This window comes from Barbus barbus, assembly GCF_936440315.1.
Source record: "Barbus barbus genome assembly, chromosome: 48".
Classification (NCBI taxonomy): domain Eukaryota; kingdom Metazoa; phylum Chordata; class Actinopteri; order Cypriniformes; family Cyprinidae; genus Barbus; species Barbus barbus.
The window spans coordinates 23886719-23958807 of NC_136726.1; the positions used below are offsets into that span (position 1 = coordinate 23886719).

A 72089-nucleotide genomic window follows, 5' to 3' on the forward strand; every position below is an offset into this window, starting at 1 on the left:
CCCACTGTGCCTCCTCGTTCCAGCGACACTCTGCCGCCAGGGTCCGGAACTCGATGGAATAATCCGAAACTGATCTTTCACCCTGACGGAGATCGGCGAGTATCCTGGCCGCCTCCCTCCCAGCGACGGCACGATCGAATACCCACTTAATTTCTTCAGATAGTGTCTGGAACGAGGCGCAGCATGGATCCTGGTTCTCCCACACCGCAGTCCCCCATAGTGCCGCTCTTCCAGTCAGTAGCGTCAGCACAAACGCCACCTTGCTCTGCTCAGCCCCGAATCTCCGCGGTTGCAGAGCAAAGTGCATGGAGTCAGAAAAGCCCTACAGTACCTCGGTTCTCCTGAATAGAGCTCGGGAACAGGTAGACGCGGCTCTGACTGGAAAAGGGTCTCAGGTGGGGTAGGAGGAGCCGGCGGCGTGGGTGGCACAGTGGGAGCTCGCAGATGTTGAAATTGCTGGGTGAGCTCGGACACCTGCGCCACTAGAGCCTGAATAGCACGGCCCGTGTTATTCAGACTCGCCTCCTGTGTTTCCATCCTGCTGGTGTTTATCCTGATAAAATCCTCCATGGAGCTGGATGATGCACTCGCTGCTTCCATAGGGTGGCCAGATCGTTCTGTCATGACCGTCAATGATCAGAAAGCAGTTGCGAGTGAGAACGAGTGCTTTATTAGAGCCAGACAGAATACAGGTGGAAACACAGGATGATGGTGCAAAATTAAGGAATTAAATCCAATAAACGGGAAGAGGAGATAAGTAACAATAGTCAAGAAACTTATTCTCCACCACATGGAGACACATTAGCACATCAGCTAAGATGTTATCTACGCCTTTCACATGACGAATCTCCAAAGCATAAGGTTGTAAGAAAAGAGACCACCTAATAAGACGCTGATTCGGATTCTGCAGAGAGTGAAGAAACGTAAGAGGGTTATGGTCTGTGTACACCACAGTTGGCATAGTCCCACAAGACACATACACCTCGAAATGTTGCAGGGACCAAATCAACGCTAACGCTTCTTTCTCGATGGTAGAATAATTGATCTGACACAAATTAAATTTCCGTGAGAAATAGCTAACAGGGCGATTTATACCACTCTCATCAGCCTGCAGCAGAACTGCTCCCGCTCCAACCTGACTAGCATCCACCTGGAGTTTGAATGGTTTATCAAGTCGAGGAGCCGTCAGGACAGGAGACGATGTGAGCAAACGTTTAACATTCTCAAAGGCGCTTTCACATTTTGGAGTCCACACAAATTTAGCCTTTGCTTGCAACAAATCTGTAAGCGGGGCAACAACAGAAGAAAAGTTCGGACAAAAACTTCGGTAATACCCAGCCATTCCTAAAAATCTCATCAATTCACGTTTGGTCTGAGGGCTAGGAAATTTGTCAATCGCCATGACTTTAGCACGTACAGGTCGCACTTTGCCAGTTCCGACAACCTTACCCAGATAAGTCACAGTCGCCCTGGCAAACTCACACTTTGCCAGGTTGACTGTGAGTTTGGCATCAGACAAACGCTCAAACAGCGCACGAATTCGGATAAGGTGTTGATCCCATGTGTCACTAAAGACAACGATGTCATCCAGGTATACGGCACAACCCTCTAAACCAGCGGTCACTCTGTTCATTAAACGCTGAAATGTAGCTGGGGCATTTCTGAGACCAAAGCTCATTACGGTGTAAGAATATAATCCAAATGGTGTAATAAAAGAGGAAATTTCCTGTGCTCGAGCAGTCAAAGGCACTTGCCAGTACCCTTTGAGCAAATCAAATTTACTGACATAGTTAGCTGATCCAACTTGGTCAACGCAGTCTTCCATCCTAGGCAATGGATATGAGTCAGGTCTAGTTAGGGTATTTACTCGTCTATAATCTGTGCAAAAACGCTGAGTGCCATCTGATTTTCCCACCAACAAACAAGGCGAAGCCCAATCTGAAAAGGAAGGCTTTACTATGTTGTTTTTAAGCATGTAATTGATTTCAGCCTCCAATTTCTGACGTTTGTCAAATGATACACGATAAAATCATTGTCGGACAGGTTTAACATCGCCTACATCAATATCGTGTTCAATCAAGTGTGTACGAGAAGGAGTATCTGAAAAAAGAACAGAAAATTCAGTCAGCATAGAATTTAACTCAGAACATTGTTTGCAAGATAAATGTTTTACCCATCCTTCTAAATTAGACAAGGTCTCAAAGTTTTTAATGGAGGTTGTAAAATTACATCATCAGGTGATTTCACATCCTGTTGCACGTCACCTATTTGACTCAAACTAGCTAACGCAACTGAGGAAGGAATGACTTCAGGAGCAACATTACGAGAATAAAAGGGCTTTAACAAATTCACATGGCACAACTGGGTATGTTTCCTGCGCTCAGGGGTAGAAAGAATATAATTTTGATCAGACACTTTTCGAAGCACAGTGTAAGGTCCTAAAAACTTCGCAGCAAAAGGAGAATCTGGTAAAGGAAATAAGGCTAACACCTGATCTCCTGGACTAAACATGCGAATCTCAGACTTGCGATCAAACCAGCCTTTCATCTTTTCCTGAGTTTTTTCCAACTTTTCTTTTGCCAATTCCCCAGCCAAAACTAAACGTCGACGAAAACCCTGTAAATACTGAATCAGACTCTGTGGTGGCTCCTCTGGTAAAGCAGCATTACTCAGTACCGCCAGAGGTCCCCGTACACAATGTCCAAAGACTAACTGATTGGGACTAAATCCCAAACTCTCCTGTATAACCTCACGTGTGGCCAACAACAACCAAGGTAGACCTTCCTCCCAATCACCTTTTAACTCAGTGCAATATGCCCTCAACAAAGATTTTAACGTCTGGTGAAAACGTTCTAGGGCACCCTGACTTTCCGCATGGTACGCACTGGATTTGTTGTGTCTAATGCCAAGCTGCCGCAGAACCTCTTGAAACATGTTAGATGTAAAATTTGTCCCCTGATCACTCTGAACAACCTTTGGAATTCCAAAAATAGAAATGAACTGGGACAAAGCTTTTACAACTGATCGTGTGGTGATTGAACGCAAAGGAAAAGCAGCAGGATATCGAGTGCTCTGACACATCACTGTCAATAAATAAACACTACCAGACTTTGAAGATGGTAAAGGCCCGACACAATCCACCAGAAGATGCTGAAAAGGCTGTTCCATAACAGGTATGGGATACAAAGGCACAGGTTTTATGGTCTGGTTTGGTTTTCCAGTCAACTGACAGATCGCACAAGTCTTAATAAACTGCCTTACATCACTCTTAATACGAGGCCAGTAAAAATACTGCAGCAAATGTTGGTAGGTCTTATTTACAGAATCCAACACAGCACTTCGCAAAGAAACAGGCACAACTACCTGTATAATTGGTTCAGTCAAACCTCCCTCTGTGTTAGAAGTCCACTTCCGCAATAGTACCCCATTTTCAATGAAGTACCCATAAACGGAACTCTCTGCTACCTCAGGAGGTAAAGCAGCATCAACCAGCGAGTTCAGAGATGAATCCTCTTTCTGAGCAGACACCCAGACCTGATGGGAAATAGAAGGCAAAGCAAGGAGACCAGGCACTACCCTCTTAGAGGTAAACAAATCCTTAACATCACTTAATTTTACATCGGCTGATTGTTTACGCATTGCACGCGTAAGTGCACAAGACACAAATACCTCTGTATACTGTTGGGAGATATCAGTGTCACCCAATGGAGCAGGACAAGTAGCAACCACAAGTGGAGGTGGAACATCACGCCATACACGATCACCCGCCAGATTATTCCCCAAAATCACTGAAACTCCTTCCATTGGTAATGAGGGACGGACTCCCATCACCACTGCTCCATTTACTAAATCAGATTGGAGAAACATGTTATGCAGGGGTACAGACAATGTTTGCAATCCAATGCCGCGAATCAGCAAACTGTTTCCTGTATTGGACTCCTGAGTAAAAGGAAGGACAGTTTGCAAAATGAAGGATTCCGATGCACCCGTGTCTCTGAGAATCTTAATAGGAACCTTCTCAGTACTTCCAAGCAATGACACATAGCCATCTGTAATAAAAGGAGCATATCCAACATCTCCAACATTGCAAGGTACCACTGGTTTTTCCAGATTCTGTAAAATATCAAAACAGTCAGAATTATCTGCTTGAACAGATGAAATAGCAAGATATGGAACAGACTTTGATGTTGCAGTGTGTGCTAACTGGTAAGGCACAAAAGGCTTATTCTTCTTTAAATGCTCATGATAGTCAAAATTATCATAAGGTTAAAGAGGCTGTATTGAAAGCTTATGAGCTGGTACCAGAGGCCTATCGGCAGAAATTTAGAAACATGCGAAAACCTGCAGAACAGACGTATTGTGAATTTGTGAGAGACTTAAAGATCCAGTTAGATCGCTGGTGTGCTGCTTCAGGTGTAACTAGTCGTGAAGATCTTTATGAGTTGTTCCTGTTAGAACAGTTTAGAAGCACTTTGTCTGAGTATGTTTCCATCTTTTTGACTGATCGAAATGTTACATCTACGGAGGAGGCTGCCATTCTTGCTGATGGGTATGCACTCACTCATAAATGTCAAGTCAAGAAAAGTAGGTTTAAGTTCAGTGATAGTCAAACGGAGAGTGTAACTGCCCGTTATGCCTTGCCTGATAAGAGTGAGAGGATTTTTAAAAGTTATGCTGATAGAAATGACCGGTGTGCTTATTGTCATTTAAAGGGACATTGGAAAAAGGATTGTTTAGCACTTAAAGAAAAACAATACGAAGGTCCAGCTCCTGAGGAAAACCTCCAGGATAGGGGTCAGCCCTCCTTCCCACAAAGGACAGCCATCTTAAATACTGCTTTCCAAATTCAACACAGGTGTGGATCCTTATCGGGTATCAGCTTAATATTATTGGATACATCCAACCCTTTTCTGACAGAACTGGTTAGACCACTTGCGCTGTCCCCCATTTTTCCCTCACCAATTAACTGAAACCGTAAAGCCTCAACCTCCAATTTGCGAATTTCAATTTCACGATTCAATTTCGCCTTTTCTATCTCTAAAAGCATTAGTTCTTTTCGTTGCTCAAAAGAGAATGTGGAAGCAATAACTGAAGACTGTGTTGCGCTATCATCATCATCAAAATCAACAGGCTTATTAGGATCAAAGACCTCTAACTTAACTAGAGCGGCTTTAACAATTAGTGCCACAGACTCCTTTAACTTTTTTTCTTTGGTGGTTAAACAGATCTCATACTTAGAGGCCACCTCCAACAACTGTTCTTTCGTTAGTTGATCAAACAATCCCTCACTGGGAGACTCAAAAAATACATCTAAAACAGTAGCCATTATCTAAATTCTATTCAGCTGAACTCGTAACCGATTGCTTTAATTTACAAGCACCAACAAGTGATTATTCCCCCTACTCTCTCTCCCTTGAAATAACTCAACCCTAGTCTTCATGCGTCCACCAAGAGTCGAGTATCTTTAAGCACTCAAATACCGTCAGATGTATAAACTCACGGACAAACCAGTGAGACATACAATAGCGGCAGCGCTCTCAACTCAGTATCAGCACAAAAACAACAAAAAATCAACGCAGTGCGTTGCTAAACCTAACGGTGAACATCACCATTAGTGTAACAAAATACAGAGTTCACTGTCAAATTACCTTTCAGCAATATTAGCTCACCGAGTAGAATACACATACACAACAAAATCCTGCCAGAGCTAACGTTACACTGTATAGCGGTCTATTTCGGTTACCACGTATTTTCTCCTCAGTTGAGAAAAAATGAAGAAAATCCAACGTTTGAAAGACACTGAAAACTCTCGCACAAAACAGCCACTGTTTGTTAGCGTTAGCACGCCAAGCAACACGCAGGTGAATCAAATACCCGTCAAATACGCTCCGCCTATACATACACACAGGCGCTAGCGGAAATTTTACAAGTAATAGGCTACGTTTTCTCTTGTTTTTATCAATAGAAGCTGATAAAAATGTACAACAGACCTTCCAAATTCTATCAAACATTTGAGGACGAGCCCCCAATTGTTACATTCCGGCCCAGGGAAGTAACAAAATAAAGGGTGCAGAGTCCAACAAATAAATTAAGCAAAATATTTATTTACGTCTAGGGGTTATATAATAAAGAAATTAAATGTACAACAGAAAATAAACAAACAATAAAGAGAAAAACAATACGAAGGTCCAGCTCCTGAGGAAAACCTCCAGGATAGGGGTCAGCCCTCCTTCCCACAAAGGACAGCCATCTTAAATACTGCTTTCCAAATTCAACACAGGTGTGGATCCTTATCGGTCAACCTATAAGAAAGAAAAGAAAACAACAGAACAATCCCAAAACAAAACTGAGCCGTAACAGTAGACAGATTTTATTTTGCAATACAGTTGCTACTGGACTCATATTTGTACTCCTGATTATCATGTGTCAAAATCAAGGACTGTGTCTGTTAAGTATTAACACTATGCAGTGCTGCACAGTTACTGCTGTGTTCCCAAACAACTTCCAAAGGTCCAAACTGCAATGACATCTACCATCAATTACTCAATAAGTACCTTGATCCATGTTTATAACCCCCAACTTGAGTACTGCATAGCTTGTTCTGTACATGAACTAATAGGTATACACCAGTACTTACACAGAAAGTATATAGAATAAGAACTTTAAAATAAAGTGCACCATTTTACACAAATATTACACAGGAATTACCAGTTCTTCAAACTTTGTAAGCACTGTTGTGGAGAGCAATTTAGCATTAACAATCCTACACAAGCAATTGAAAACAGTCCTCTTTTTATTAGGTAAGGTTAGGACTTACCAAGCATACCGTATATACCAAGTACAGTTTGTGTCTTGTTTGTTACCACATAATACCACATTTTTCCGTAGGTGCTACACATTTACCATGTACATATCATTAGTATATACAGTAATGGGTTTTATTAGTTACCATATACGGATACTGTAAGGACATGCCTGTTTGTACCAACTTGTCCATAAGTACTACATATTTACCATGTATATACATTAGTAAGTACAGTAAAGTATCTAATTAGTTACTATGTACGGGAACTACCTGTAAGTGACCTTTCTTACCCACACTTGTCTGTATGTACAAACTAATTACCTGTATGTATGACTGTTCAATACAGCCGTGTTTCTTATTTGTTACCATGAACATACACTTCAGGTAAGTACTGTGTGTTACTACTCATTTGCCTGTAGGTACAAGATATTTACCATGTATGTACCAGGGAAGTACATGTACTGTAAAATAAAGTGCTACCAATAACTATACAGGAACAAGTGACTAATGCACTATTAACATTGTAGTAACTACTATTACCTAAAAATAAACTATGATTATTGATTTAGTAAGTAATAGCGCTCAGTTGAAACTGGTAGTTCACTATTAGCTAATAAATAACTATTATTTATATATATATATATATATATATATATATATATATATATATATATATATATATATATAAAAAATCCTGGAGAACTACTAATATCTGCTGTATAATAATTAATGTGAATTATGCATAATGTATAATTAATTCTAAAATGAAGATCATGGTAACCCACTATTAATGACTCAAGAATTATCTAATTATTTTAAAGGAACTACTAATTACTTGGATCAGTATTCTAAAGTGAAAAGCATCATAACTCCCTAATATTGACTGTCATTGTAAGCTTTTGAGATATATGTAATGTTTTGGATAGTAATTACTCAGGTGTTACTACATCCTTCTGAAGAAACTATTAATTATTTGGATCAGTATTCTAAAGTGAAGATCACAGTAACCCACTAGTAATGATTTAAAGGTTAACAAATCTAGCAAAATGAATTACTAACCAAAACCTTACAAAAACCTCACAAGTTTACAATGACTTCAGTAATTACTAGGGAGTTATCGCAATCTTCACTTTAGAATACTGATCCAAATAATTAATAATTCCTTCTGAAGAATTTGGTAATACTTGAGTCATTACTAGTGGGTTACCATGACCTTTACTTTAGAATTAATTATACATTATGTATTATTCATATTAATTATGAACCAGTATACAGTAGTTCTTAGGGAGGTATGAAAAAATAATAGTTGCTGATTAGCTAATAGTGAACTACCACATTCGACTAAGCACTATTATGTACTAATTCATTAATCGGAGTTTCTTGATAGTTACTAGTAGTTACTAGAGTGCTAATATTGCGTTACTCATGTGTTCTTGTGTAGTTATTCATTAATGATGGAACAGTATTCTGAAGTGTTACCAATTAAATTCTTTATTTGTTTGCATTGTGAGCGTTTGCAGCACCTGCTGTCAAACTGATGAAGATTTTTCTAATTGCATGCGTTTCTGAAGTTGCAGTGTGTTGAGTTCTCTCAGCCACCGTACATTTCAGAAATTCTACAAACATTTTTATAAATGAGGCCCCATAACTCAAGCTCATATTTTATAATCAAATGTCACCCAGTGAACCATAAAAACACCTGCAGATGAAGGAAATTATTAAACTATTCGAAGTAGTCAAATTATGAAGCTCAAGCACTGAAACATTTTCTCAGATCACTGCTTTTCCTCAGTGTGCTGACTGTGTGTGTTTGACTGTGTCCTGAAGCTCCTGTGAGGATGCTGAACATCTGGAGCTGCTCTATTCTGAGAGGAACAGAATCACTCAAATATGAGTTTGACTGTTTGACTCTTTATTCTCGGAAATTAGTCAGTTGAGTTGGACTAATGGAGAGATGAGGTTTGTTCATATTCATCAGTTCACACTAAGACTCTCAGCAGTCATACATACAGATCTTCTGAATGTTTGAATCAACTGTTGACTATGTGATGAGACACAGTGAATGATTCATTCTCATGTACGTCCTTCAGTTTCTGTGTCACTCTGGTTGCTGTTTCTCTGGGTTGTAGGAAGCTCTGGGTAGAGGTAGTACCTTCGTTTTCTGGCAGCTGCACCCAATTTCGGGGTGGACAGGAGCACTGGTCCTCATCCAGCTCCTAAATCTCTCACGTCTGGCTCCTAGTGCCACACCCCAGTAAACCGCCTCAGCTGGCGGGCTAAACAAGTCTCACTCCAGATGTCTGGGCCAACCAGAAGCCGTGGATGACAGGGGAGGTCTACAGACTTCTGAAGGCTCGGAACGCTGCCTTTAGAGCTGGAGATGAGGAGGGCCTGAAGACAGCTAGGGCCAACCTATCCCGCGGCATCAAAGAGGCCAAGAGACAGTACTCCAGGAGGATAGCCCATCATTTCAGCGACAGCAAAGACATGCGGAGCCTGTGGCAGGGGATACAGACCATTACGGATTACAAGCCCCCACCACAGACCTGTGACAGCACCATGCCCCTGCTGAACGAGCTGAATGCCTTCTTTGCTCGCTTTGAGGCACAAAACAGCACCACTGCACAGAAGACTCCACCTCCTCCCGGCGACCAGGTGATGACGCTGTCCCCGGACAGCGTGAGGAGGTCCCTCAGCAGGATCAATTCACGCAAAGCTCCAGGTCCTGACAACATTCCTGGGCGTGTACTGAGAGACTGTGCAGTGGAACTCACTGAGGTCTTCACAGACATCTTCAACATCTCACTAAATCAGGCTGTTGTCCCCACATGCTTCAAAGCTACCACCATCATTCCAGTCCCGAAGAAGTCATCTCCATCCTGCTTCAATGACTACCGTCCAATAGTACTCACTCCCATCCTCATGAAGTGCTTTGAACGGCTAGTCTTGCACCACATCAAGTCTGTCCTCCCCCCCTCGCTGGACCCCTTCCAGTTTGCATATAGGTCCAACCGCTCGACCGATGATGCCATCACCACTGCCCTCCACCCAGTCCTCACACATCTGGAGAAAAAAGACTCATATATCAGGATTCTGTTCATAGACTTCAGTTCAGCATTCAACACAATCATCCCTCAACAGCTCACTCACAAACTGGCCCAGCTGGGGCTCAATACCTCTCTGTGCAACTGGCTGTTGGACTTCCTGACCGGGAGACCTCAAGCAGTACGGGTCGGCAGTAACACATCCAGCACCATCACACTGAACACTGGGGCCCCCCAAGGATGTGTGCTGAGCCCCCTCCTCTTTACTCTGCTGACCCACAACTGCACACCATCACACAACTCCAACATTTTCATTAAGTTTGCGGATGACACGACTGTGGTGGGTCTCATCAGCAACAGAGATGAGACAAACTACAGGAGCGAGGTGAGCCGCCTGGCCGGGTGGTGCAGTGACAACAATCTCTCTCTGAATGTGAAGAAGACGAAGGACATTGTTGTTGACTTCAGGAGAGTACACACTCAGCATGCCCCTCTGACCATCAACGGTGCGACTGTGGAGAGAGTGAGCAGCACCAAGTTCCTGGGTGTGCACATCACTGAGGACCTCTCCTGGACTAACAACACTGTAGTACTGGCCAAGAAAGCACAGCAGCGTCTCTACTTCCTCCGCAAACTCAGAAGAGCCAGAGCCCCGGCCCCCATCATGTGCACTTTCTACAGAGGCACCATCGAGAGCATCCTAACCAGCTGCATCATTGTGTGGTATGGCGCTTGCAACGCATCCTGCCGCAAGTCACTTCAACGCATAGTGAGAGCAGCTGAGAAGATCATTGGTGTCTCTCTCCCCTCCCTCCAGGACATTTGCAGCACCCGTCTCACCCGCAAAGCCCTCCGCATTGCAGGTGATCCCACCCACCCGACACACAGCTTCTTCAGTCTGCTGCCATCAGGGAGGAGACTGCGGAGTCTCCAGGTGAGGACCAGCAGACTGAAGGACAGCTTCATACATCAGGCTGTCAGGAAGCTGAACTCCCTCCCGTCCTTGCCCCCCCTCCCCTCTTTCACCCCCATTTAACACAGAAACACACTAGGAACTCTGACTCTGTGACCTCCCCCCCACACCCCACACCCATAGGACCCCCCCCCCCACCGACCAACAAACTGTGACCGGCACCTGTCACTTGTGCAGCATTGGCTGATCACTACCCATCCAACATTGACTGCAAATTACCTCTTCGGATAGTCTGACAAAAACTATCCGAACAGTCACTTCAACTTGTCACTTTAACAGACTGATAAGCTCTTCTTGCACTACTCTCATAACAAAACAAAACAAATCTGCACAGTTTTGTTTTTGTACATTCAACTGGTTTGCACTCCATCTATTCTGCCATGTGCCTTATGCACTTTATCTATCTCTTTTTTTTTTTCTACAATGTCCTCAGACTGATAAGCTCTTTTGCACTACAAATATAGCTACACAGTGTTGTTTTTATTTAACTGGTTTTGCACTCTATCTGCCAGGCGCCTTATGCCACTTTATCGATCTAATTCTTATTTTTTTCTACAATATCCTCATTTGTATATTTGTATAGTTGTATGTACATATGTTTAAACTGTATTTATCTGTATCTGAACGTGTTTAATGTTAACTGTATGCGCCAAGGGTCTGAGAGTAACGCAATTTCAATTCTCTGTATGTATGTGCTGTACATGTGGAAGAATTGACAATAAAGCTGACTTGACTTGACTTAAACGCCGTGAGGGGGTGATGTTTACACTGCATCACTGGGCGAATGAACTCCCACGACGGAGTCACCGGCCACCTACCATCTATGGTCTGGAATAGCAGGGAAGGCAGATCTCTCCAGCCTTTGCAGGCCATCTGCCTAGGAGAGGGAAACTCCGATGTAAAACCTTCGGCCCGAGGACCTCGCTGTCTCTGTCCCAGCTTGCTAGGCCATGGCAGATGAACCCCGGGTTTAAAGGGTGAGGTCAGATCTGCGCACGCTGCACTTCACTTGAAAGCTCCTCCATGCAGGCAAGAAGGAAATATTCACGCCCCCCTCCAAGTCTCACTAAGTCCTGTAGCGATGGGAAAGGGACAAACCGGCAGGTGTAAGATTGGCACTGGAAGCCGCAGTCTCGATCCTGCATGCAGGCGGCTCAGGCGCTAGTGGTCGTCTAATGTTGACCTGGAGACAACGCCATCACTGCTGAATTTTTTTGCTGGAGTGACTTTGTTGCCAACACTGAAGTTCTCAAGACAGCAGAGGTCATTAGTATCGAGGCCATGGTCCTCAAGGTACAACTTTGCTGGGCAGGGCACGTCTCCAGGATGGAGAAATACCGTCTACCTAAGATTGTGCTGTATGGGGAATTGTCCTCTGGTCACCGCAACATCGGGGCACCACGAAAGCGGTACAGAGACTCCTTGAAGAAGTCCCTTACTGCTTGTTGCATCGATCACCATCAGTGGGAAATGAAAGCTGATCGCGACTCCTGGCGGCGCACAGTCCATCAGGCCATCTTACTCTTTGAGAATACCCGCAGGGCCAGTATAGAGAACATAAGGAGAAGGAGGAAAAAACTTGTCCCCCCAGCACCCACCCTGGACCAGAACTTTACCTGCAACCGCTGTGGCAGGACCTGCCTGTCCCGCATAGGCCTCGTCAGCCACCAGCGTGCCTGTAAAAGATGTGGATATCCTTCCTAAATCTTTGTTTGCGAAGCCAAGCCATGAACATAAAAAGAAGGTGGCGGTTAAATTATATTGTGTTTTAAGGTTCTGGAAGTAAGTGGTGGAGTTATTCACCAGTTATTCACTCCACCACCTACAATCCCTGCCGGACCTGAGACTCGAACCCACGACCTTCAAGTTACAAGTCCAACTCTCTATCCATTAGGCCACGACTGCCCTGCCTCTATTAAAGATGCATAATAATGTCATAATAAGCCCAGACTGAAATATTAGCAAACTTTTCACTCTTGCATAATCTTAAAGCTAAAATGTGGCTTGGTCTACTCCCTTGAAAATAATAATTCTGCCTGGATCTTTGAATCATGAGTTCTGCCCTGGATCTAAATAATGAATTGAGCTTGGTCCAAACCACCATGATTTTGCTGAGTGTATTGTCCAAGAAACAACACTGATTATCTTTAGTCAGATTCTGGAGCTGTGATTCCAGCTCTGCTATCTCTTTGTGTTGTTTTTTCTTTTTTTTTCTTTTTCTTTTTTTCTGAAGGAAAGAGTTATATGAAATTGAGTTATTCCTTCTAAATCCTTTAACCGCATTCCAAAGTGTTCGCGGATCATCCATTGATCCTCTATTAATTTCAATAAACTCAGCACATTTTTTTTATGAACTGATTGCAAAAGTTCTCATCCTGTAACAATTTAGGGTTAAATCACCATCTAGTACTGCAGGCAAGGGATCAAAGATAATCTGCACAAATTTCCATCATGATCCGACAGAGATAAGGAACAGATATCAGCATCATAAACAGCTAAAGATAAAGAAGTAGAAATGAAAATATAGTCAGTTTGTCAATATGATTTATGAGTAGCAGAAAAGAAAGTGAAAGACTTAGCAGAAGGATTTAATAAACCCCAAACATCCACCAATGAGGATGAGGTTACACACTGCCAGAGTTTGTCAGAACACAAAGCTTGAGAGTGTGATTCCTTTGGTCCAGATCTATCTGGATATGCAACATTACAGAATTCATGTCTGCACCCAATACATGGGTACTATGGGTACAGTTAATAAGTAAACTAATTACTGTGCTCTTTGTACCTGGATAGGGTTTCCCTCCCTTAACACTTTCCTGTAGCGTGTTTTGTCGGACAGAGGGAGACTGAGCAGAGGAAGACTGGACAGCTTGTTTTTGTTCCGCCTCTGTAAGTTTCAGAGTGTGTTGTCTGTAAGTGTTTAAAAAGGTTGCTTGTATTGTTGCTGTGTGTACATTCTTATCACAAATATTGCATCGTGCAATATTTTTTTCCGCTGTTGAGAAGTAGCACCACACCACACCATGCTTTCTTTCTGCCATTCTGTTTAATGCGGAAGTGTGTGTGTGTGTGTGTGTGTGTGTGTGTGTGTTTGTGTGTGTTGAGTACATAGATGAATGCAGTTTTGCTAAATTCAATAACTACCCTAGCATTTTTATTCTTCTGAAAGCACCTAGTAACAAATTTAGCAGTTTTTAAAATTTATTTAGCAACTTTTGATAAGTCACTCAGACAATAAAAAGGCACACATTTTCCATCCAAATTACACAAAAAGAGGAAACCAAAGATGCCTCGCAGTACACATACCATGTCAATTGAGTTAGCTGCAATTGTTATTTGCAATTGTTCAATTTAATAATAATAATAATAATTTAATAATTGTTCATTCATAATACACTTTGTTAGTAGCTTGTACCTGCAATTGTTGATCCGTTAGTACAGTTGTTAGAAAAATGGAAAAGATACTTGTAATTTTCCAGGACATTATCCGTTATCCACTGTAACCCTGTAACCCGAAAAATGCGTAATTTAAAATGCAGGTACGGAAAATTCTTTCATATTAACAGATTGTGCCCTATTTTTACAGACTTTTCTTAAGAGTGTAGCATATTAACTACTAATACACTGTTTAAAGCATAATTGTTGAACTAGCTACTAAAAAAAGTAAACTGTTATCATTTAAAAATGTTTGTGTTCAATAATTAAATGTATTCAAAAATACAATTGTTTATATTTTAATAATATATTATGCATATTATTTTACAAACAAATCTAAATTAATATGTACAAGTCATCTCATTATAACAAAGTGTAGATGGGATGTAAATAAGAGATTTGCTGTGCAGAACTTCATTGATTATCTTTGCGAGATCACGATGGGATTATAAACCGACCGCTCTTTCCTCCATACCAGCAGACGCTAAAGCAAGCTCACTAATTTAAGAAGCAACCTCAGTGATTTGATTCTGGAGCCAGGCCTGATGCTAGGTGTTGCAGTCTTTATCTTGTTAGCGCGCCTGTCTGCCCTGCCGGAGAGCCGGGTTCGAGTCCCTCTTCACGGTTACATAAGCCTGTGTGTTTGCAGTTTTACTGTACTGATACATATACGGCGGCTCTTTATATTGCAGAAGATTGTTTTGTCAAGGTAATGTTGAAATACGCAAGTTACATGAAATCTAATGTGCATTTTCTTACAGAGTGTCATTATGGTGAAATGCTGTGGTTTGGTGTCTGAGGAAAATGTGCCAGGTACAAACGCTCCACTTCCTACTTATAAATAATCAAAGCTTTAACTGTTTTATTTGTGCATAATTCTTCTTAATTATCAATAGTGTATTTTCCACAGGTGCATATCTTCTGAAGAGAGTGTTGAGATGTTTGTGTGTTTGATCTGAAGAGAGTGTTGAGATGTTTGTGTGTTTGTGTAGATCTTCTGAAGAGAGTGTTGAGATGTTTGTGTGTTTGTGTAGATCTTCTGAAGAGAGTATTGAGGTGTTTGTGTAGATCTTCTGAAGAGAGTGTTGAGATGTTTGTGTGTTTGTGTAGATCTTCTGAAGAGAGTGTTGAGATGTTTGTGTGTTTGTGTAGATCTTCTGAAGAGAGTATTGAGGTGTTTGTGTAGATCTTCTGAAGAGAGTGTTGAGATGTTTGTGTAGATCTTCTGAAGAGAGTGTTGAGATGTTTGTGTGTTTTTTGTAGATCTTCTGAAGAGAGTGTTGAGATGTTTGTTTGTTTTTTGTAGACCTTCTGAAGAGAGTGTTGAGATGTTTGTGTGTTTGTGTAGATCTTCTGAAGAGAGTGTTGAGATGTTTGTGTGTTTGTGTAGACCTTCTGAAGAGAGTGTTGAGATGTTTGTGTGTTTGTGTAGATCTTCTGAAGAGAGTGTTGAGGTGTTTGTGTGTTTGTGCAGATCTTCTGAAGAGAGTGTTGAGATGTTTGTGTAGATCTTCTGAAGAGAGTGTTGAGATGTTTGTGTGTTTGTGTAGATCTTCTGAAGAGAGTGTTGAGATGTTTGTGTGTTTGTGTAGATCTTCTGAAGAGAGTGTTGAGATGTTTGTGTAGATCTTCTGAAGAGAGTGTTGAGATGTTTGTGTGTTTGTGTAGATCTTCTGAAGAGAGTGTTGAGATGTTTGTGTAGATCTTCTGAAGAGAGTGTTGAGATGTTTGTGTAGATCTTCTGAAGAGAGTGTTGAGATGTTTGTGTGTTTGTGTAGATCTTCTGAAGAGAGTGTTGAGATGTTTGTGTGTTTGTGTAGATCTTCTGAAGAGAGTGTTGAGATGTTTGTGTGTTTGTGTAGATCTTCTGAAGAGAGTGTTGAGATGTTTGTGTGTTTGTGTAGATCTTCTGAAGAGAGTGTTGAGATGTTTGTGTGTTTGTGCAGATCTTCTGAAGAGAGTGTTGAGATGTTTGTGTGTTTGTGTAGATCTTCTGAAGAGAGTATTGAGGTGTTTGTGTAGATCTTCTGAAGAGAGTGTTGAGATGTTTGTGTGTTTGTGTAGATCTTCTGAAGAGAGTATTGAGGTGTTTGTGTAGATCTTCTGAAGAGAGTGTTGAGATGTTTGTGTGTTTGTGTAGATCTTCTGAAGAGAGTGTTGAGATGTTTGTGTGTTTGTGTAGATCTTCTGAAGAGAGTATTGAGGTGTTTGTGTAGATCTTCTGAAGAGAGTGTTGAGATGTTTGTGTAGATCTTCTGAAGAGAGTGTTGAGATGTTTGTGTGTTTTTTGTAGATCTTCTGAAGAGAGTGTTGAGATGTTTGTTTGTTTTTTGTAGACCTTCTGAAGAGAGTGTTGAGATGTTTGTGTGTTTGTGTAGATCTTCTGAAGAGAGTGTTGAGATGTTTGTGTGTTTGTGTAGACCTTCTGAAGAGAGTGTTGAGATGTTTGTGTGTTTGTGTAGATCTTCTGAAGAGAGTGTTGAGATGTTTGTGTGTTTGTGCAGATCTTCTGAAGAGAGTGTTGAGATGTTTGTGTAGATCTTCTGAAGAGAGTGTTGAGATGTTTGTGTAGATCTTCTGAAGAGAGTGTTGAGATGTTTGTGTGTTTGTGTAGATCTTCTGAAGAGAGTGTTGAGATGTTTGTGTGTTTGTGTAGATCTTCTGAAGAGAGTGTTGAGATGTTCGTGTAGATCTTCTGAAGAGAGTGTTGAGATGTTTGTGTAGATCTTCTGAAGAGAGTGTTGAGATGTTTGTGTGTTTGTGTAGATCTTCTGAAGAGAGTGTTGAGATGTTTGTGTGTTTGTGTAGATCTTCTGAAGAGAGTGTTGAGATGTTTGTGTGTTTGTGTAGATCTTCTGAAGAGAGTGTTGAGATGTTTGTGTGTTTGTGTAGATCTTCTGAAGAGAGTGTTGAGATGTTTGTGTAGATCTTCTGAAGAGAGTGTTGAGATGTTTGTGTGTTTGTGTAGATCTTCTGAAGAGAGTGTTGAGATGTTTGTGTGTTTGTGTAGATCTTCTGAAGAGAGTGTTGAGATGTTTGTGTAGATCTTCTGAAGAGAGTGTTGAGATGTTTGTGTGTTTGTGTAGATCTTCTGAAGAGAGTGTTGAGATGTTTGTGTGTTTGTGTAGATCTTCTGAAGAGAGTGTTGAGATGTTTGTGTAGATCTTCTGAAGAGAGTGTTAAGATGTTTGTGTAGATCTTCTGAAGAGAGTGTTGAGATGTTTGTGTGTTTGTGTAGATCTTCTGAAGAGAGTGTTGAGATGTTTGTGTGTTTGTGTAGATCTTCTGAAGAGAGTGTTGAGATGTTTGTGTGTTTGTGTAGATCTTCTGAAGAGAGTGTTGAGATGTTTGTGTGTTTGTGTAGATCTTCTGAAGAGAGTGTTGAGATGTTTGTGTGTTTGTGTAGATCTTCTGAAGAGAGTGTTGAGATGTTTGTGTGTTTGTGCAGATCTTCTGAAGAGAGTGTTGAGATGTTTGTGTAGATCTTCTGAAGAGAGTGTTGAGATGTTTGTGTAGATCTTCTGAAGAGAGTGTTGAGATGTTTGTGTGTTTGTGTAGATCTTCTGAAGAGAGTGTTGAGATGTTTGTGTGTTTGTGTAGATCTTCTGAAGAGAGTGTTGAGATGTTTGTGTAGATCTTCTGAAGAGAGTGTTGAGATGTTTGTGTAGATCTTCTGAAGAGAGTGTTGAGATGTTTGTGTAGATCTTCTGAAGAGAGTGTTGAGATGTTTGTGTAGATCTTCTGAAGAGAGTGTTGAGATGTTTGTGTGTTTGTGTAGATCTTCTGAAGAGAGTGTTGAGATGTTTGTGTGTTTGTGTAGATCTTCTGAAGAGAGTGTTGAGATGTTTGTGTGTTTGTGTAGATCTTCTGAAGAGAGTGTTGAGATGTTTGTGTAGATCTTCTGAAGAGAGTGTTGAGATGTTTGTGTGTTTGTGTAGATCTTCTGAAGAGAGTGTTGAGATGTTTGTGTGTTTGTGTAGATCTTCTGAAGAGAGTGTTGAGATGTTTGTGTGTTTGTGTAGATCTTCTGAAGAGAGTGTTGAGATGGTTGTGTGTTTGTGTAGATCTTCTGAAGAGAGTGTTGAGATGTTTGTGTGTTTGTGTAGATCTTCTGAAGAGAGTGTTGAGATGTTTGTGTGTTTGTGTAGATCTTCTGAAGAGAGTGTTGAGATGTTTGTGTAGATCTTCTGAAGAGAGTGTTGAGATGTTTGTGTAGATCTTCTGAAGAGAGTGTTGAGGTGTTTGTGTGTTTCTCTCAGTTCCTCTGAAGAGCATCTCGGTGCAGCTGCTGGTTCAGGATCATGTGGCCTCAGTCAGCTCCAGTCTGCAGTATGTCAATGAGGAGGATCGTCCGCTGGAGGCCGTGTTCGTCTTCCCGCTGCCCTCCGATGCCGCCGTCTGCCACTTCAGCGCCAGGGTTGGAGAGCAAGAGATTGTTGCAGAGGTGCAGGACAAACAGAGAGTGAGTCTAATCAGCAGCAGTGTTGTATTTTATCTATTCCTGCTCAGACCTGACCCTAATCAAACTCACCTGTGTGCTGGAGCTAAACTTTGGAGGACAGTGGCTCTATGCCCATGTTATCTGGAATAACAGTAAGCTGGGTTGTTCTGGTGTTTATGGATGTGTTTGTCTCTCACAGGCGCGGGATCAGTATGATGATGCTGTGAGTTCGGGTCAGCAGGCGTTTCTTCTGGAAGAGAGCGATCAGAGTCCGGATGTGTTCAGACTGAGTGTGGGCTGTTTGTCTCCGGGTCAGACTGCCGTCATCTCCATCATCTACATCATTGAGCTCAGTGTTCAGGCCGACAACGCCCTGCGCTTCTGTCTGCCGGCTGTACTCAACCCCAGATACACACCAGCAGGTGCACAGTTTACCTGATTCCAGCTAACAACACACACAACTACTCTGCCCAGAAAGCATATTAGTGAATGATGTAGCAGGGTTTCGGCAGTTCCTTAAAAAGTCTTAAATTTAGTTCTGTCAGGACCATTATCATCAGAGATAAATTAAAATTAGCATACATTTTAGGTTGGCGGTATGGTTCTGTTCTGGGCACTCCTCCAACCTAGCATGGATAAGAGCATAAATAGTCCCCCTAGGGTAAACAGAACAGAACCAACATTAATGATTAATGTAGTAGATATCATTAATGTTCTAAACGATTATTTTATGTAACAACATAATTCAGTGGTCTGACTCAACGAGAATATCCAATGCCACAACCTGACTGGATGAGAGGAGGAGCTGGCTGATTAGCTCCTGAGCAAAGCGATAACTGTTGAATAATGACTGAAAGGACCTTATAAAGGAAATTATGGTTGGAGTCGTACTCCTATAGGTAGACATGGATCAACTGAAAGTCAGCTGATGCGAGTTTGACTAACGTGACCTGCCAGAACTAACACTGTGCTCCATTTGTATCAAATTTAAAGCCATAAAGAGAATTAAATGGTACGAGTAAGTCTTAATTATGATTTCAAGAGGCCTTACATTTGGGGACAGAAAGTAAATGGTACAAAAAGTTAAATTTGGGGACAGAAATATAAGAATTGAAGTATGGCTTAAACATGAGCGCTGCACGTTTCAAAGTCCGGTGTTGCTTTGTTTACTGCTGATACTGGGAAAAACGCTATATTTCTGCCAGTCTGAAAGTGGAATAAATTTGCATTTTTAATAATCCTTTCTGCTGTTTTTGCTCAGATCTTTGCACGCAGAGAAGATAACGCATTATATGAATCTAAAATTTTTAGACAGCAAAATATGTTATTTAATGAATATGATGATTGATAATAATTGTTTAAATGAATATAATAACTGAAACTTTTAACTCATACATTTTATTAAAAATGGTTTAAAGGCGGAAATGTAAAGTTCATCATTTTACAAAAGTTTTTTTTGTGAAAACTTGTATCTGAACTGTAAATCATGCTTTTTTGCCATTTTATAGTTTAATATGTTACCTGGAATGATGAGTCAACAGAGTGAGGATCCATTTGCAGCTTTTAATAAAAGTAAATACAGTTGTACAGGCGTGGTCGATCAACAGTAAACAGGGTTATCTTAGACGAGACAAAATCAGAGTAGTAAGACAGGCGAGTGATCGGGGCAGGCAGCAAGCAGAGTAAACAACAGTCCATATAACAGAGCAAGAGGGTCAAAGGCAAGGCAAGGCAAATTTATTTATATAGCACATTTCATACACAATGGAAATTCAAAGTTCTTTACATAAAAGGAATTAAAATAATCATAAAGAATAAATCACAACAATAAAACAAGGAATTAAAAAAAACTTTTAAAATGATCTAAAATTTATTTAAAATGAATTAAAACAGTTACGGTTATACATAAAATACAGTGCAGTCAGTCCGGACGTAGCACAGAGCTCATTCAACAAATGCACAGTTAAACAGATGAGTTTTGAGTCTGGATTTAAATGTGGCTAATGTTTTAGCACATCTGATCTCTTCTGGAAGCTGGTTCCAACTGCGGGCCGCATAATAGCTAAAAGCAGACTCCACTTGTTTTGTGTGAACCCTTGGTATTTCTAACTGACTCGATCCTAATGATCTGAGTGGTCTGTGGTTTCCAAGTCTTGACTGGAAACAAAACATCTAATTCACCAGGCAGCGTAAAATAAAAATAAAAATAAATAAATAAAAATAAAAATAAATAAACAAGAGAAACAGTCCAGGATCAAACACAGTAATGCAATAGAGAAGATAATAACGCTCAGAAATGTTAGCCAGAGCAAAACAAGACTTTGCGAAGAGTGAGTTTGAGACAAAGGCTTAAGTAGTCCGTAAACAAGCATTAGGTGAGCTCATAATCAGTGCCAGGTACAGTGCCAAGGCTGCATTTAATTCTTCAAAAATACAGTGAAATAATATTATTACTTTAAAATAGCTGTGAATAAATGTTAAACTGTAATTGATTCCTCTGATCAAAGCTGCATTTTCAGCATCATTACTCTTCAGTGTCACATGATCCTTCAGAAATCATTCTAATATACTGATTTACTGCTCAAGAAACATTTCTGCTTCAGTGACTGGTGTTATAGTGTATCTCTGTTTGTCTGTCTATTTCTTTCAGCTTCAGCGGCCGGTGTTCCAGAAGTTTTCTCAGCATCAGTTATTCCTTACACTCTGTCTCTGAGTGTTGAAGTGAGATCTTCAGACCGCATCTCCAGACTGGAGTCCAGCTGCCCTCTGGATCCTCTGGAGTTCCTCGACGCACAGCACACTCACGCCACGGTACTGTGTGTTTATGTGTGAGTGTGTGTGTGTGTGTGTGTGTTTATGTGTGTGTGTGTGTACAGTTTTCATGCACGTAGCATAAGCAGAAACCTGTAATGTGTGAGTGTGTGTGTGTGTGTGTGTGTGTTTATGTGTGTGTGTGTGTGTGTGTGTGTACAGTTTTCATGCACGTAGCACAAGCAGAAACCTGTAATGTGTGTGTGTGAGTACAGTTTTCATGCATGTAGCATAAGCAGAAGCCTGTAATGTGTGTGTGTGTGTGTGTGTGTGTGTGTGTGTGCAGTTTTCATGCACTTAGCATCACCAGAAGTCTGTAATGTGTGTGTGTGTGTGTGTTGTGTGTGTGTGTGTGAGAGAGTGTGAGAGTGTGTGTGTGTACAGTTTTCATTCATGTAGCATCAGCAGAAGCCTGTAATGTGTGTGTGTGTGTGTGTGTGTGTGCAGTTTTCATGCACTTAGCATCACCAGAAGTCTGTAATGTGTGTGTGTGTGTGTGTTTGTGTGTGTAGGTGAATCTGAGCGCTGGTCACCGGTTTGATAAGGATGTGGAGCTGCTTCTGTACTATGAGAACACCCATCAGCCCACTGCTGTGGTGGAGGCTGGAGCAGCTGCAGCTCAGTCAGGTAGATGGTTTTATTTATACATGAAGTCAGTATGCTGTAAATACACTGCTAATATGTGACTTAAGGGGTCAGTTCACACCCTCAAATGAACATTAAGTCATTGACTGCTCATAGGAGCTACACACTCACCACTGCAATGTAAAATATCCGACAATGTCACAATTTCTTAAAGGCAGTTATTTGGTGTTCATGTCTCACTAAGCGATTAAAGACTGTAGATTATTCTCTACAACAAAATAAATCTTAAAATCTATATACACCACATTTAATTTTGTTTGCACTATTAACGGTTCTTCCTACTGTATTAGAGAGAAAAGAGGTTTTGTGGGTCTTTTGTGTGGAGAACTCTGCTAATTATTTCACTTTACGCACTTTAATTTCAATGGGCAAACTTCTTTGTTTTGATATTGTGCCATCTTAAATTCACTTTTGGAACCATAATGAGCATAAATAAAAATGTTCATGGTGTTTGAAGTTCTGAGCAGAATGATCATATTCTTGTCCGCAGCTCAAGGGTTTGTGGGTAATATTAATAATTATATATATTTGCACAGAACTTCTCTGAGCTCTGATGTTTAGGGTGGATCATACCTGAGTCGGGACGCAGGGCTTGATGAGTTGTTCAGGTAGTTTTATTCACTCTGCAGGACAGAGACCGCTATATAGTGTAGGGCTGTCAAAATGGCTGATAAACTAGATTTTAATTTTGTACTTAATTATTATCAATAGTCGAATTTAAAAGGCATAATTTCAGTAAGGGAGAAAAAAGCTTTTGTCTTCTCTCCTGAGGCCACAACGGGACGTATCGAGCAAACTATTACTAATGCACATTTATTCAAAGCAATAAAATAACAGGACTATCTTTGAAAATAAAGTGCATAATGTTTAAAATAGTGTATATAAACCAAATATAATTACTTAAGTTGCTTAAACAATCAGAAACAAAACAGCATCATGTACAGGTGCATCTCAATAAATTAGAATGTCGTGAAAAAATTCATTTTTTCATGTAAGTTATTTCAAAAAGTGAAACTTTCATATATTTTAGATTCATTGCATGTAAAGTAAATTTATTTTGATGATTTGATAATTTTAATGATTAGAGCTTACAGCTCATGAAAGTCAAAAATCAGTATCTCAAAACATTAGAATATTTACATTTGAGTTTCAATAAATGACCATCTCTACAGTATAAATTCAGCGTATCTCTTGTTCTTTGAAACCACAATAATGGAGAAGACTGCTGACTTGGCAATGATCCAGAAGATGAACATTGACGTCCTCCACAAAGAGGGTAAGTCACAGAGGGTCATTACTGAAAGCTGTGGCTGTTCACAGAGTGCTGTATCAAAGCATATTAAATGCAAAGTTGACTGGAACGAAGAATTTGGGTAGGAAAAGGTGCACAAGCAACAGGGATGACCGCAAGCTTGAGAATACTGTCAAGCAAAGCTGATTCAAACACTTGTGAGAGCTTCAGAAGGAGTGGACTGAAGCTGGAGTCAGTGCATCAAGAGTCTCCACGCTCAGACGTCTTCAGGAAAAGGGCTACCAAGCCACTTCTGAACCAGAGACAACGTCAGAAGCATCTTACCTGGGCTGTGGAGAAAAAGAACTGGACTGTTGCATTTCATTTGTAAATCAAGGTCCCAGAGTCTGGAGGAAGAGCGGAGAGGCACAGAATCCATGTTGCTTGAAGTCCAGTGTGAAGTTTCCACAGTCAGAGATGATTTGGGCTGCCATGTCATCTGCTGGTGTTGGTCCACTGTGTTTTATCAAGTCCACAGTCAACGCAGCCATCTACCAGGAGATTTTAGAGCACTTCATGCTTCCTTCTGCTGACAAGCTTTATGGAGATGCTGATTTCATTTTCCAGCAGGACTAGGTACCTGCCCACACTGCCAAAGCTACTAAAAGCTGGTTCAATGACCATGGTGTTACTGTGCTTGATTGGCCAGAAAACTCGCCTGACCTGATCCTCATAGAGAATCTATGAGGTATTGTCAAGAGGAAGATGAGAGACACCAGACCCAATAATGCAGATGACCTGAAGGCCGCTATCAAAGCAACCTGGGCTTCCATTACACCCATTGCCTCCATTCCACACCGAATTGAGGCAGTAATTCATGCAAAAGGAGCCTCTACCAAGTACTGAGTGCATATACAGTAAATGAACATACTTTCCAGAAGGCCAACAATTCACTAAAACATTTTTTTTATTGGTCTTGTGAAGAATTCTAATTTGTTGAGAGAGTGAATTGGTGGGTTTTTGTTAAATGTGAGCCTGCATCATCACAATTAAAAGAACCAAAGACTTAAACTACTTCAGTCTGTGTGCATTGAATTGATTTAATACACGAGTTTCACAATTTGAGTTGAATTACTGAAATAAATTAACTTTTCCACAACGTTTCTAATTTATTGAGATGCACCTGTATGTATGCATAGTTTAATACAAAGAACTGAAAACCAATCACAAAGACTACTTTTTTTCATTTAAAAATATGAGATGCAGTGAGATGGTAAAAAATCATCATAAAGTTGAGACATGTTTTATTAAAGTTGAACTTACATTCATTTTTAAATGGCTTTCTAAACAAGCGGCTGTCTCGTGCGAGACACGAGTGCAACAGGGATATATGTCCTTCTAGAAAATGCACATTCTGTGTGAACGCCTTGGTTTCAGTTTTGCTGTAAACAATATCTTCTCCGCATTGATGTTCTCTTTTTCCACAATATTTTGAATGAACAACGCAACATCTGGTGGGTTCAACTGGATAGGCTAACAAAAGCATTAAAAAGCAATGACACTTACATCGTCATCGCATCTTGTGTGCCACTGATAAGGCTGCCTGACGCACACATAAAACTCAAATGCAAAAATGTGGATTTTTATTTTAAATTCCAATATTCAAGATTCAAATTTTTATTTGGCAGCCCTAGTATAGTGTAACAAATACTGAATTCAGGCCATTTACACCCTGTTTCCCTGTTTACACTGTTTCAGGGTCTCTGATGGGCGACCCGGCGCTCATGATCAGTTTGTACCCAGAGTTCCCTGCGGATGTGATGTCATCACTGGCGTCTCAGGGCGAGTTCATTTTTGTGGTGGACAGATCCGGCAGTATGAGCTGCGAGATGCATCATGGGAAAGATGCACAGAAGCGCATCGAAAGCGCAAGAGTAAGATGTAGGATTTCAGATATAACACATCTATTGAGTTGTATTGAGTCACTGAACTCATCTGTACTTGTGTCTCTCCAGGACACGCTGCTGCTGCTGCTGAAGAGTTTGCCCATGGGATGCTACTTCAACATCTACGGATTCGGCTCTCGCTTTGAGTCCTTCTTCCCGTCAGTAACTGGATGTTAGTTGTTCTTTAGGAATGATCTCATGTTGGTTAGCTGTGGTTTTGAGAGAGATTGTGTCGTTGCAGTCAGAGTGTCGTGTACAGCGAGGACACGATGGAAGAGGCTCTAAGGAGAGTAAAGAGCATGAGTGCAGATATGGGCGGCACAGAGATCCTACAGCCTCTGAAACACATCTACAGTCAGCCCTGTTACCCTGATCACCCCCGACAGGTACAGACAAACATATCACAGGCATTTCCTGTTAATTACAATATGGGTGCACAATTATGCATTAAATAATGCTTAACAAATGCACAGATAATCATGAGTTAATGTATAACTCATGATGAACTAAACCATTTATTAACAATTACTGCATCAGCAACAAATGAACACTCTATATGATTCATAGATTAAGTAATCAATAAATTGTTATTAGTTAAATGTGTCATAATGTATTAATTGCCTAATAACTTATTTTATTAACTAATGAAGTACACTCTTATGGTAATTACCACATTGAGTCGAAGCCATGCCTTTAAACTTCCAGTTGTCTGCTTTAATTAATCATTAAGCTAAAGATTTGCAAAGGTATTAATTAAAACAGACAACTGGAAGTTGAAATGCATGCTTGAACCCATTGTGGTAATTAACATATGATTTTACACTATTAGTTAATATAATATGTTATTAGGGAATTAATACTTTATGACACATTTAAGTAATAACAATTTATTGATTACTTAATCTATTAATCATATAGAGTGTTCATTTGTTGCTGATGCAGTAATTGTTAATAAATGGTTTAGTTCATGTTGAGTTATACATTAACTCATGATTATCTGTTCATTTGTTAAGCATGAATTAATGCATATTAGTGTCACCATATTGTAAAGATGCTTATGTATTTTCCTTCTTCAGTTGAAAAGAAATTAAGGTTTTTGAGGAATTCATTCCAGGAGTTTTCTCCATGCAGTAGACTTCAATGGGGATCAGCGGCACGAAGGACCAAAACAAGTTTCAATGATGCTTCAAAGAGCTCTACAAGATCCCAGCCGAGCTATCCCTAGCCAAACTATCATCCATTTTCTAAAAAAACCCACAAATGCTCGTCTTGTACTAGCTTTTATTACATAATAATGCATGCGTGATGTTGGTGGAAGTAATGACCCAGTGTTTACAAATCAAACATGCAAATAGAGTCAATCGCCCTTTACAAAATATATATATAATATTTTTTTTTTTTTTTTAGAAAATAACCAATGGCTTTTGCTAGATAATACCCTTATTCCTCAGCTGGGATTGGGTAGAGCCCTTTGAAGCTGCATTAAAACTGCATTTTTAACCTTCAGTCCATTGAACACCATTGAAGTCCACTATATGGAGAGAAATCCTGGAATGTTCCCTTCCAGGAACTTCGAGCTGCGTCGGAAACGCATATGTGAACGCCTTCAGCGTGACCAGGCTCTGAATATGATGTGTAATCAGTCAAACAAGGGCGAGGCGTCACGGGCGGGGTGACGTCACGACCAGGAAATATAAAAGCACGTGCGGCGGAGCCGGCGTCAGCTTTTTGTCATTCAGAGAAGCGCTCTATGTGTGTCAGTCTTATTTACTGTTGTTTGTCCTAGTTTTAAGTGGAAAGCATTCAGTATCATGCCAAAGCCAAGGGCAAGCTCAGGGGTTAAGCTTTCAGACCACGTTTTAAGTCGTGTGTGCATCCTTGCCCTAGCTATATCACGAGCGAGGACACACACGATTTGTGCATGGTGTGCCTGGGTGCGGAGCACGCAGAATCGGTCTCCGCACCCGGAGGGCTCTCTTCGAGAAGGGAGCCTTCGCGAGCTCCCCACGCAGTGCCGGTCCCACTGCTGCCAAGGCAGAGCGGTGGCTGCACTCGTGGGGCTCGCAGGCTGATCTGGCTGGCGAGTGTGAGACGGGCATGTCCTTATCTCCTCCCGTATCTGGCGCCCCGTCTCTCGGTGTGGAAGCGGTCTCTTCCCCCGAGACGAGGGCTCAATGCTTCGTCTCTCTTCCTCTGAGGAGGTTGATGTGACGAGCGTTCACGAGGTTTCACCGCCTCTGTCGCCCCAATATGATATAACTATGAGCTTTGTAAGCTGCAGTGTTTGCACAAGCACAAAGAGAAAAATAATCCGGTCCCGCTTCTGCCGTAAAAAAGAGAGAAAAAAAGGCAGAGCGGCGGCTGCGCTCGCGGGGCGTGCAGAAAAAAAAGAAAAAGGCTGATCTGGCTGGCGAGAGTCAGACGGGCATGTCCCTATCTCCTCCCGCGCCTGATCTGGCGCCCCGTCTCTCGGTTCGGAAGCGGTCTCTTCCCCCTGAGACGAGGGCTCAACGAGGCCTTCCATTTTCCCCGATCTCCTCACCGAGGTGTCGAGATCGCGGGTGAAATCTTTTCGTCCCGTCCATTCATTCAAGACGCTTGCGAGCTATCTGTCTCCCTCTACGGCATCGCCTTTGAAGGCTCCTGCTCTGCTCACAACATCTATGGTGGGCAGAGTGTATGCATGCTCTCTAAACTCAGGTGGCTGCTGGGCGGGCGCAGCCTCCTCCGCATACCAGCTCCTCGCGCAAAAGGTCCTGACGGGCGAGCCCCAGGACCGCGGAGCGCGACCCCTAGTGGGGTGGAGCGACTTGCACCGCGGCACATGGTGACCGTCTCCCCTCGGTGCCCTCCGCCGGTGGGAGTCAGAGCGCACTCAACCTGAGGTGTGATGGCCTCCAAGGCCTTCTGGGCAGGTGTTCCATGCAGGACATCTGCAACGCAGCTGGGTGGTCCACGCCCCTGACTTTCGTTAGGTTCTATGACCTCGACATCCGACTCCTCTGTCCTTTCGTCCTGACACCAGGCAGGGACTTGTCAGTCTGGCGGCGTTGGTATCTCGTTCCCATATGCGTTTCCGACGCAGCTCGAAGTTCCTGGAAGGGAACGTCTCAGGTTATGTATGTAACCATGGTTCCCTGAAGGGAACGAGACGCTGCGTCGAGTAGCCACACTTCTGGCATCCCTGCCAGCGCTTGCTTCATGACTTGAAGCTGATGCCGGCTCCGCCGCACGTGCTTTTATACTTCCTGGTCGTGACGTCACCCCGCCCGTGACGCCTCGCCCTTGTTTGACTGATTACACATCATATTCAGAGCCTGGTCACGCTGAAGGCGTTCCCATATGCGTTTCCGACGCAGCATCTCGTTCCCTTCAGGGAACCATGGTTACATACGTAACCTGAGACGTTTTCCTCAAAAACATTAATTTCTTTTCGACTGAAGACAGAAAAACAGGGGGGTGACATGGGGGTGAGTAAAATGTGGGATTTTTTTATTCTGGAAGTGAACTAATGGTTTAATCACTAAACACTTGTTCTGAACACTGGAGGTGTGTTTCTCTCTCAGCTGTTCATCTTCACTGATGGAGAGGTGGGGAACACTAAGGAGGTGCTGGATCTGGTGAAGAGTCACGTTGATTCTCACAGGTTTGTTCACTCGTCTCGGTCCTCCTCATTTACTCCAGGGTTAGTTAATGTCAGAAGCTCAGCGCTGGAGCTGCTCTTGTGTCTGCAGGTGTTTCTCCTTCGGGATCGGTGAGGGTGCGAGTACGGCTCTAATCACAGGAATGGCCAGAGAAGGTTCTGGTCACGCTCAGTTCATCACAGGCACTGACCGCATGCAGCCCAAAGTAAGACCTGCTGCAGAAACAGACTGGATAGAATCAGTATAAGAGGTTTAGGGAGTTTATTTACAACCCTCTCTTGTTCATCAGGTGATGCAGTCTCTCAGGTTTGCTCTTCAGCCGGCCGTGGATAATATCTCTGTGGACTGGACCGTTCCTGAGGGAGTGAGGATGGAAATGCTGTCCCCACCCATCAATGCTCTGTTCCAGGGTCAGAGGGCGCTCATCTACGCTCAGATTAAAGGACAGGTCAAAGCTTTAAATGGTTTAATTATTAGTAGCCTGCAGGTAAAATACAGAATATCAATCATTTTGCGTATTTCTGTAATTAAGAAAAATTGCTGGCTGCTTGACCGAATCAGAATGAGCTTTATTGTCAAGTGTGTTTATACACACAAGGAATTTGTCTTGGTGTCAGGAACTTATAGTATAGAAAGGACAGCCAGCACTGGGTTAGGACAGCAACACTTGTCCTTGTAAGAAATCAGCAGAAGAATGTGAAATCACCAAATCCTCACATTACTCTGTTTCTTTCTCGTCACAGAGTTCAGGAGAGACAGAAGGAGCTGTAACTGTGAAATACAGACTGAAAGATCAACCAGTAACTAACCAGCTCCAGTTTACTCTTAAACCAGCGGAAGACACAGGGTAACACATACACACACACACTCACACACTCACACTATAAATACTATATTTATACACAAATACTATAAAAGTACAATATACAGACAGGGGCGCTATGAAGAGGTTAAAGGGGGTATGCAAGACAGAAATTTGGGCCCCCTTCTTCCTGTGTGTGTTTGTGTGTGTGCGTGTTTGATATTTAATAAAAAATTGAAAGACACCGAATAAGAAAATGAAACAATTTATTAATAAACATTTATATTATTTCAAATAACATTGAAATATTTTATTTCAAGTAATGAAAATGTTTTTAAGGTTTTAATTTTAGATTCAGTTTTAGTTAACTTTAATACATAAATAAATAATAAATATATAACCGTGCTTCCATCTGTCGTTGCAGTTTTAACTAGTCTTCTACACAATCCTTATTATTTCATTGTTTTAAAAAAAAAAAATCATTAAAATTAATTAATTAAAATTATTTGAAACAGTTTTCCTTTCTATTCTTAGTACGATATTACAATCTAACAATAAAGAAATTTAAAGACCCATAAAAGCAGCTAAACACTGCAACACGTTTTATAGCGGAACAGAAGTTTTAACTCTGCAGTCTTATACATTCAAAAAGAACTGATAGCGAAATTAAGAGTTGCATCTCCTAAACTTTTCTGACATAAAGGTAACACACGATTAAATTTGAACACGTCTAGTTTTCATGCTTGCCCATTTTTCTAACATGTCATCGAAGGGTGTGGATCGTGCAACTGCATTCTCTATTGATATGACTGCCAGATGCACTAATCGGTCTTGGTCCATTGTAGATCGCAGATAAAGTTTTAGTTTACTGAATGACCTCTCTGCAGAGGTCACTGTGACAGGCATGGTGAGGAACACTCTTAATGCTACAACCAAATTTGGGAATAATGATTCAAGGTTTCTCTGAAGAATGAATTTAGGTTTTTCAATTGTGGTTTTGCACGCACATAGAAGGCCACTTGCACTACAGACTTCTTGAATTAGGTCGTTCTACACATCCCGCGACATTACTGCATAGCACCTTGCGGATTCTTCTAAATCCTCCTTTGACATTTCACTCATTTGCAAAATTAAATGAAATTTCTCTGAAATCTGCCCCAGATTTTAAAATCTGGTGTTGAATTCACTGCTTATCGTGTCAACGGTTACATAAAACACTGTTTGTTTGAAATGAAGTTGGATGTTCTGGTGCCCTGGTTGTCCAGCACTCACTTCATCGTGAAATGTTTTGCACTTTATGTTACGCTTCTGCGCAAACTATGTAGAGGCATCACATTCATTCGCTAAAAGATGCGCATCTGTCACAGGCTTTTCAAACCCATCCTCTCTGTACTTGGAAAATAACTTTTTTCAGGTTGACAATCAACAAAACAGCTGTATCCAGCAAAATGTCAGCAGATTGCATGGCTGTGCTGGCGCGTGTGATTTCGGTCAGCATGTCATTCCAAATAACAAGACAATTCATAAATTCCATAGTCTGTATTCCATTAGATAGCTCATGAGCCTCTGAAGAAATTTTGCCATCTTTAGTCTCCCGTTCAAGATTTTCCAAAATGTCAAATACGCCTCCGAGCTGATACCTCAGAGCTTTGACCGAGTCCAGTTTCACCTCCCATCTCGTATCGCAGAGGGGTTTTAATGTTATGTCCACAAACTGTTTCAGAATGTCCCTGCGTTTCACTGAAGATGCAAATATAGTGTATAGTCATTGAACAGTTCCGAAAAAATTCAAGCATGCTCTGTTTGATGAGGTAGCATATCACAATAGAAAATTAAAGCTGTGACTCGCACACGACATAAAAAATGCATCTGGATTGTTTTCCAGAATTAAAACTTATACACCTCGGTGAATTCCTCTCATATTTGATCCATTATCATAACTTTGGCCGCGACAATTCAAGAGGTCAATCCCTAGGTTTTCCAATGTGGCAGTTAAAGTCTCCGCAAGTCCTTGACCTATTGTGTCAGTAACTGCGCTGAATCCCACAAACAATTCCTCAATTTTAGCTACTTTGTTCTCATCAATGTCAACATGTCGAATTATGACTGAAACTTGCTCTTGCTTGGATATGTCGGGCGTGCAGTCAAATTCAACTGCATAATATTTCGCAACTCTCATTTGTTTGCTGATTTTATCTAACATACAATCTGCGATGCATTTTAAGAATTTATTTTGTCTACACCAACTTAAATATGATGTACACATTTTTTCTGTCGATATTTTTTGAATGTGCTGAGCCATGACAATGTCATAAGTGGCTAAAAGCTCAATCCAAGAAAGTTTCCATTTCTTGGATTTCCAATCAGAGCATTTTTACCTCCTAAAAGTTCCTCTCTGCAAGGAACAAAATGCAGTCCAGCACCCTGGTCTCGTCCTTTCTTCTTCCATCGCAGCTTGTAGTTGATTGTCAATGCATTTACCCAGTCTTAACCTAGTTTCAAGTTCTTTCCATGCTAGGTAAGCGTCGGTGTGGATGGGTCCTGTTTCGTGATGCTTTAATCTACTTGAAAGACATCGCCAGTTACCATATTCTTTCACGAAGCGGCTGTTGTGTGTTTTCTCTCCACCGAAATCTTTGCATGCAAAGCAGTATACTTTGTTTGCTTTATGGGAAAACATCAGCCAGTCCCGTTCCACTCGTTACCCATTTGTTAATCTTCTATAGCAGTAGGCTTTTGAAAAACATGTGTTCCTCTTCAGGAACTCGAGCTGTGTCAAACGATGCTGAAGGCATTCCCCAAAGCGTCGTTTGACGAAGCGTCTCGTTCCCTCGAGGAACTGAGGTTACATAAGTAACCCAGACGTTTCATCTGACCATAGAAGCCAGTCCCATTTGAATTTCCAGTTGTCTCTGATAACTGAATATGCTGGAGTTTGTTTTTGGATGAGTGAGGAGAATTTTTCTTGAAACTCTCCCAAACAACATGTGCTGATGTAGGTGCTGTTTGACAATTTTTTTTGTTTGACCCGGAGACTCAACTATTTTCTGCATTTCTCCAGCTGTGGTCCTTGGAGAGTCTTTAGCCTCTCAAACTCTCCTTCTCACCGTGCATTAGGACGATATAGACACACGTCCTCTTCCAGGCAGATTCATAACATTTTATGTTGATTGGAAATTCTTAATTATTGCCCTGATGGTGGAAATGGGAATCTGCACTGCTCTAGCTCTTTTCTTAAAGCCACTTCACTAATTTGTGAAGCTCAATTATCTTTTGCAGCACATCAGAAAATATTATTTGGTTTTTCTCATTGTGATGGATGATTAAGGGAATTTGGGCTTTGTTTTCCCTCCTATTTATATTTCTGTGAAACAGGAAGCTATGGCTGGATAATTTCATATTCATAATCACCCTGGAGTGCTCAAAATTGTGAAAATTAATGGGAATATACTTCAGAGATAAGAATTTCAAGGGGTGCCAATAATTGCATCCAACGTGTATTTGAGAAAAAACATTTATTTCATAATGATATTTTCCCCCATTTTAAATTCTTATTATTATCCAATGAAAGGTTAGATTTTTGTGATTTTTTTTTTAAATAAAAGATCAAAAAGGATTAACAATGCAGATTAATTTTCACAGCCTTCTTTGATCCTATTTACCAAGGGTGCCGACTTTTATTTTGGATGCGATTAATCACGATTAATCATTTGACAGCACTACTTCCATTGCCTCTAATGGTGGCAGATGAAATTCTGGATCATTCTCGATCAGTGACCAGTCCTTCGGTACATAACTACTGTTAAAGTGTTATAAACATTATCTTAAATCCGTTTTGCATGTTTGATGGATCATGTCCTTGCTTGGCCAACAATATATCAATAAATCAACAATGTTTTGGCTTTAATAGGACAATTATAGATGTGATATGAAACAAAGAGTGTGTCAGAAGTCCTGAGTTCACATTAGTGCCACCATATCAGACTGTCTTTATCACAAGCTTGTGTTTGTTGCAGACTAACGATCCACCGGCTGGCAGCCCGGTCTGTGATCCGCTCTCAGGAGCTACAGGAGCGAGCCAGAGGAGCTGCAGGTCTGGAGAACATCAAGAGCAGGATTGTGGAGCTCAGCGTTCAGGCCGGAGTGTGCAGCGTTCATACGGCCTTCATCGGCATCAATAAAGACAGCAGACAGATTGTGAAAGGGCCGCTGCTGCAGAGGAGAGTGCCAGTTCAGCGTAAGTTCACTGATTTCTGTGTTTAGAGCAGGACTGTCCTCCAGTCCAGATCAACTCTGCAGGACACTGGAGATTTCATAAGCAGTTTTCCTGTCACATAATAGTGTAATATTTGTGTACTGACATCATCAACATGTGAAATTATATTCTTTATTAGGTATGAAGCTACGGCATATAACGAATTGTGCCCCTACGAAAATGAGCAGTAAGAAATAATATACATTGTTCTTTTCTTTTTTACCTTTTATGCGGGTCAGTCCAGCTCAAGTGATTCAATGGACCAATTTGATAATTTTCCTAATTTCTTTGGATTGATGATCATTCTTTGTATTAGTGATGCAATTGTTATTTTACCTGGTTTTACCACAGTTTCTGTGGTTGTGTCACAGCAAGAGTACATCTGAGTCTGAAACTGTGTCATATCTGAATAAGACTAGGCCTAGGAATCAATTCCAAAAAGAATCAATTCTGAGGCATTGGGAATTGACATGCGGAGTCCCACAAGGCTCAATTATTGCACCACTCTTGTTTAGCTTGTATATGCTCCCACTAAGTCAGATAATGAGGAAGAACCAAATTGCCTATCACAGCTATGCTGATGATACCCAGATTTACCTAGCCTTATCTCCAAATGACTATAGCCCCATTGACTCCCTCTACCAATGCATTGATGAAATTAACAGTTGGATGTGTCAAAACTTTCTTCAGTTAAACCAGGATAAAACTAAAGTCATTGCATTTGGAAACAAAGATGAAGTTCTCAAGGTGAATGTATACCTTGACTCTAGGGGTCAAACAACTAAAAATCAGGTTAAAAATATTGGGGTGATTCTGGAGACAGACCATTTTAGTAGTCATGTCAAAGCAGTAACTAAATCAGCATACTATCATCTCAAAAACATTGCAAGAATGTTTTTAGTTATTATGCCGTGCACAGTTGGAACCAGCTTCCAGAAGAGATCAGATGTTATAAGTTCAAGTTCAAGTCCAAGTTGAGTTTTATTGTCATTCTGCTACATGTGTGGACATATAGTGGAACGAAATGTCATGTCTCGCAGGACCATGGTGCTACATACTAGATAAACATAAGATAAACATACAACAATGCAAGTATAGGAAAAAAAAGACAATAGAGCATATGACTAGAGACAAAAATAGACCATCTGACTATACATATACTATAAATACTATAACTACTATACCTAGTTGACTACACATACACAAACTGAGACTGTACAAGAACTTTACATAAATACTGTACATGTAATTGTGCAAAAGAGATATTGTACATGACATTGTGCAAAAAATATATATATTTTGTACATTAAATTGTTGGGCAGAAGAGAGATTTTGAGGGAAGCAGCGCAGAGTGCAAACAGATTTTGTAGTGCAATGCTCAAGTAAACATATTATTTTGTAGTGCAATGCTCAAGTAAACATATTATCTTATTGAGTCTTTGTAGCAGGGAGTGTTTATAGAAAGTGTCTAGTGTGCATATAGTGGGATGAGTGCGTTACTACAGGTGGTTTGTATAGCCCACTCACCTGTATGTAGCACACTCAGAATTTGCACTTAGGAGAAATTGTCAACAGTATTAATGAGTTGGGGGGGGGTAACCGGCTGTGTTCTGAGGTCCTGCGCTGATCAGCTCGCTGGTTTGTTCACTTCCATCTTTAATGTGTCCCTTGCTACCTCCGTGGTTCCCACCTCATTTAAAAAATCCATCATTATACCTGTGCCAAAGAACAATAGACCCTCTTGCCTGAATGACTATCGCCCAGTTGCCCTCACATCAATAGTCATGAAGGTTTTTGAGAGACTTGTAAAGAGCCACATTTACTCCTCCATCCCTGTTACTTTGGACCCTCTTCAGTTTGCCTATCGCCCAAATAGATCTACTGACGATGCCATCTCTCACATCCTACACCCTTCCCTCACACAGATGGACAGCAACAATGGGAATTATGTAAGGCTGCTATTCATTGACTATAGCTCAGCTTTCAATACTATAGTCCCCACCAAGCTTGCTTCTAAACTCACAGACCTCGGCCTAAACTCCTCACTCTGCGACTGGATTCAAGACTTCCTCACCGGCAGACCTCAAGTGGTGAAAGTTGGCCAGTTCACCTCAAACTCCATCACTCTGAACGTAGGAGCCCCACAGGGCTGTGCCCTGAGTCCCCTGCTCTACTCTCTCTACACACTGCGTGTCCTCTCACAGCTCCACATCTATTATCAAATTTGCTGATGATACTGTGGTTCTGGGCCTCATTTCCAACAACGATGAGACCGCATACTTAGATGAGGTAGAGAGACTCACATCATGGTGCCAGGACAACTGTCTCTCTCTGAATGTGAGCAAAACTAAAGAGCTGATCATGGACTTTAGAAAGAGACAGCAGCAGCCTTACACTCCTCTTATGATCAGTGGGACCCCTGTGGAGAGGGTGAGCATCTTCAAGTACCTCGGTGTAAACATCTCTGAGAACCTGACTTGGACTACACACATCCAAACACAGGTTAAGAAAGCCAGGCAAAGACTGTACCACCTGCGACAGCTGAGGAAATTCAGGGTCTCACCAGCAATCCTGAAAACCTTCTATTCAGGGACCATAGAAAGTGTATTGACTCAGTGCATCTCAGTGCGGTATGGAAACAGCTCCAATCAGGACTGCAAAGCACTACAGAGAGTTGTGCGCTTAGCTGAGCGCATCTCAGGGTCTGCTCTCCCCTCTCTGCAGGACATCTACCTCAAACGCTGCAAAATTAGAGCTGTAAAAATCATCAAGGACTCAAATCACCCTGGTAACCATCTATTCACTTTGCTACCATCTGGTAAGCGCTTCCGTAGCCTGATGACAAAAACTGAGAGACTTAGGAGGAGCTTCTTCCCCCAGGCCATCAGGCTCCTAAACTCTAACTCTGTGTCATAACATCTCATAACTCCATGTAAAATCTCTATATCAATAAGTTATTCATAATTATTTCTACCTCGTATTGCTGCTATGTAAATACCCTGTACAACTTATTGCACATTCTTTTGCACATTCCTCCTTATATTACTATTTAAGTCACAAACATACTGACCTGCACATTTATATTTATATTTTTATCTTTTATTTTATTCTTTATTTTTTCTACTTTTCTTTTTCTTAATATTTGTATTCTATATAATTGCACTGTCCTTGGAGCGGACCTGACTTACATTTCACTGCTGGTTATTCTCTGTAATAATTGTGTATGTGATAAATAAAAAAATCTTGGATCTTGATCTTGAATCTTGAATCTTGAGTCAGTGCTATGGGACGATAGTCATTCAGACAGGACACAGGTGACTTCTTTGGTTCTGGAATTATGGAGGTGGATTTGAGACACGTGTGGACGACTGCCTGGCTCAGCGAGGTGTTGAAGATGTCTGTTAGGACATCTGTCAGCTGTGCAGCACAGTCTCTCAGTACACGTCCAGGTATGTTGTCAGGGCCCGCAGCCTTTCGTGGGTTAATCCGGGACAGGGTTTTTTTTACGTCAGCTGGAGAGAGACAGAGTACCTGGTCGTTTGGAGATGTGAGTAGTTTCTGTGCAGGTGTGTCGTTCTGTATCTCAAATCATGAGTAGAAGTGGTTGAGTGCATCTGGTAAGGATGTGTTATCGTCACTGGCCTGTGGTAAGGGCTTGTAGTCAGTGATGGTCTGAATGGCTTGCCACAGGGTCCAAGTGTCTTTACTGTCTGTGAAGTTGTTGTTGATTTTTTTTAGCATATTGATGTTTTGCCTTCTTGATGCCACAGGACAGATTGGCTCTTGCTGTTTTGAGGGCTGCTTTGTCTCCTGATCTGAATGCTTCATCTCTGGTCTTTAGTAGCCCACGAACCTCTGCTGTCATCCATGGCTTCTGGTTTGCATGTGTGGTGATGGTCTTGGTGAATGTCACATCATCTATGCACTTTTTGATGTAAGCAGTCACAGTTTCAGTGTACTCCTGCAGGTCTGTGTGGTTGTTGTAGGTGGCCGCATCTTTAAACATGTTCCAGTCTGTTTCCTGGAAGCAGTCGTGCAGTGCTGAGATGGCATTGTCTGGTCATACTGTGATCTGCTTTTGAACCGGTTTGGCGAGTTTGAGAAGTGGTTTGTATGCTGGGATTAGCATAACAGAGATGTGGTCTGAGTACCCGAGGTGGGGGCGGGGTTCAGCTTTGTATGCGTTTTTCTCTGTTGTATGAACAAAGTCCAGTGTGTTGTTTCCCCTTGTTGCAAAGTTCACATGTTGGTAGAACTTTGGCAAAACTGTCTTTAGGTTTGCGTGGTTGATGTCACCGGCTATGATGAAAAAGCCATCAGGGTTATTTGTTTGTTGTTCGCTGATGGTGCTGTACAGTTCACGAAGCGCGTCCTTAGCGTTTGCACACGGGGGGATGTAAACCGCGACAGTAACAATGGCCGTGAACTCCCGCGGCAGATAGAACGGTCGACACTTCACAACCATAAACTCCACCAGCGATGAACAGTGTTTTTATATTACCGCAGCATTGTTACACCATTCTCTGTTGATATACACACACAAGCCACCCCCGCAAGTCTTACCAGACAGTGATGAATCTCTATCCGCTCGGTAGCAGTTTAGCCCGTGCAGCTGAATGGCGGAGTCCGGGATGTTGTCGTTTAGCCATGTTTCAGAGAAAACAAACACACAACAATCCCTTGCCTCATGCTGTGTAGACCGACTGAGTTGAATTAAGTCCAATTTGTTTTCCAGAGAGCGAATGTTTGAGAGCATGAGTGTTGGAAGAGCCGGTCTTGTGGGGTTAGCCCTTAGCCTAGCTCGTATACCTCCGCGCTTACCGCGCTTCCGTCCTCTCTCACACTGCTTACGACACTGCCTTGTGCGGGTAGCGTCAGTAGGCGAGGCTGCGGTCTCGAGGTCCGGCTTCAGCAGTAAACAAAGGCCTCGTAGCTTCTCAGTAGCTGCCGGCGAGAGTTGGTGTTTGTATGCATTGCCGATATCCAAAAGACTTCGATCATAGATGTGTTTTGGAGTAATTTCTTTCTGAATTAGCGGTAAATTGACACAATTTGGAGACGAACAGATGACATTAAAAGACATAAAAGCTCCGTCTTTGGGACCCGGAGTAGCCGCTGCGTCTGACCGCGCCGCCATCTTGGATTTAAAACATTAGCCACATTTAAATCTAGACTCAAAACTCATCTGTTTAGCTGTGCATTTGTTGAATACGTCCAAACTGACTGCACTGCATTTTATGTATAATCATTTCTATTCTTAACTGTTTTAAATTCATTTTTAATCAATTTCTATATCATTTTAAAATTCCTTGTTTTTATTATTATTTTTAATTCCTTGTTTTTTATTGCTGTGATTATTATTTTTACTATTTCACTTTATTTTATGTAAAGCACTTTGAATTACCACTGTGTAGGAAATGTGCTATATAAATAAACTTGCCTTGCCTTGCCTTGAGCTCATCTGAGTTTCACGATTCAGAGGCTATTTTACGGTGGAACTGGCTTATGTTGTCCACAATTTTGAGTGCTGTCGGCGCCCCCTCAGATCAGTGTCAGTTTCTTCTCTCACTGATTGGACTGTTTTTGAAGCCGCTGCCATCGATCTGGACGAGCTCACAGAGACTGTAACATCTTATATCAGTTTCTGTAAGGATATGTGCATTCCTAACAGGACTCATCTAATCTACAACAATGAAAAACCATGGTTCACTGCAAAACTCAGACAGCTCCGTCAGGCCAAAGAAGATGCTTACAGAAAGGGGGATAAAGTCTTGTATTAACAGGCCAAATACATACTGGAAAGGGAGATTAGAGTGGCAAATAGGAATTATTCTGACAAGCTAAGGAAAAAATTATCTTCCAGTGATCCTGCTTCAGTGTAGAAAGGAATGAAGGATTTCACCAGTTACAAGTCACCATCCCCCAGCACTCTGGAGAATCAACACCTGGCAGGCGACTTGAACGAGTTTTATTGTCGTTTTGAAAAATCACCCCACACCCGCCCTGAACACCCCTCCACACAACCATTAATACCTCCAGCAACCCTCTTCTCCCCACACCTACATTTCAAATCAGCGAAGAAGATGTGTGCCAGGTCTTCAGGAAGAACAAAAGAAGGAAAGCACAATTACAAGTAGACCCTTTACAGGTCAGAATGATGTATTACTCTTACCTTTATCAAAAAAAAAAAAAAAAAGACAGCGTAGGCTGTTTTAATTTGTTTCCACTGAAGTGTTTGCGCTGGTGTCTCCATGTCCTGCAGATCGTGCTTTAGCTTCCACTCTCCGCACAAACTTAGATATAGACTAGCGCCAGAGTTTCCGCTAGAAAAAAATGGTGCCGGTCAACGTGACCGGCAGAGGTTTCGTTTTCCGGACATTTTGGTGATGTGCCGGTCAAATATCGCCTCTTAATTAGTCAAGTTGAGGAAAACTGGAAGCAGGCTATGTAACTTAAAAAATGACATAATCAGGCCGTATAGAATGCAACGTTTATTAGCCTAACTTTCAAATAGACAGAAAAAACATGAACGTCCGATTGGCATCAACCAACGCCAATTGTTTTTACTATGGTTTCTCATTCATAGTTTAACAAACCAACCCCCCTTCCCCACATAAAATATCTGAATAGTAGCCTATTGTTTTTACTCAAGCGAACTTAATTATACACTCTCAATATGTCTCATTTAACTGGTAACATTTAAATTGGCCACCGTGAAATGACTCCTTGTCAAATTAACTGGAACAAACAAATGACTAGGCCTATAACACTGTCATTTTAGGCTACTTTTTACGCTGTTTTGCAGTGCTGAATTGTGCAGCTGCCGACTTAAAATCAAAACTTCCCAGAGTCTCTCCACAACTTGTAATGCGCATAAGCCGCGTAACCTTGTTCTCCGCAAGGCGACTTCGCTGCTTCGTCTTGATCCGATTCTGCAGCGAGAACCCCCTCTCTGCAGGAACACTCGAGACAGGGATTACACAGGCTATCTTGGCGAGCTTGGTCCACTCTGGATACATTTAGTTGAAATCACATATGAGGACTTCGCAGGCTGTGGAGAAATGCAATCCTCCATAGCCACGGAGCTCTGTCATGACAGCGAGGGCATCACATCGCAGGCTTATGGCATCGATAAGAGGAGCGGTGTCCGCAGACTCAATGCTTGTAAAATGGCAAATAATCCTTCTGATCGCTGGTTCTGCATATTATTGAAGAGCATAAGATAATATAATATAGGTGAGAACGATATTAGAATTATAGGCCTACAAAAGAATGCTGCGCTTATTATAAATAGACGTCTCAGGGGCCATTCACATATCGCGCCTAAAAACGCGTGGAAAACGCTAGGCGCGCCGCTTTCTCTTTTTTTCCAAAGCGCTCGGGCGGTTGCGCTCCGGAGGCGTCTGTCGTTGCTAAACAACCATCAGCTGCACTCTCCGTTACAGCAAGGAAATTTCAGCAATGGATTTCCACCACCGAAATTTACAACCCTTGCTGTAACTCTGTTACAAGATTTATTTACTAAGAAAAGTAAACGCCGCAGTGTTTGGGTGCACCCCATACTTCAAAAACGCTGCTGAGGCTTCAAAGTAACGGAAAAGGTGAGGAAGCTGATTGGTTGGTTCTTGTCACATGACCTGCGGTGCGCTTGCGGCATTCTGAAAAGTTGAGATGTTTTATCTCGATGCGGCGCGGACGCGCCTGGAAAAAACGAGCGCAGCGCGCATACCACGCGTCTCCATTTGAAATAACGAACTTGAGCGCGCAAAAGACGCGATATGTGAACTTAGGCGTGCTCTTTATTTTAATTGCAGCATGCGATGTTGTTTAATAACTTTCAAACGGTACAGCCTGTTCCTTTATAACATAGCCAAAGGTCGGTATATTTTTGCTTTATACATTTTAGGCTTATTCTCAAATTCAGATTGTGTTAGTGGGGCGGGATTATTAGGCCATTTTAATCGGACAATTTGACCGGAGAGATTTAATTTTGTCGGACATTTCATTTTTTTTCCGGCCAATGTCCGGCAATTACCGGACAACGGAAACCCTGACTAGCACACATTATTATTATAGCGCAGGTTTAACGTTTAAACATTGTTATATGCTTGAACTGTTTTAGTATATCTATAGATTTTATTTTAGGCAAGCCGTGATGATATGAGAAGGCTAAATTGATCAAACATAGGCTATGATCAGCTCATGCAGCTGGCCGCTTGGTCGTTACTTTAAAAAAACTAAAACTTATATGCTATTTAACGAACAAAAATGCTCCAAACATTTTTCTAAATTACTTAATAAAAAAACTAAACAAAATATAATAATTTTGCCATTACACACAAAACTTAACGATTTTAATAGACGAAACAGTAGTATAAGCTGTTTTAGGAGAAGGGGGGAAAAAAAGACGGGCTCGGGTCAGACGTGGGCCGGGCTAGGGCCTAAATTTGAGCCCCGTGCAGGGCTCTAGTCAGCTCCGCTTTTAATACCATCATCACGGAAACCCTTCAGAATAAACTAACCCAACTCTCCGTCCCCACCTCCGTCTGTCAGTGGATCAACAGCTTCCTGACAGACAGACAGCAGTTAGTAAAGCTTGGTAAATTCACATCCAGCACTCGTACCATCAGCACTGGAGCTCCTCAGGGCTGTGTTCTCTCCCCACTGCTCTTCTCCCTCTACACCAACGACTGCACATCTAAAGACCCCACTGTCAAGCTCCTGAAGTTTGCAGACAACACCACACTGATCGGCCTCATCCAGGACGGTGACGAGTCTGCTTACAGACAGGAGGTTAAGGAGCTGGCTGTCTGGTGCAGTCTTAACAACCTGGAGCTGAACACGCTCAAAACTGTGGAGATGATAGTGAACTTCAGGAGAAACCCCCCTGCTCTCCCCCTGCTCTCCCCCCACTCACCATCATGAACAGAACTGTGACTGCAGTGGAGTCATTCAGATTCCTGGGCACCACCATATCCCATCTTCTACCTGAAGTGGGATATTCACGTAGACTCCATTGTCAGAAAGGCCCAGCAGAGGTTGTACTTTCTTCACCAGCTGAGGAAGTTCAACCTGCCACAGGTGCTGCTGAAACAGTTCTACTCCGCCATCATTGAATCCATCCTCTGCACTTCAATAACTGTCTGGTTGAGCTCTGCTACCAAATCTGACCTCAGTAGACTACGAAGAGTAGTCCGGACTGCTGAGCGAATCATTGGTACAACCCTCCCCACTCTCCAAGAACTGTACTCATCCAGAGTGAGCAAAAGGGTTGGTAAAATCACTCTGGACCCCTCACATCCAGCACACTCCCTCTTTGAACTGTTACCACCTGGTCGACGCTACAGAACTCTGTGCACCAGAACGACCAGACACAGAAACAGTTTCTTCCCTCAGGCAATCCATCTCATGAACACTCAACAATAAACGTGGAACACACAACTATAATACACTATCCATTCACCACACTCACTTATTTAATTTTTATTTTCTTATTTCTAATTTGCACATACTTTACCTGTACATACATAGTTGTCTATATTATATATTGTTTTTGCTGCTTTGTACATTGCCTATTTGGATATTTGTATATTATTCCTTTATTATCTGTGTCCTGTCCTGTTGCTGTCTTTCTGTTGCACTGTGGAGCTTCTGTCACTACAACAAATTCCTTGTATGTGTAAACATACTTGGCCAATAAAGCTCATTTTGATTCTATGTTCTAGTAGCCTCTAACACTAACTCACGCAGAAAACTTTCTGCAAGACAGTGACTAAAAGCCCATTACTAGCTTGTGCATGGAAGGTTACATACTCATCAGGAGTGAAAAAAGTGACTAAGGTTTGATCCCCATTCTCCCTTTTTTAATACCATAGGGAAAAAACAGAAAAGTAAAAACAAGAGAGAGAAAAAAAGTGTGTAATATAACATCCCCTTTAACTCCTGATGGCAGACCCCCGACAGAAGAACACATTTTTTATTCATTTTTATTTTCAAACACATGTAATGCTCACTTTTTAGTTAGGTGATTTGGAAAAAAAAGTGATTTCTTGATTGCGAACAGGTGTGGCAGTAATCAGGCCTGGGTGTGGCTAGAGAAACTGAACTCAGGTGTGATAAACCACAGTTATGTACAGGGGGGCAAACACTTTTTCACACAGGGCCATGTGGGTTTGGATTTTGTTCATTAATAAAAAAAAAACTTCATTTAAAAACTGCATGTTGTGTTTACTTGTGTTATCTTTGATTAATATTTAAATTTGTTTGATGATCTGAAACATTAAAGTGTGACAAACATGCAAAAAAAATAAAAAATCAGGAAGGGGGCCAACACTTTTTCACACCACTATATATATATATATATATATATATATATATATATATTGTGGCGGGAAGAGCAAACGACAGACACAGTGGGTGTGACGTCAGGCCTCGGAGAGGCTTTTATTAAAAATAAATAATAAAATAAAGTGTCCAAAATAAACAGGGGATCTGGTTGTCCTCGGGCGCGAGGGGAGGCGGCTTTGTTTAGCGGCTTCGTCCTCCTTTGCTTCGGACGCAAGCTTCAGATGAAGAAGTGAATGACGTATTTACCCGGCGCCCCTTTATACTGTAGTCGCGCCGGTAGTGATGTCATAGGCTGTCGCCGGCCAACATGTGGTGTTTTTGTATGTATGCTTCAGACACATGGCACCGAACCTAGAGGACACAGTGTCTCGTTCCCTACTCTCAGGGAACCAAGGTTACATACGTAACATGAGACGTTGCCTTTCGAGGGAACTTCGAACTCTAGGGGGTCACTATGGGGAACAGAATATCCGCGCCGCCATGCTGAGGGGAGTGCAAGCCAAGCCCAAAAGGCAAGCACTAAGTACCAACTCTACCCGGCTAAGCGAGTTGCCCCTGGGACGGTACGACGGCTGTCAGTGACATTATCCCCTTCAGCCAAAGACCTGAGCTGCATACCCCAGTACTTACCTGTTAGGGGCCGGGCCTCCTGGATCCAGGGGAGAGCTCAAAGGCTTGGAATTAGAAGAAGAGATTCCTTTAAGGGGATACGACCAAGCGCCTAAGATAGTAACTAAGTCTTGGCCTGTCACCCAGGGGCTACTGCTTGTTCTGCAAGAGTTCGCTGAAAGAATTGTCTCAATTCCTTGGTAACAACACCCTGTTCAAGTAGTATCACTGGGGATACATAGGTAGAGTGGGGCCAAAGGTGAAACCGGGGCCTGACTCAAAGAATGGGCAAGAAGCCGCAGCATGTAACCCATGCCATACAGGATAACCGCAAAAACTCTTGGTGTGCGATCTTACCACAACGTGGCCTTCAGAAAGTGCACAGAGACTAGCGTGCGCACTTACCATATCATGGATTTGAAAATTTTCTCGGGAGGGAGCAGGATGCTCATAGGTGACCCTCTATGCTGAGGGGAGCAAAGCTAGCTCTACCAACAAGGAGAGCAACTTAACAGGGAGGCAGAGAGAGGCCTAACAACCTGAAGTAGCTGATTCACAGAGCTGAATTCTTTCAGATGCCTGGGAGGGAGCAGCACACTCATAGGTGACCCCTAAAGTGAGGGGAGCAATGCTAGCTCTACCATGGCAGAGCTCTGGAGAGCAGAGAACCTAACTCTCAATATGAGAGGGAACTCAGCACCTACATAGGTAGAGTGGGGCCCAAGATGAGCCCAGGGCCTGACCGACTCAAAGAATGGGTACGAAGCCGCAGCGCGTAACCCATACTGTACAGGATTTTAGAAAGACCACAAAAAAAACTTGGTGTGCGATCTTACCACAACGTGGCTTTTAGAAAGTGCACAGAGACTAGCATGCGCACTTACCATAACATGGATTTGTAAACACCAATCAGATGCACTGGACGGAGCCGCATGCTCATAGGAGACCCTCTATAGTGAGCAATGCTATCTCTACCAAGGCTTAGAACTTCACTCTCAATATGAGAGGAAACTCGGACACTCAGAAGGGAGCGGCATGCTCATTAGTGACCCTCTAAGGTGAGGGGAGCAATGCCAGCTCGACCAAAAAGGAGAGCTCGAGAGGGAGTAGCATGCTCATAGGTGACCCTCTACAGAGAGGGGAGCAATGCTAGCTCTACCAAGGCAGAGCTCTGGAGAGCGGAGAACTTAACTCTCAGCATGACTGTCTCAGATGCTCCGAAGGGAGCGACATGCTCATAGGTGACCCTCTAAGGTGAGGGGAGCAATGCCAGCTCGACCAACAAGAAGACCTCGGAAGGGAGCAGCATGCTCATAGGTGACCCTCTAAGTGAGGGGAGCAATGCTGACTCTGCCAGGGCAGAGCTCTGGAGAGCGGAGAACTTAACTCTCAGCGTGAGAAGGAACTCAGACGCTCAGAAGGGAGCGGCATGCTCATAGGTGACCCTCTAAGTTGAGGGGAGCAAATGCCAGCTCGACCAACAAGAAGAGCTCAGAAGGGAGCGGCATGCTATTAGGTGACCCTCTAAGGTGAGGGGCCAATAAAGAGAGCTCGGAAGAGAGCAGCATGCTCATAGGCGACCCTCCATAGTGAGGGGAGCAATGCTAGCTCGACCACAAGGAGAGCACTTCAGACGCCCAGAAGGGAGCGGCGTGCTCATAGGAGACCCTCTAAGATGAGGGGAGCAAATGCCAGCTTGACGAACAAGAAGAGCTCGGGAGGGAGCAGCATGCTCATAGGTGACCCTCTAAGTGAGGGGAGCAATGCTAACTCTACCAAGGCAGAGCTCTGGACTTGACTCTCAGCGTGAGAAGGAACTCAGACGCTCAGAAGGGAGCGGCATGCTCATAGGTGACCCTCTAAGGTGAGGGGAGCAATGCCAGCTCGACCAACAAGGAGAGCTCGGAAGAGAGCAGCATGCTCATAGGCGACCTTCTATAGTGAAGGGAGCAATGCTAGCTCGACCAACAGGGAGAGCACATCAGATGCCCAGAAGGGAGCAGCATGCTCATAGGTGACCCTCTAATGTGAGGATAGCAATGCCAACTCGACCAACACGGAGAGTTTGGAAGGGAGCAGCATGCTCATAGGTGACCCTCTATAGTGAGGGGAGCAATGCCAGCTCGACCAGCTAGGTAGAGCATAGGGTGCATGACAGACTCTGGAGAGCGGAGAACTCAACTCTCAGCCTGAGAGGGAACTCGGACTCTCAGATTCTACTTACACCTTTTTTTTTTTTTTGGCTCAAAGAGATTGCTACATAGAAACCCCCGGAAGGACAGCAGTCCCTGAGATAGCACATAGATATCCTCAGATAGCCATGCACCTTTCTATTCAAAGGAGGCGTCCCTATGCCAAGAACAGATGTAAAAAGACCCGCAGGTCCTAGGCATTGTAGTGCTGGAAACATGATGACCAAGGAGGCTCTACGAATCCAAAGCAGCAATTGACTTGTCTTGTGTTGGCATGCCCCACAGAAGAGGGGGCGGGGTGAGCAGTCATTATCATTTAAAGAGACATGCACCGAATCGGCTGTTCTAGACAAGAGAAAGTGTATTCTTTTACATGACCATTGAGGAATTTTAAACAAAGCATGTTACCAACATTGCATGAAGACCTTTAATAATCCTACCAACTTGTGGAAAATGGGCATCTGATGTCCCCTTTAAAAGAAAAATCCATCATTTTTAGGGTTGAATGTCCCTGATAGGGGACCAGATTTTTCACAGAAATTCTGCTAATGCAATTTTAATTTGTATTATTTGTTATGCTTATATTACACCTGTACATTCCTCCGAGCACACAAATAAAGCTTCTCCCCATATTTCTACCAGCTCTTGCTCTGTAAGCAGCAGAATTTCAGACTCAGTTTTTTAAAGCAGAAGGTTCATTTTCCATCTGTATCTTTTCCACACTTGTTTATCTCGTGCCTGGTGCTGAGGCGAAGTCAGAGAGCGCGTCTGAAAAGTCCCCCTTTTGTTGTGGTCGTAAAGAGATGGTTATGCATCCAAATAAATTCATTTCTTGTCAAGAACAAGAGACAAAAATAGTAGTTGTGCAGCAGGGTGGCCAAAGGACATAGCTCCATCCCTGCTCTAAGGAACAAGAACTTCTTGAACCTGGTGAAGATTGGTTTTTAATATTGAGAGAATTTACAGAAATACTGAGATTTCTGTAAGTGTTCATATAATGAAGAGGCAACACAAAGATGCCCGCTGTGGATAAACCAAGTAAAATATAAAAACTAAAAACGGATAGTTTTTCAGTACCAATACATAGAGCTAAAGAACTGAAAAATAGAAGAAGTAAGAATGCAACCAACTGGACAGTTTTTGGAACACTTGAGATGGATTTGAGCCATGTGTGTTCTTTGGTGCGAGTTGTGTTTTTTGCTGTTTTTTTATTTTGTTTGTGATTTTGGCAAATGAATGTTTTTAAAGTGTGTTATTCTTATGTATGCTTTTCTCTCAGTGTTTTCATTACAGGCGGCTCGCATGGGAGGTGGAGGTGGAAGATGTGTAGGGCGATCAGGCATGCCACTTTTTTGAATGTGTATTTTTATCTAATTGTCTTTTTCTGTGCTGTTCTCTCATCAGTTTCTCTCTGTATTCATAGCAATGAAAGCTGCACCGTCTGAGAGAGGTAAACAGCCAACATGCAGATCACTAATTAGGTTGGCTTGAGAAAGCCAACCTACTGATCTTCTACTTAAGCTTATTATTATTATTCTTAGCCAAATTTCTGAACGCATCTCCTCCTAGAGCTTTCAAGCTAGAACCACCAAACTCAGCCCAGCTCTTCAGACTGATCTCACTTAGTGTGCTATATCTTTTCTAACTGATCCGACTTATAGTTTTCATAAAAATGAATATTAAAAATCATAAAAATCCCATAGACTTACATTCATGGAATGTTCAGATGAGCCAAGACTATTCAAACTCAAACTGTCAAAATTCAAACTGAAGCCCATTAGACTCAATCAGACTTCCCTTCTATGTACTATTTCTAATCCATTCAAACTCATTCAAACTCATCTATCTAATATTTCTAATTAATCTATCTATCCTAGCGACATGCTAATCATGCTAGAAACATACTAACAATATGCTAGAAGCTTGCAAATCATGCTAGCAACATGCTAATCATGCTAGCAACCTGCTAGTCACTTGCTAATCATGCTCGAAACATGCTAGTAACTGGCTAATCATGCTAGAAACATGCTAGCAACATGCTAGTGACTTGCTAATCATGCTAGAAACATGCCAGCGACATGCTAACTTGCTAGTCATGCTAACAACATGCTAGTCACTTGTTAATCATGCTAGAAACATGCTAGTCACTTGCTAATCATACTACCAACCTGCATATGCATATAACATGCTTATTTCTAATTAATCTATCTATCTATCTATCTATCTATCTATCCTAGCGACATGCTAATCATGCTAGAAACATACTAACAATATGCTAGAAGCTTGCAAATCATGCTAGCAATATGCTAATCATGCTAGCAACCTGCTAATCATGCTAGAAACATGCTAGCAACATGCTAGTCACTTGCTAGTCATGCTAACAACATGATAGTCACTTGTTTATGGGGGAAGTCGTGGCCTAATGGTTAGAGAGTTGGACTCGTGATCCAAAGGTTGCGGGTTCGAGTCCCCGGCCGGCAGGGATTGTAGGTGGGGGGAGTGAATGTCCAGCGCTCTCTCCACCCTCAATACCACGACTGAGGTGCCCTTGAGCAAGACACCGAACCCCCAACTGCTCCCCGGGCGCCGCAGCATAAAATGGCTGCCCACTGCTCCGGGTGTGTGTTCACGGTGTGTGTGTGTTCACTGCTGTGTGTGTGCACGTTGGATGGGTTAAATGCAGAGCACGAATTCCGAGTATGGGTCACCATACTTGGCTGAATGTCACTTCACTTTATCATGCTAGCAACATGCTAATCATGCTAGTGACATGCTACTATCTTGCTAGTGACTTGCTAATCATGCTAAAAACATGCTAGCAACAATATCTATGTAATCCATCCATCTAAATTTTCAAACTTCAAGCTTTTACAACTGCTTTTAAACTTTTAAACTTTAAGGCTAGGCTTTCTCAAGCCAACCTAAAGTTTGTCTTGACAAACTTTTTTATCTAGTTTGTCTTGTTCTTTTCTCAGTGGTCTTCCAATCTGCAGCCTGCAGCAGGATGGATGAATCTGATTCTGCATTACATCGGGGTAAATCAACACGTCCGGCTCACATTCAGAGAACATTACTCTGATCAGATGTGGACGTCATATTATTATGTAACAGTAACAGAGCTGGATTTCCATCCCATCTGAAGAGGCTACATCAGTGTACAACATTTCTTCTATTAATTGCCCTTAACAGCAACTAGAGATCATAGGAATCAATGACAAACCATTTATGGGTAAATGTAGTTTCCTGGTGTGGCACTCTTGAATGTTTAAATGTGCTTAAACTAAACAAAACCTAAACGAATGGCATCAAATGAAGTGCTGCTTATGGAAATTGAATGTTTAAATGTTTCTCAGGGGTTTTCTGCTTTTGCTCACTGTAGATAATGAACTTTATTATTTTTTTTATTTTTTTTTATTTAATTTTTATTTATTTTTTTTATTAAGGATTTTCAAATAATACAAACAACCGAGACAAAGATAATCAAACAAACAGACAAACAAACAAACCCCAAGCGCTGCAAGTTAAATAAAATGTACAAGTGTATCTGTTAACAAAAAACATAATAAATCAAAACAAAAGAAGCCAAAACTCTCTAAAAAATAAAAATTTCAAATTTTCACATTTTGTGTAGGAAGGATTGGAGAGGTTCCCAAAGTCTCCTGAATTTGTCCTGTTTGTGGTTGAGGTCATAAGTTAATTTCTCCAAAGGAAGGAAGGCTGACAACTGAGAAATCCACATGGAAATAGTTGGAATCTGAGATGAGGACCATTTTAGTAATATACATTTCTTAGCCAGAAATATAAGGGTAGTAAACAGAGATTGGAGGTCCGAGTCAAATAAGTCTTTAGGGATGTCATTCAACAAAAAAAGTGAGGGGGATAAAATAAAACGTTTCCCTAATATCTCCTGGATTGCAGAGTAGACCCCTCTCCAAAATGGTTGGATGTGAACACAGGACCAAAATACATGACAGAATGTGCCCTTACAAGTTTTGCATTTAAAACAGAGGTCGGAACAACCTGGGAACATTTTATGCAGTCGAACAGGTGTAAAATAAATTCTGTGGAAAAATTTAAAGTTTTGTTCATGTATGGAAATTGAGGTACATTTTGGAAAGATACCAACTTTATTATTAATGGAAATGAGGGATGATGTTTTCATTCAGGAGATGGAAAAGAGAAGAGTTTGTACATACAGAAGTAGCCTGGATTGATAGCATCACGCTTTAATGATCATTCATGTTTCTACAGTAAGTAATGCTGAACTGTGCATGATGACATCATCGCTGTGTTTGGGTGATGTCATCATCATCATCATCACCACTGGTCTGCTTCAGGTGCTGAAGTCAAACCTTCAGAAATGGCAAAACTCGCTCTGTTTCAAAACATTGAGAAACAGGCTTAACTGGGATCCCTTTATAACCCTGAATATGAATCCCGTCTGCACTGATCTGCTTTACTGACAATCATAACAGAACTGCGTGTGTTTCAGCTGAACCCGAGCTCCAGAAGGACCCTTTGCTCCAGCTGGTCTCTCTTCAGAAGGCAGTGGGATGCTGGGAGCTGAACGCTGCGCTGGCTGATGTGTTTGGGAAGACAAAGGACGAGGTGACCAATCAGAAACCAGCACAGGTGGGACAAATCCAATACTGAGAAGTTGATTAACACTGTTGTATTCTCCCGTAGTGACTATTGTAGTGCTTTGTTGACTGGTGTTTCAAAAGCTATCCTAAACAAATTGCAGGACGTGCAAAATTCGGCTGCCACAATCCTAACTAGAACTAGGATTAGAGATCATATCACTCTTGTCTTGGAGTCCTTGCATCGGCTCCTTGTTATGTTTAGGGTTGATTTTATAATGCTGATGCTTATTTATAAGGCTGTGCATGGTTTGGCCTCAATATTTGTAGAGTTTTTAACTCCCTATACACTAATGTGTGACCGTCGCTCATCTGAAACTGGTCTGTTAACTGTTCCCTCAAAACCTGTTTAAGATTGATGGGAGATGGGGCTTTTTCTTCACTAGCTCCAAAACTATAGAACTTGACGTGTGTGTGTGTGTGTGTGTGTTTCAGGTGGATGGGTCAGTGTGGGCCACTGTCCTCGCTCTCATCTGGTTATATGTGTATAAACTGGATCAGCAGGTGGAGTGGCAGTTAGTGGCTGTGAAGGCGGCGTCATGGATCCGCTCTCAGAAACGTGAGACGACGCTCATTCATTCATTCAGTGCTTGCTGTACATGTTCTTATACAGTGGAGATTGAGAGTGTGTGTGTGTGTGTGTCTCTGTGAGCATGTTTATGTGGTTTATGAGGACACAAATTTGTATAATGACATGGGTATGACAGAGGTATTACAATATGAAGGTGGTTTATGAGGACACTGCCTATGTCCCCGTAATTCAAAAGGCTTAAAAAACATACTAAATGGTGTTTTTTTGAAAATCTAAAAATGCACAAAGTCTCCTGTGAGGGCTAAGTTTAGGTGTAGGGTTGGTGTAGGGCAATAGCACACAGTTTGTTCAGTATAAAAACCATTACGCCTATGGAGAGTCCCCATAAACCACAAAAACCAACATGTGTGTGTGTGTGTGTGTGTGTGTGTGTGTTTCAGCGGACGGTCTGTCTCAGTGTGTGTGTGAAGGGAACCTCCTGCTGGGATCTCAGGTGACTGAAGACACGCTGGGAATCTGAAGAGTCTTGTGCTGTCAGAAGAACAAACATCTCTCTCTTTATCATAAACATCTGTGTCTGTTTTCTAGGGTAAAATATAAACATTTTTAACAGAATAAAACTGACATTTATTTTTGTATCAGTATTTTTAGTAAGCTTTAGGGCTTGTCCTAAATTCATGTTATTGCTCTAAATATAATTATATAATCTTATGGTTCTTTGTGTCGTGATCTCACTGAATCCTGCATTATTTTGCGGTGTGTGTTTAATTGAGCAGATTCTGTCAGTGTGTCTTTACCAAACTGTTTTATTAAAAGTGCAATAAGTCAAATCAAGTCACCTTCATTAATATCAGAATCAGAATATAGTGACATAACATGTTTGTTCATCTTCATTCTCTCATTAATGATCTCTGTAGCTCTGTCTATAAACAGAAGTCAGTGTTTCTGTCTGTTTGTGCTTCAGGTTCAAACTGAACAGGCTTTTGGATTCAATGAGACTTTAAATCTCTTGTTTTTATAAATGTATGTTTTCATCCCACTTTTGTTGTTTGTTGTTTTACTCCATTCATGTGGCAGGATCTACATATCATTCACTCAGTGTATAATTAATCCGTCAGCTTTTCCTTAATTGTGTCAATTAGTGTCTTGAACCATGTATATATGCAGTTGATTTAAAGTTTTAAGCTCTGAAGATTGTGTAAAATGGATTGTAATGTTTTGCTTAAATGTTTTTTCTTTCTTCTTTGCACTTTTGCATGTTGTTTTCACTTTATATGAAAATCTTCAGTTTTCAGTTTCTTAATGGATGTTTTCAGTTTCTTAATGTACAGATTTCTCTTTTTTCTTTTTTTGTTTCCTGACCTAAAGGAGAGTTATGGGAACAAATAATTTTTTTTTTAACTACTTAACTAGTTATTACTTAAGCTCTTGTCAGTAAACACATAAAACGCTGAAGAAGGACAGCAGAAGTGATGATCTGGAGTTTCTCTGGACAGATGCGGTTTCTGTGAGTTTGCTGTAAAGTGTTGATCATCAATCAGTATTCAGACTTGATCTGACTCTTAATTCCAGTTCTGTTTGTGTTTCCGGATCCCATTGATTAAAACCCTTTGGGGTCGGCTGTATCGCTGACGATACCGGCTCGGTTTTTTTAAGATCAGTGCAAAAGACACTAAAAATTCTCTGTTGATTTTGGTCACACAAATAAGTGTTATATATCAATCAAAACTGTTAAGTGTCTACTTTTTTTGTGTGTACACTCACGATTACAACAAAACTTTGTGCTTTGGGGAAAAAAAAGAAAACCAACAGGGTGCGCTGTCTGTCTTCTCCGTCTCCGCGATCTGTGTTCAGTAGTGTCACTAAAATGATACTCAACATAGAAACATGAGAGTTATCTCAATAGAAAGCCTGAAGTGTCTCATATCGAAAACAAACGTTCTGTGATAAAGTAATCCGTATGAAACCGACACAATGTTCAGTCTGTCCAGTCTAACTCATTAGGCTTGTTGGAGATTGAACTATTAGCCTGTCACCGGCTGGAGAGAGCAGTCGCTTGCAGTCGGGACGGAATAAAAAGTGGAGACGTCAATTCGGACACTTTCTACTCCATGCTCTTATCACAAATACAGTGTATTAAATACAATATATGAGAAATACACAGAAACGTTTGAGCAACAGAAACACTTTTTATATAGGCTACTGCTTAATTCAGCGCAATCTGTTCAAGAATAAAGTTCAGCATAAACATATAGGCTACTAAATACCAATAAAGTGTGGGTATATATGCTTTTATCAGGGTTTTTGATAAAAAAAATGACTCAAGATAACAGTGCGATTACACTAAATAAGCTTTACTCTTATAAAACACAGATTTGTGAGCATTATTGGAAATGAATTGTTAGAATTAACACACGCAACACACCTCGTGCTTGTCATCACAGAATAACCAATCAGAAAGTGTGTCCTCATCAAGGGTCTGGCAGCCGATTTTGAGCAACTGCAGTATGGAACGCCGTTTGGGTCATAATTCGCCATTAACCAAAACAGACAACACACAGACAAACAGCCGTCTCAATCAATCTCAGTCATGAATGGAGAGAAATATAGTCTGTTAGGCAATTAAAAGCTTTATTGAGAAATTTAAAACAGAAAACCCAAAAAGCAAACATATTATTACATTGCTGTCAGATATTAAAACTAAAATTAGAAAATACTTTCAGCATGCAAATACAATCAGCAGACAATAAAGGTTGTTGATAAAATTGTAACAGCCCATAGTTCTGTCACTATGCATTAGAGTGGGTTGCAGTTCTACTACCGTCCTTTAGGGTCTCTAAGCAGGATACCTCCTCTAATACAAGCAGGTGTAGTAATAGAGCAGGGATAGGCAACTTTGGTCCCGGAGGGCCGGTGTCCTGCAGAGATTAGCTCCAACTCTAATCAAACACACCTGCCTGTAACTTTCTAGTGATCTTGAAGACATTGATTAGCTTCTTCAGGTGCGTTTGATTAGGGTTGGAGCTAAACTCTGCAGGACACCAGCACACCAGGACCAAAGTTGCCTTTCCTTGTAGTAGAGGGAGAGTTTTGTTTGGTTAGGAAGAAGCATGGCCTTCTTCCCATGCTTCCCTCCATGTTGAAGTGTCCGGATTGAGAAACTTTAATGTTTCAAGCTCAGTCAATAAGGACTCTTTACTATTGATATATTTTCATACAACTATGCTCACTAAGTGCACATGGGAAGTATTCCTGTGCTAGGACTTCACCACCAGATTTGAACTCATTTGGGATACTCACTCCATGTCCGAAGTGTTTTGGGAGCACATGGGAACTGGTGAATGTTTGGACAAACAGTGGTCACTCCTTGAACTTTCTATCATTCTCAAGCATCATCATCATCGTCATTATCACCAATATCATCTTCATCAACGATAAGTATAAGAGACATTCACAAAAAGACATTCATGATTTTCTGGACAATGTGCAAATTTATCTTCCATCTATGAGTAGTATTCACTGGTATGTTATGTTATGTCAAAAGCGAACGAGTCATTGAGCCTTTCATTTCATACTCATCTGCTTTAGTAACTTGCATTTGTGGGTCTCTTTGTCTTTTGGTTTGCACCCATGCTATACTTCTTGAAGTTTTATTTTGATTTAAGCTACATATATTAAGAATGGCTGGTGGGCCCCTCCCTCATTAACATTTTGTAGCAGGCATCTTCTTTAAAGAAAGGAGAGTGGTTACAAAATATAATAAGAACGATGTATTAATATAATCATACAAAGCAAATACAAAAATCAGCTAAGTAACTGAAAACGAAAGAGATGGATATCTCTCAAGCAGGGATGGGTATTGTTAAGGTTTCAAAGGTTGTTTAACTTTTACAAAAACACTGAATGGCTTTAAAATCTGGAATGTTAAAATCTATAGCAAAGAAACAGCATGCTTGAACAAATAACAATTATAAAAAAAGTATATAAAACATCTGTTTGTAAATGCACCAGTGTGAATGTATTTTTAGTGTTTAGGATTTATACACAAAGTTTGTAATTCTGAATCTAAAGAAAAATATATATATACTAGGCCAACTAATGTCTAACAGTAGCATTCATGTAAATAATAGCCTACAAATATTACTTAAGTCATTCAGTCAAGAGCAGAGAGATATGTATCTCTTTTCTTTTGTTGTTTGATAATCATCAATGGCAGACAGCTGCAGGTTAAAGTGAAAGGGACGTGTGGCCGAGTATGGTGTCTCATCCTCGGAGTATGTGCTCTGGATTTCATCCATCCAAGTGTGCGCGCACACACACACACACACACACACACACACACACACACAGACAGTTTGTAAAAACTTCTACTTTCCTTCATGAAATAGTAAGCAAACTATGCATAAGACATTTGAACATAATATGAAACTCATAAGAGCACAATGATATCATTTTTATCATGAAGCAAAATAATAAACGGTTCTTTGGGGAGGAACTCCATCTTTGAGTTGATCTGAATCTCACAGTTGAATCTGCTGGTTTTGAAGATGAACTTTATTCATTGTGAAAACTCTAGATAATGTTTATTTGTCATGTCGCTTGTAATGACTGGTTAGGACTGATTTATCCAGATGATATTTTATTGCTTGATGCATTATTGTGTCACATTTGATGAGGATGTGGCATTAGACCTGAAAGTGATCTGAAGATGATTACTATGATTGTTTTTTGTATGACTGTGTAGAGAAGATGAATGAGTGAAACGCTTCCCACATGCAGTGCAGTGATACGGATTCTATTCAGTGTGGATCCTCTCATGTGATTTCAGATGTGTTGACCGACTGAATCTCTTGTCACAGTGTGAACACTTATAAGGTTTCTCTCCAGTGTGGATCCTCTCATGTGTTTTCAGATGTGTTGACTGATTGAATCTCATGTCACAGTGTGAACACTTATAAGGTTTCTCTCCAGTGTGGATCCTCTCATGCAGTTTTAAATTGCTCGCTGTAGTAAAAGTCTTCTCACACTCAAAGCACATGTACTCTCTCACACCAGTATGAACTTTCTGATGTGCTTTCAAATAGGGTAAACATGAAAAACTCTTTCCACACAAATAACATGAATGTGGTTTCTCCTTTGAATGAACACTCAGATGTTGCTTCAGGGCTGAAGCCCACAAAAATGTTTTGTCACATTGATCACATGCGTACAGCTTCTTTCCAGTGTGCGTGTTCATGTGCTCTTTAAGGTTTGATGACTGTGCAAAACTCTTCCCACACCGATCACAAGAGAATGGCTTCTCTCCTGTATGAACTCTCATATGCAACATAAGGCCTCTTGTTCGTGTAAAACCCTTTCCACACTGACCACAAGGGTACGGTTTCTCTCCAGCGTGGTTCCTCTCATGTCTCTTCAGGACTGCTGAATCGCTGAATCTCTTGTCACAGTGTGCACACTTGTACGGTTTCTCTCCAGTGTGGATTCTCATGTGAACATCAAGAGTATATTTGGATTTCAAACTCTTTCCACACTGAGTGCAGGTGAAAGATTTCATGGCTCTTCTTTTCTTTAAGCCTTTCAGAGGTCTTTCTCCAGTTCTGATGTGATTTGTCTTCTCAACTTCACTCAGTTCTTCATTCTCCTCATTTTTGTCAATCAGTTCTGAAATAAAAGTAAAAACCTTTCATTTTCAGGAACTCATAAAAAAACTGAGAAATATGAAAGAGCATAAAAGTCAACACTGATGTAAATAGACAATTGTTATAAAAAACTGATCATTTTGATACATTTTTTATAAATTATAAGTCCCTGAAACTTTCCATGAATAAGATGCATTGATCTTCAAATCATTATTTTTAAAACAATAGGGAGAATTATTAAGTGTTACCTACACAATTATCATTATCAGAAATGTTGTTGAAAACAAAAGTTCCCAACACATAGAAAGTGTCCCTTATTATCTGATGCTTCAGCAAGATTATTCAACAACTATTCCAACAAATCTAAATCTTCCTGAAGCTTTATAACCTTCAGCCTCATTAATGAAGAATCACCAACCTGTTTGTTCTTCGATATCTTCAGTGTTTTTCATTCTGCAGGGTTTGAGGGAGGAACTTCACTGAACATTAATTTCTGTCTGGAAGAAACAGATTTGTCAATCAACAAATCAGTTTTTAAACTAATTTACACATTTAAGCATTTCTGTAAGTGATGCAGAAGATACTATAGACATTCTATGCATTTCTGTTTTCTGTCTCTCTAGAGTTAACATTTCTATCCATATTTTTCCATTATGCCCCCTGTATTAACTTGTAAGATGATATCTGTAAACAAATACAGAAAATATATTGTAAATTCTTTAAAACATAAATAACCGTAAGAATGAAAGAGCACAAACAGAAATTTGATGACACCAATCTTCAACTACGGGTAAATAACTACACTAGAGCACATACCATCTAAATATAGTTTGCTTTTGTAATAACTACTTTCAGAGCAATAAAATGATTAACATGTGAAGAAACTGAAACTTTAAACAGAAAAAGTACCACAATGCAAACTTGTACTGTTTCCAGTGTCTATATATCTGTACATATAAAGTTAGTTAAGGGTTGTTTTGGGTTCGAGATTCGTCTGCTTTCCCCTGCCCTTTATATAGAGCTGATAGTTTTATGAAGTCTTCAATACCACAATTAGTTTTAATATGTAATTTGAAAATTATTTAAATTGGCAACACCTAAAAAAAATCATGTTTCAGTTACATTTAGGATAGATTTTAAAGTACTTTTACTCGTTTATAAGTCACTCAATGGCCTAGGACCCATTATACATTGCAGATATGCTCACTGAATATAAACCGAACAGACCACTCAGATCATTAGGATTGAGTCCCGCCATGGTCCCCCGAGTCTCCTGACCCGCCCTGGAGACTTCCCTTGTCTCCTGACCCGCCCTGATGGTTCAACCGCTGATGTCACATTGATTATTTCAATGATGTTCTTGCTATGTTTCTGATCCTTGATCGTGTAAGGACCCTTGCTGTCTATAGAGGGTCAGACAGCTCTCAGATTCCATCAGAAATATCTTAGTTTGTGTTCTGAAGATGAATGAAGGTCTCACGGGTTTGAAATGGCATGAGGCTGAGTAATTAATGACAGAATTACTAACCCTTAAAGTACAATACTCAAGTAAATGTATTGTTACTCTCCACCTTTTGTTATTTACATTAGCCAAAATTAATTTCACTGCATTCCAAATTTAAATGTAAGAATTTTTCCCCAAATAATTTAATTACCTGCTAAAACCTCAAGTAAAAACCTTATGATTTTAAATGTAATATTGATTTAAAAATACAAATATTTTCCCATACGTTCGGCATTCGCTTTTTAGTTTTTTTCCTAAAAAAGCAAAAAATTGTTTCATCACAAAAGACTCCAATTGCTTTAGAGATATTTATTAACATTCATTCAGTTTATATACTGACATACAAACCAGCAACTGGATAGTCTTACAAACACACCTGAAGCATCTATCGACTAAAACTCTATTCTTTCAAACTCAGACTAGACCTAAATAAACTCATGCATCATTACTGCGTGTTTACTGTAGTCTACTCAAAAGATTTACAGCTTTGACTCCCTCGGCCATGACGCCAGTGTTAGCAGGTGATTCATGAAGTTCCTCCCCTTCTTCTGAATAACGACCTTGAGCTCAGCTTATCAAAGCAATGTCTGCTTCTTCTCTAAAGCAGAGTACAAGGAAATAAAGGAATAAAAAACTAATCATTCCCTTTTACTATTATACCTACACAACACACAAATTTAGGCTTTTGTTATGAAAAATAAATCAAAATAGCATATAGAATAGCTTTCAACTCTCAAAGTACTACCTGGATGATGTCTTCAAGGATTTTCTCCCAGAAAAAAAGATAAGGGCCTTCAGGACATGCTCTGTCATTTTTAAATGTGTAGTGACAATGTTCTAATTTCTATGCCATAAAACATGTATTTACAATTAAATAGTACTGTTAAACATACTGTGACTATAATAAGTGTGTGTAGCTGATATTAATGTAAAACAGACGCAGCTGATCCTGATCTTCAGAAAAATGAAGACATAACAGACATAAGTCTATGGAACTCATCACTGATCTGAAATCAAGAAGAAAAACAAACTGCAGCAACAGTCAAACTGCACAAGCACAATTGTGTTATATTATCCCAAATAATGCATTTAGCCAGAACTTTAACCTTTTTGGTGGACGCCCCATAATGACTGAAAATCCCAAGTTTGTAGTACATTCCTAGTGTCTAGGCTACACTGATTTAATCAGGTGACAGAAGGGCAGTACAGTGTACCTCAATCAGGCTACCTCTCTTTATACATATACAGTGCATGCACCATTATGTAGTTCAATATTCTGATCTTTTTTTCTTTTTTTCCAAGTACATTTGACCCATTTCAAACCACATCAATATTAATAACCACTACATATATAATGTTATGCACACCTTAATTTCTGACATTTTTCGCTTCCAGCCCTTACTTATAAATCAAAGTTATATATGATTAACAAGGGCTGGAAGTGAAAATGCCTTAAATTAAGGTGTGCATAATTATTAAGCAGGGTTTGTTATATGATAAGTCAAATATTATTACATGTCCACAAGAAAGATGCAATACTAATGCAGTAAAGAGATTGTAAAATTAAGATGTGACCACTGGACAGTGAAATGCTCTTTGGGTCAGTATAATAAACAAAAAATGAAATAAAGTTTGAGAAGAAAAAACCTTTTCAAAAATCAGTCTTGAAGTGATGTATTTCACAACGCTTCATCTTGTGAGTTTTATTAAGTAGACGTGATTCATAATTCTTTGCTTCAGCAACATCTCTGAGAACCTGAGACCTTGTGCTTCTGGAGAATCCAGCGACGCTTGCATTTCTGGAAAATGGTGGACCTGGAGACTAAATGGTTCCTGATGGTTCCAACCCTTATTTCTCACCTTATTTCTTAATTCTTTTGCAGTAAACGAGCGTCTTTTTTCCTCTCAAGCTGTTTTTTGTGACTATACTGACCCAAAGAGCATTTCACTGTCCAGTGGTCATGCCTTAATTTTGCAATCTCTAATACTGCTTTAGTATCGCATCCTTCTTCTGGACATTTAATCATTTTTGACTTTTCAGTGTGATTTGTTATTTTACCTTTTAAAAAACCTGCTTAATTATGCACACCTGAATATAAGAGAGATTTCGGTTCCAGCCCTTGTTAACAGTTATATATAACTTACAAATGATTATATGTAAAATTAATAATAGTTATTAAGACTGATGTGGTTTGGAATTGGTCAGATGTGAACAGAAAATCAGAATATCGACTTAATGCACTGTAGCAAATTAGCTCAAAGTGAGATGAACATAATTTATCATAACGGGTTGTTATCAATTATATATTCATCTTCAGGAATGAACTGTAGCATTAATAGTACAATAAAATGATTTGTTCGTCCGCAGTACGGACAGTTTCAATCGTCTATTGATTCTAAGGAAAATTATTTCTCTGGTCACAAAAAATAATTTCCTTATTAATACATCACTCATTAGCATGTAACAAAACATACCGTTAAAGTGACCTCGTTTCTGTGAGCTGCCGACACAGATAACCAAGCATGAATACATGCTTCACACGCACCACACCATACATGAGTGGCATATTCTTGACATTATAATTGGTCTTTTCTGGTGTATATGGCAAATATCGTAAATAAGACTTTATACGAGGGACAGTTTTATATCATTAAAGTTAAATACCAATATTATCAGTCCATATGACGCAATGCTCTCACATTTTTGGTGAAATGCATCAAATGAAAGCTCTTAATGAGAAAGATACTGTCATCTGAGTTTACACATTTGTATTATAAACAATTGAAATCAGTACACAGTCAGATCAAACTATGGTAAAAATGTTTGTTTTGGCTCTCTTGTAAAGTTGGTGAAATGTCACTTACGCCCTTCTGGTTATCACCCCTCCATATATTTGTCCTTTTGCAGGAGCTTGATGTATCATTTTAAGGACTAGAGCTCCAATTGTGGAAAATATACAAATTATGTTGATGATGAAAAATACAGTAAACAGTACTGTGAAATATATAATGTTACCATTAAAACAGCTGTATAGTACACATAACTATATAGATTATATAGTAAAATGTAATTTATTTCTGTGATCAATTTCAGCATCATTACTCCAGTCTTCAGTGTCACATGATCTTCAGAAATCATAATAATATACTGATTTACTGATCAACAAACATTTCTGATTATTATCAATGTTGAACACAGTTGTGCTGCACAATATTTTTGTGGAAACTGTGATACCATTCAGTCTTGGGTAAGATTAAAAAAATATAAATTAATATTTTTCTTCAACAATGTTGCATTAAATCAAAGATTATAGAATACAAAAAGAGACTTTGATTAAATTGATTTAAGTACTTATTTCAAATAAATGCTGTTCTTTAACTGAGAACCATTATACCAATAATAAAACCATTATTAATAATTGATCACAAATAATAACTGATAATTAGGCTAAGCAACCAATTAGGCAGCACTAGAATGATTTCTGAAGGACACTGAAGACTGGAGCAATGATGCTGAAAATTCAGCTTTGAGCACAGAAATAAATTACATTTTAAAACATCCTAAATAGAAAACCACAATTTAAGTGTAAAATTTCATAATATTAGGTTATTGTTTTACTGTATTTTTGATCAAATATACTCAGTCTTCTTCCAAATAAATAAATAAATAAAAAGCCTTAATTATTTCAAACTTTTAACCACCAGTGTGTATATAAAATAGGCTAATGCATGTGAATTAATAAGCAAATTATATTTTGTATTAGGCTTATAATATAAATCACTTTCGTGGGAAGTCGTGGCCTAATGGTTAGAGAGTCGGACTTGTAATCCAAAGGTTGTGGGTTCGAGTCTCCGGCCGGCAGGGATTGTAGGTGGGGGGAGGGAATGTCCAGCGCTCTCTCCACCCTCAATACCACGACTGAGGTGCCCTTGAGCAAGACACCGAACCCCCAACTGCTCCCCGGGTGCAGTAAACTGCATGTCTGCTGAAAACCGCATTATGTAGTTTACATTGTGACGATGCGAATAACGGCATTAAAATCTGAGAAATTTGAAAAGGCCAGTAGTAGTTTGCATTCCTGAAAATTAATGTCTGAGCGTTTAACTAAACGGTTGGCAAATATTGCTGAATTGTCAAGTAAAGTAAAAAAGTAAAGTCGTGACATATTGTCAAGTATGGTGACCCATACTCGAAATTGGTGCTCTGCGTTTAACCCATCCAAGTGCACACACACAGCAGTGAGTAGTGAACAAATGCGCGCGCACACACACACACACACACACACCGTGAACACACACCCAGAGCAGTGGGCAGCATTTATACTGCGGCGCCCGGGGAGCAGTTGGGGGTTCGGTGTCTTGCTCAAGGGCACCTCAGTCGTGGTATTGAGGGTGGAGAGAGCGCTGGACATTCACTCCCCCCACCTACAATCCCTGCTGGACCCGAGACTCGAACCCACAACCTTTAGATTACGAGTCCGACTCTCTAACCATTAGGCCACGACTTCCCCACAAACGACGTCCCGTCATGTTTAGCAGCTTACACCTTACCTCAGCTCGCATTCAAGTCGTGCACAGCTCATGGTCTGTGAACGGTAAATCTACACTTTGATTGGCTATTTCAAACATTTTAACATTGACGAGCGCTTTTGAGCCGCTGCACTGAGCCGGAGCACACTATAGGCTATTAATTAGAATTTTTTAATGAAATGGGCTGGGCAGGCCATTCGTCTGGAAGGATATACGTATTTACTACAATCCAATTTTTATATATAGGTATATAAGGGCCGGCCCACATTGTACAGCAGCCCACATTGTACAGCAGCCCCCCGGTGCTCCTGATGGCCAGTCCGCTATTGTGTGTGTCTAGGGCACCGAAGGTAGAAGAAAGAACAAGTGTTTTTGGGTGTGGGAGAAGTTTTATGTTACGCCCATTTCTGGTCAGTTCGACCAATAACAAGGCACATAGTTTCAGCAGGAAAGTGTTTCTTTGTCTCACTTGACACCTCATTTCCATGTTTTATGACTGTTCTGCTCGATCGGTGTAATTCCTCCCACAGTACAGTAAGAATAGTATGATGCATTTCACGAGGTCACAGTGTGCATCATTGTTTGAGGAATAAAGAGCAGATCATTTTGAAATCCAGAAAGAGACATCTAGCAGATATTAAACCAGAGATGCATTCATACACCTGAATATGAGTGTTTAGAGCTTACTAATACAAGTAACGAGTGGTCACTAGGCTAATATTATAGGGAAACTTACAAACAATACGTGCCTATGTCACCGGTTCTACTCCGCCTCACTCCGAGCGGGATTTGAACCGTGGTCTCCGGCGTGGGAGGCGGGCGCTCTAATAAGGAGGCTAAAGGCCACGGCCTCTAGCGTCAGTCGCCAGAGCGCCTCTTTTTGAGATCAAGGGAGTGAGGTTTACACACACCAGCACTTACTTGCCTACATCTGTTACACTTATACCAGATACCTTTGTAACTGATTAATTATGGTCTAAATAAAGGAAATGTCTCTGAACATGGTAACTTGCATAGGTAATTCAGCTGGTTTAATGCACAAACTTCTAAAAATTCTTAAGACACTAATATGTTGCATAGGTATCAACATGTAATATTCACTCTCAATTAGATCATCCGAAGACGAATTGATAGACCAAACATGATACAGCTAGAGTGATATTAACTAGTGATCTATCATAAGCATGCATAAAAGGGTGTACAATATACAAGAACAGTAATAATATACTGTACACAATGACCTGAAGATATGTGTGTTCATTCAAAGAAAGGGTTTCCTATGAATGAATTAGAGAAGATTCCATTTCTCTTTCCTAAGGGGCAAAGAAGTGAGTTCCCACATTCCTTTGAGCAATAAAACCAGTGTTATCAGATGGGTTGCCATGGAACCAGAGACCTGTTCTGGGTTGCCATGGAACCAGAGACCTGTTCTGCCTTCTTAGGTGTTAGATGCATTTCGGGGGGGAAGGGTCCACAGACCCTCATAGTTGGCCTTTTGGTTAGGCGAGGGAGCATAAGAGATTATTTGTTAAATATAACAAATATTTGTGTGTCTGATTGGTCCAAATGTTACGGCATAATAATATAATAATGATGCACTCACTGTATGCAGCTCACTGTAGCTCACATTCAGTAAGTCAGTCTGGCCACTAGCTTTTACTCCAACGTTAATACAAATCATTAATTTGAATGAATGATTGGACCTATGTGTTTTAACTGTGGCTGGAATTTGCAGACAGTCTCTTAAACAGCAAGATTTTATCCAGTGAATATTGAAACTAAACTATATTGCACTCTCTAAACATTGAAGCAGTCATTCACAGGAATGTACAAAATGGCTCTAGTCTTAATGAACTCGTTCTCTTCACATGCTTGTTGCCTGCGCTTCTAAGTGTTTATTTAAATCAGCAGAAAACTCACCTCCGCTCAGAAGACTCGCTGCGGCTCCGTCCGAAAGCTTTGACTCTTTGAACACGCTTCCTGATATAAGACCGACTTCTGGGGCAGCAGAACACTGCAATGAACTACAACAACAGAGCTTTGCTTAGAAATAAGAGAATATTTAATTAGTACGGTTGTGGATAAATTCTAAGACCGAGAGTGAGAAACACAGACACTCTGTTTGTGCGAAATAAAAGGCAGTCTTTGATACTGATAAAGGATATTGACCTTCACTGTATCTTCTCAGATTGGCTGTAAGCCATTCTCTGTTAGAGGAATACTGACAGAAGTTTAGCCACACACACACACACACACACACACACACAGAAAATGCTGAAGGACAACACCTGTTGTACTACAATACTAATTTATCACTAGAAATGACATCAAAAGCTATTACTTCCTTTCTTTAACTCAAGTGAAAGTAATTCAAAGATTTACTTGAGTACAAGAAGGTACTACATTTTTAATGTTCTTAAGTATTAAAGGTAAAACAAACAACTTATTTATGAAATGTAGTTCAGTATGACATTATGCTTTGGAATGAGGTGAAGTTTTCCAAAGAACACTGATAAACTACAGATACTTTCTAAATTCTCTTGAGTAAAGCAGAAATACTTCACTTCTGTCCGCCTCTGAATCCAGCTCAACTACAGTCTTTGTGGAGCAAAGGAGATTACAAGATGGCGCCAGCATGTTGCACGGCAAGCCGTCGCGTCCTGAGTATTTCAGAAATTACTTATGTTTTTATGATTATAATGATATGGTCTCCGCTTGCTGCCTCATCCGTGCTGAGATATGATCGATCAACATTGTTGGAAATTAAAGCTTCAGTCAACTTTGATGATAGCTACTTTATTGATGGTGGCCAAACTTTTAACTTCTCCAAGCATCTGTTGTCCATACCGCCGGAGCTATGTCGTCGACATTGCGGCTCCTATTCTACAAAGAGGCGCCGCAAAAGACGAGGAAAGCGCGGCGGATGGTTGGCGAAGAATGCGAGGAATGCACGTGCGGTCCGGGCAAATGATGCTTTGTTTCTTCGGACGTGGCTCCTGTCAGTGTATCCTGATCAGCCTGTGCCTATTCTTCGGCCTCCGTTGTTACAGACTCACAGGCGGAGCGGACAGACGGCACATCCTTATTTAAAGGAACTAAAGTATTCAGCATTAGCCCAGTCACATTCACTGGACCTCATTGGAGCTAAAGCTGCACTTCTGAATGTGAGGTCAGTGAGAAATAAAACATTCATACTTCGGGACTTTGTGGCATCTAAGGATTTGGATTTCCTGTTCCTAACTGAAACTTGGCTTGAGCCTGTAGATACCTGTCTTCTTATCGAGATGTTGCCTGCGAACTATAATGTTTTAAATACCCCCAGAGTCACTGGTCGAGGCGGGGGTGTGGCCACGCTCTTTAAGGACAGATTTAAATGTAGCCTTGTACCAGTGGAGAAATATTCAACTTTTGAATTACAATTGATTAAATTAGAACTAACCTACACTGTATATTGTGCACTTATCTATCGTCCTCCTAAATACGATAAGGACTTTATTCAGGACTTTTCAGACTTTATTTCTTCTATTGTTCTGACCACCGACAACCTTTTAATTATTGGGGACTTTAATATCCATGTGTGTTGCTCGTCAAACCTTTTAGGAAAGCAGTTCTCTGATCTTATTGACTCTTTTAACTTAACACAGTTTGTTTGTGATGCTACTCACAGGCATGGGCATACTCTAGATCTGGTTTTATCCATGGGCTTGTCAATTAGTGAAGTGGCCACGGAGGATAATTATATATCTGACCATAGACCTGTCTTTTTTAATTTTGATCTACCTGCTTCCGTATCTAAAAGCCAATCTGCTGATTGTTATTTCCGTCCTATAAATGAGTCGACAGCAAATTGTTTTGCTGAGGCATATGCTAAAAGCCCAGTTTCCTCTATTATAGAGTCTTCTGGAACTTCATTGGACACACAGGAGTTGACTGTTGTTTTTAATTCTTTGTGTCTGGATATTATTAATGATGTTGCTCCAATTAGACTAAAAAAGCCTAATTCTCTGTCTCAGCCATGGTTTAATAATGAATCACGTGCTCTCAGACAAGCATGTAGAAAAGCAGAACGTAGATGGAAGAGAGACAAACTACAAATTTCCTTTGAAATGTTACAGGAATCTCTTAATAAATACCAGTATGCAGTTAAAGCTGCTAGAACAAAATATTTCGCTGATTTAATTAGTAGAACTGCTCACTGCCCTAAAGCTCTGTTTAGCACAATAAATACTGTGCTAAACCCAATTATAGTGTCTCCTATTGACTCTATTTCACATACCTGTGAGGATTTTCTGAACTTTTTTATAAGAAAGATTGAGTCAATCAGAGAAGTTATTGTGTCTTCTTACAGTGTTCAAGCAGCCTCTATGTCAAGTTCTTGTATTTTTGATTGCTTTGATTTTGTCTCTCTTTCAGTTCTGGAGGGCATCGTTAAACATATGAAACTGTCATATACTCCTTTAGATCCTATTCCTCCTTACTTTTTAAAGAATCTGTTTGAAATTATGGGCCCTAGTATATTATCTATTGTGAACAGCTCCTTAAGTAATGGTGTTGTCCCACCCTGTCTTAAGCAAGCAGTGGTCTTTCCCTTACTTAAAAAATCAGGTCTTGACCCCACAGAGCTGAATAATTTCCGCCCTATTTCTAAATTACCATGTCTATCTAAAGTTTTAGAAAAAGTTGTTCTTTCTCAAATTACCCCTTTTTTAACTGAAAATGATATTATGGATAAATTCCAATCTGGTTTTAGAGCTGGTCACAGTACAGAGACCGCTTTGGTAAAAATTGTGAACGACTTACGGATGGCAGTTGATTCAGGTTTGGGGGTTGTTTTAATTATGTTGGATCTCAGTGCTGCATTCGACACTGTTGATCACTTGATCCTTTTAAAACGTTTGGAGTGTGATGTAGGCATAAAAGGAACAGCTTTAAAATGGTTTCATTCATATCTGCATGATCGAACATTCTTTGTTAATTTCGCAAATAACTCATCTTCTGTGGTTCCTTTAAAATATGGTCTTCCTCAAGGTTCTATTCTGGGCCCTACACTATTTTCATTGTATATGTGCCCACTTGGATCTATATGTCGTCGCTATGACATTTCCTATCATATGTATGCTGATGACACTCAGATATATTTACCACTTAAAGTTGGGAACGAGCACTCGCTACAGCCCCTGTTACTCTGTCTGGAAGAGGTTAAAATTTGGTTGTCTAAAAATTTTCTTCAGCTTAATGACAAAAAATCGGAGATAATTTTTTTTGGTCCACCAAAATTAAAAGAGATGATCTCTAGTAATATTGCTCCTTTAGAAATAACTGTAAAAAACAGTGTAAGAAACCTGGGTGTTATAATCGACTCAACTCTCAGTTTTGATAATCAGATAAAGTCAGTAGTAAAAAGTAGTTTTTACCAACTTAGAATGATCTCCAGGTTAAAACCCATTCTTAGTTTTAAAGACTTAGAAACCGTTATTCATGCATTTATTACTTCGAGATTGGACTATTGTAATTCTCTTTATGCTGGGATCTGTCAGCGACATCTATCTCGTCTGCAAATTGTGCAGAACGCTGCAGCCAGGCTCCTGACAGGCATGAAAAAAAGGGATCATATTACTCCAGTACTATCCTCTCTTCACTGGCTACCAGTTCAGTACAGGATCGATTTTAAGATTTTATTGATGGTTTTTAAAGCACTTCATAATATGTCCCCAAGTTATATCACCAATCTTTTAGAGTACCATACATCGGCTAGGACACTGAGATCAGCAAATAAACTGTTACTGGCAGTTCCTCGCTCCAAAAAAAAATCTAAAGGTGATAGAGCATTTATGGTCGTGGCTCCCAAATTGTGGAATAGTCTTCCACTTCATATTCGGCAGGCTCCATCCTTAGAAGTTTTTAAGTCTCAGTTGAAAACTCATCTTTTTACATTAGCTTTCGGAGAGGAAAGACTTTCGTAGAGACATTTTGTAGAGGAACTACTTTTTCTCTTTTCTCTGTGGGTTGGTTTTTTTTTAAGTGGTTTATTTTTTAAATTATGATTGACTTTTTTTGTATGTTTTCTTTTAAATTGTGAAGCACTTTGGGCAATAAAATTGCGTTAAAATGTGCTATATAAATAAATAAAAGTTGAAGTTGAAGTTGAAGTTTCCAAATTTAGTTTTTTCTCAAAGTGGGGGAGGTGTTTTTAACTATATAATTATTGTGTTTTTTCTTTCACGTGATTCTAGCTATTTTATGTCTTAATCACGAGAAAAATAAGATTTATCATAAGGAGATTTATTTTAATAAAATGTGATTTTACCTACTAGCCTGTTATTCTATTCATCATATTTAGCAGATTTAATATAGAGTAAATTACACTTTATCAGTCAAACCCGGGCAGATTGAGGGCCGGTCATAATTAACAAAGCTTACTGGCAATTTACAACATCACCGTCCTCCAACTAATGTAAATCAATATTGATATGCGTTTGAAAAGTGAAATACTTTACAGCAGATGATGTAGCAATTTCACTGCAGCCAGTGACACATATTTCCTGAACCATTGGCTTGTTTAATTCAGTTGTGTTGGGTCAAGACTTACACATTCTTTCACAAACAGTGTCCATTTAAACATCCCTTTTCTATGAAAAAAAAAATAGATAGATGTGCATTTCTTTTGTTCTGTAGATATATACCAGTGCTCTGCTCCAGTTCATCTCCACATGTGAACAGGATCATGATGTGATTCTGAACATCAAGACCTAATAAACACTGAATATAATCCAGGATCTCTTCCTCATTTAGCAAAGGTTCTCAAGCCTTTCTGATTAATGGACCCCCCATAATATCTCAAAGCATTCTCCCTCCCTCATACACCCACCATAGATATTGATGTGTGTCTGTGTTGTCTATCTTGGCTTCAGATATAGAGGAATATATTCCAACAAAAATCACACGCATTTTATGAAAAAATGAAAGCCATTATACATAACATTGACATTTATACCAACTCTGTCATGGAGCACATGAACAGCTGTGTGAGCAGAGTGACTACACACAAAAAAATAAAAATTTTCCCCAATCAGAAGCCCTGGATGAACAGAGAGGTTCGCCTCCTGCTCAAAGCAAGAGATGCAGCCTTCAGGTCTGGAGACCAGGAGGCTTACAGCTCAGCCAGAGCCAACCTGAGGAAGGGTATCTGCCAGGCCAAACTCACACACAAACAGAAGATTGAAGATCACTTCAACTCTTCAGACCCCCGGCGTATGTGGCAAGGCATACAATCTATCACAGATTACAAACCACCTAACTCTGTGCCCCCCTCCAGCTCTGCCTCCCTCCCAGACGAGCTCAATCACTTTTATGCTCGTTTTGATCAAAATAATAAGGAGATCTCACTCAAAGCTGAGCATCAACCCAGTGACCTGCCTCTCACTCTCTCCACATCAGATGTTTACTCCACTTTGCGTAAGGTGAATGCACGGAAGGCAGCTGGCCCTGACGGAATACCTGGTCGTGTGCTTAAAGCCTGCGCGGAGCAGCTAGCTGAGGTCTTCACGGACATTTTCAATCTGTCCCTGGCCCAAACAACTGTCCCCACTATCTTCAAAACCTCCACCATCGTACCAGTACCGAAACACTCCACTGCCTCGGTCCCTAACGACTTCCGTCCTGTTGCACTCACCCCCATCATTGCCAAGTGTTTTGAGAAACTGGTTGCATCCCACTTAAAATCCTGTCTCCCTGCTACACTAGACCCATTCCAATTTGCCTATCGCCACAATAGGTCAACAGAGGACGCCATCTCAACAGCGCTTCACTCTGCCCTCACCCACCTGGACAGTCAAAACACACATGTGAGAATGCTGTTCATAGACTTCAGTTCTGCATTTAATACTGTAATCCCCTCCAAGCTGATCTCCAAGCTCAGCCAGCTTGGAATCAGCACACCCATCTGCAATTGGATTCTAGATTTTCTGACTAACAGACCTCAGTCCGTTAAGTTAGATAACCTCTCCTCCTCCATCATCACCCTGAACACCGGCGTGCCACAGGGCTGCGTACTGAGCCCTCTCC

General features: G+C 40.7%; 1 protein-coding gene across 1 annotated transcript; it reads left to right on the forward strand.

The window, feature by feature from the left end:
- The first annotated feature begins 13644 nt into the window (after positions 1 to 13644).
- On the forward strand, positions 13645 to 53460 carry LOC306866920 (von Willebrand factor A domain-containing protein 5A-like). The gene is made up of 21 exons (XM_079412366.1): positions 13645 to 13711; positions 15019 to 15070; positions 18517 to 18719; positions 18898 to 19120; positions 21349 to 21509; positions 22022 to 22136; positions 25144 to 25319; positions 25401 to 25489; positions 25573 to 25717; positions 28898 to 28977; positions 29066 to 29180; positions 29265 to 29423; positions 29719 to 29822; positions 33794 to 34014; positions 34172 to 34219; positions 48460 to 48519; positions 48604 to 48630; positions 50156 to 50215; positions 51673 to 51812; positions 52256 to 52379; positions 52793 to 53460. Exons 2-21 carry the CDS (start codon positions 15028 to 15030, stop codon positions 52870 to 52872), a joined length of 2373 nt encoding a protein of 790 aa, XP_079268492.1. The 5' UTR covers positions 13645 to 13711; positions 15019 to 15027; the 3' UTR covers positions 52873 to 53460.
- The last annotated feature ends 18629 nt before the right edge of the window (positions 53461 to 72089 follow it).

What these genes read in the sequence shown, in the direction of transcription:
- LOC306866920 (XM_079412366.1), top strand. Translation starts at nt 15,028, where the DNA reads ATGGTGAAATGCTGTGGTTTGGTGTCTGAGGAAAATGTGCCAG. An exon ending in CCCCAGATACACACCAGCAG is followed by an intron (nt 19,121 to 21,348) that starts GTGCACAGTTTA and finishes TATTTCTTTCAG; the next exon opens with CTTCAGCGGCCGGTGTTCCA. An exon ending in TGATTCTGCATTACATCGGG is followed by an intron (nt 50,216 to 51,672) that starts GTAAATCAACAC and finishes CGTGTGTTTCAG; the next exon opens with CTGAACCCGAGCTCCAGAAG.